Genomic DNA, 72089 nt, shown 5'->3' on the forward strand with positions numbered 1-72089 from the left:
GCTGATTAACTGCAAGCACACCACTGGAGAGGAAAGCAGGAATTCAACTGTATGTACCACTTGGTTGGAGTTTTGCTGGACTTGAACTGCTACTATTCGGCTTCTTCCAGTGATTTCTGCAGACAGTGTGATTGCCTTGTTACGTCCAAGTGCTCCTTAAGTGGAAGAAGCAACTGTGATGATAGGCTTCTGAGTTGTGTCCTTGTTGGTGCCATTGAGTTGCCTTTGCAACAGGTAGAGCCATGACTGACAATGCAATGGCTCCACTAATTGCTCACTCTTTTGCATTTCATCAATCATTTGAGATGAATAGCATAGTGGGTGAATAAGAGGTCATCCTGAGGGGAAGCTGCCTCATTCTCCAGCCATGTCTCAGATGTTGGTCACCTCATCTGAATAACAAGTGATCTAACTGAGGAAGTTCATATAGTGTCTCCCATCTAGGTTAAACCCCCCTTTATCACTCTGTTCGATCCAGTCTGGCAAGTCCAGCAGTGACAGATTAGTATGAGTGGATGCCCAGGTTTTCGATGTTTGTCACAGCACTCATAAAAGAAACAAAAACAAAAATATCTGGAAAAACTCAGCAGGTCTGACTGCATCTGCGGAGAAGAATACAGTTGACATTTCGAGTCTGTATGTGTCTTCATCAGAACTGATTAACTGGAAGCACACCACTGGAGAGGAAAGCAGGAATTCAACTGTATGTACCTCTTGGTTGGAGTCATGGCTCTACCTGTTGCAAAGTCAACTCAATGGCACCAACAGGGACACAACTCAGTTCTGATGAAGAATCATACGGACTTGAAACGTCAACTGTATTCCTCTCCGCAGATGCTGTCAGACCTGCTCAGTTTTTCCAGCTATTTTTGTTTTTGTTTCAGATTTCCAGCATCCGCAGTATTTTGCTTTTACTCATAAAAGAAAGTTGGATTTGCACTTGATTCCTCTGTGCTTTGGGGTTTCCCTGCTTTAGGGCCTTGAAGATACTAAGTGTTACATCCCATTCTGCATTTGAGTAATTCCCTTACAATGTAATGATGTCAGGAGTGCATTGTTACATGTTCTCTGCAAGCAAATAAGCAGGGCCTTTAACATCTTATCAAAAAGACACCTCCAACAGTACAGTACTTCTTAGTGCTTCCAGTGTAGCTTTGATTTTTGCACTCAAGTCCTGGAGTGGGACTGAACCCAGAACCTTATAACTCAGGGGTGAGAAGGTTACCAACTGAGTCACAACTGACACATAAATTTTTGTATAAAATATTTGACCCAAATACAACCAAATGTGAACTGACTAAGGATTTTTGCATTCCCATTCGGCCAACTGCCTACACAATGCCAAATATTGCTGTGGTGTTTTGCTAATTATTCAAATGAACTGATACTACTAAATTGGACACAGTTACATCTGTGTACCTTGTGTTAGCTTTGGCTAACAAACCATTCCTAGCACTTGGTCTTGTAAAATGAGCCCTTATACATTAGGGAGACTGGGAGGCAGAATTGGTTTTCAAGATCCCAGCCAATATAACTTGAATCCTGGTGAAGGTATTTATAGAACCCATGGCGCTATTTTGAAGGTCAGGAGAGTCATCTTTGGTGACCTGGCCAATATTTATCCCTCAGTCAACAAGACTAAAAAAAAACAGACTATCTGGTTATTCACACATTGCTATTGTGGGAGTTTGCTGTGCATATTTTGGCTGCTGCATTTCCTACACTACAACAGTGATTACATTCAAAAGTATTTCATTGACTGTAAATTGCTTTGAGATGTCTGGTGGTTGTGAAAAGTGCTATATTAATACAAGTCTTTCTTTCTTCAACCTTTAGAAATGCCTAAAATTAAATTTTAAATATTATGAGCTTATGCTTAGGTGGGCTAGAAAAAAGAAATGTAAAAAAAAAAATGAAGTGAAATGAAGCCTGATGTGGAGTATGAACCAAATCGGTGGACAAGTAACAATTGTATGACACCGAATACCTGGTTTGAATGCTGGTATGAAATGGCTGCAAGGAAGCTTGCCTTGCTTGACACTCCAAGCCACTTTCCCAGAAGACACCAGAAATTGGCAGCCAGCTTGAATGATCTGTACAGAGTATGGGTGCCATGAGTTTTGCAGCCTTGAGAACTCCAGCAACAGGGAAACGTTCTGTGCACTGTTAAGCTGTTGCCTCTTTTCCATGGAGAAAATGATCAAAATGTAGGTTCTTCCAAGCAAGCTTCTGTCACTTGCTTGATATATTTCTGGATAACCAACTGACTGATTTGGCATACCTCACCAGCCTGGCTTGGAAGGATGGAGCATTATAAAAGTTTAAAATCGCTGATGTGAAGATGCCTCTGTGGTACAGATTGTCTGCAGGTCAGTCTCTGAATAATTCTAATTCTGGAGAATTACAGTTGGTCTGCTAGTTGTTTCACTGCTTCCTGTTGAAAATCTGTGTTCAAAAATGAAATATATTTTCAAAGTTTCTTTACACTTGTTTGAATTTTTTCCTACATTGCTTTTCTTTGCATCAGTTAGAATCTAATGTTATTAAAGATTATCATTTTTGCTGATCCTTACTATTTAGTTTAATATCATGACCAAGGTCGTATATTGTCTTGTGCAATTATTCACACAATGATTTTGTAAATTGAACACTCTCAAGGTTAATGTCTTTCCCATTGATGACTAAGGGAATTTCTTTGGCAAGGGATTGGCACCAAGAAATTTATCAAATTAGCTTTTTCCTGTTCAGTTGAAGATGGTTGTTGAATGCCCTTTGGGAATCCCTGTTTCATATCTCCAGTTCATAATTAATTACAGCTTTAATAGTTTTATTGGAAAACGGAAAGTCTCTATTGGGTGTAAGTAAACTAAAACAATTACTTTGGGCTGAGGGTTCAGTGGTTGTGCATCTGAATGTGCATAAATGCCTCTTGTGCTATATGTGCAGGTTGAGGATGTTAAAAATTTGCAGGTTCCATTTATTTAAATAATTATTCAAAAGTCTTCGTGAAAATTGTACCAATTGCCTGCGATATGCAGACAGTGTGGGCAGAAAAGTCAGTATTACAGTAGATATAAAGAGCTGCTATTGTGCCCTAAAGGCGTAGTGACAATTTCAAAAGTGCCATCTGGATTCCTGAAAGGCTTTTAATTTAATCCACTTAATCAACCATAAAGTGAGGTCAGATTCTTGATTAATTAATTAGTACAAATACTAAAATCTGAAGTCAATTTGATAATTTATCATATAATTGCAATCAGTGCTCAACCTATTAATCAGATTTAGGGGATAAAGTTAAAATTAGGTACCAAATGATAGTAATACTAAAGGCTTTTAATTTTTCAGGAATTAATTTCTAAGGTTTTTAAATGGTAAGAGTCAAATAAAACAATTCAGTTAACCTCCTTATAAGATAAAGTGATGTCAACACAAGAGAAACAGCTGATTTGTGAGTAGCTGGTGAGTATTTATTTAAGTATGAAGTTTTATTGTCTAATAAATAGGCATAAGAGGTCTTGTCATGCATTGGGTAGTGTCCCTGCCTCTGAGCCAGAAGCTCTGGGTTTAAGTCCACTCCAGGGTTTGAAGGCCAATGAAGGTGCAGTCATAATGTGGACAAACAGGTTGAGTAGCAACCTGTAAATCCTACCAACATACACTAATGGCAGGTGGTAAGAGTGGAAGAGATTCCTGGTCAGTTATGTGATAGAAGGAAAATTCTAGCTCCAGACAACAACATGTATGTAAAAGTACATGTTGCCACATCAACTCTGACTCCTTGGCGGTAGTTGTGGACCAGATTGGTACTAACAGCATGGGGTTTGATCCTCATTCTGGCTGAGGTAGTTTCGGGAACTGCCTCCTTGCCTTACCCATGGTGGAGGTCATGGCTCTGTGGGTTGGATCTGCCTTTGGGCAGATAACTAAAGAATAAGAACCAGAGACATGGCAAGGGAGCTCGGTCCTGTGGAGTGTGCATCCCATTCTATGTGGAAACTCCAGAATACTTCTCATCTCCTGGGTAAACACATGTGCAGGAAGTAGCAACAGCAACAGATAGAATTCAGGTTCTGGAAGTTTGAGTAGTGGCTGATATTGCTGTAGCACATTTGTGATGTTAAGAGTTTCACAGAAAGCACGTTTACAGATGTTATCACCCCTCAGCTTAAGGATATGCAGACAGAGGGAGAATGGATGACCGTCAAGACAGTAAAGGAGAATCAAGCAGGTGTAGTGTTATTATAATGATAAAATACCTTGGGCTTATTTACTGTACAAGACACAAGGCACCAATTGCTCATTAGGGATTGGGTAACCATATTGTGGGTTCATTTATTAACACTAAGTATATGAGAACAGTTATACATAGGTATAAATATTGAAGACACCAGAGCTGTGTGTGTGCTCTGTTCAAAGCAAAAGTGAAACTGAGATCGAATCACATGGCACATTTCCCATCTAGTGGGAACTGATGTCCCTTAAAGGCATATTACAACAGCAGGTAGTGCAGAAATTCCCTGAGTGGACCTTGCTCTCCAACCAGTATACCATTCTGAATACTGGTGAGAGTGATGGTTCCTCTGGGGAGTGTAGCAAGAGCCAAGTCTATGGCACCATGGCTGGCTCAGCTGTACTGGAGTGTAGGGGGAAGGGAACAGACAGGCATTCTGCAGCCACAGGTGTGAATCCTTGAAGGTATGTTGCCTCCCTGGTGCCAGGGTCAAGGATGTCACAGAACAACTGCATAGCACTTTGAGGGAGCAGGTGGTGTACAGCCAGTGCTCATGGTATTAATCCAAACCGATGTTTTGGCAGAAGGAGGGAAGAGGCCCTGCAGGGAGCTAGGAAGGAAAGCAGCAAGCAGGACCTCAAAGGTAGTAATCTTCAGATTACTCCCAGTAGTATGTTCTAATAAGTACAGAAATAGACAGATAGAACAGGTGAAGGTGTGGCTGGGAAGATGGTGCAGGAAGGAGAGCTTTAGATTCCTGGGACATTAGAACCAATTCTGGGAGACATGAGGGCTGTAGAGGCCAGACAGGTTGCACCAGAACGGAGCAAGGGACAATTTCCCTGTGGGGTGATTTGCTAGTGCTATTGGGGAAGGTTTAAACTAACTTGGCAGTGGTATGGAGTCCATATGACCCTTCTTCAGAGCTGGGGATTTAATTATCTAATATAGACTGGGATAGTAATAGTGTAAAGGGTAGAGAGAAGGAAGAGTTTTTGAAGTCTGTTCAGGAGAATTTTCTAGATCAGTGCATTTCTGGCCCAATGGGGAAAGAGGCATTAGTGGATACTGGGGCATGAGGTGGTTCAAGTGAATCAAGTGTAAATAGGGGAACATTTAGTGAACAGTAATCATAGTATCACAAGGTTTAGGAGCCGTCAAGAATAAAAAAATGTTTTTTAATTCTTTCATGGGGTGTGGCCGTCACTGGCTAGGTCAGCATTTATTGCCCATCCCTAATTGCCCTTGAGAAGGTAGTGGTGATCAGGGAAAGGCCAATTTCAGTGGGATGGGAAAAATATGTCCCAGGTAAATTGGAATCAAAGATTAGGAGGCAAAAAGTGTAAAGGGGCAATGAGCTGCTTTCAAAGAGGAGATAGTACAGGTACAGTCAAGGTACATTCACAGGCAGGTAAAAGGTAGAGCAAACATATGCAGAGCTACCTGGATGACAAAAGCAATAGAGAGTAATATGAAGCAGAAAAAACATGCATATGACAGATGTTCTGTGAATAACACAATGGGAGAAGCAGGTTAAATGTTAAAAAAAAGGGAAGTGGAAAAACAAATAAGAGAAGCAAAAAGAGAGTATGAGAAGGGACTGGCAGTTAACATAAAAGGGGATCCAAAAATTCGATAGGCATATATATAGTAAAAGGGTGGTAAATGGAGGACTGGCACTCCTCTTAGGAACCAAGAAGGGAATTTATGCATGGCAGAAGGCATGGCTGAGAAACTAAATAAGCACTTTGCATCTGTCTTTATGGGAGAAAATGTTTGCTCAAGTTATATTGAAAAAAGAGGTAGTTGAGGCACAGGTTAGCTAAAAATTGATAAAGAGGACGTATTGGATAGGCTGGCTATGCTTAAAATTGATAAATCACTAGGGCTGAATGAGATGCATCCAAGAATATGGAAGGAAGGATGGAAATTGCAAAGGCGCTGGCTGTATTCTTCTCAATCCTCCTTTGATACAGGGGTGGTGTCAGAGAATTGGAGAATTGGAAATCTTATACCTTTGTTCAAAAAGGGCGCATGGAAAATCCCAGAAGCTATAGACCAGTCACTTTAACCAGTCAGTGGTGAGAAAAGTTTTAAAAACAATAATCCAGGACAAAATTAACAGTCACTTCGACAAGTGTGGATTAATTAAGGAAATCCAGCACAGATTTGCTAAAGGCAAATCACATTTAATGGATGCTTGAGTTTTTTGCTAAAGTAACAGAGAGTGTTGATGATGCTCATGCAGATGATGTGGTGTACTTGGGACTTCCAAAAGGCAATTAATAAAGTGCCACAAAACAGACTTGTCAGCAAAATTGAAGCCCATGGAACAAAAAGGACATGATACGAAATTGGCTGAATGACAGGAAACAGAGAGTAGTGATGAACAGTTGTTTTTCAGACTGGAGAAAGATTTATCATGAGGTTCCCCAGGGTTCAATGGTAGGATTACTGCTTTTCTTGACCTATATTAATGACCTAGATTTTGGTGTACAGAGCACAATTTCAATATTTGCAGATGGCACAAAATTTGAAAGTATTCCGAACTATGAGGATAGTTCTAAAATTCAAGAGGACTTAGACAGGCTGGTGGAATCGGCAGACAGTGACAGATGAAATTTAATGCAGAGAACCGTGAAGTGATTCAATTTGGTAGAAAGAAAGCAGTTAGTAAAGCTTATGGGATTGTGGCCTTTATAAGTAGGAGCATAGAGTACAAAAACAAGGATGTTTGGGTGAACCTGTATGAAACTCTGAATTCAGCTGGAGTATTGTGTCCAATTCTGGGCACAATGCTTTAGAAAGGATTTGAAATTATTAGAGAGGGTGCAGAAACGATTCACAAGATCCATTCAAGGGATGAGGAACTTCAGCTATGTGGATGGATTTTCTTCTTATTGAAGAGAAGGTTGAGAAGAGATTTGATAAAGATTTTCAAAATCATGAGGTGTCTGGACAGAGTAGATAGGGACAAACTGTTCCTGTTGGCATAAGGGCTGAAAACCAGAGGGGACCAATTTAAGGAGATCAGCAAAAGAAGCAATGGCGACATGAGGAAAGGCTTTTTTATGCAGCGTATGCTTAGGGCCTGGAATGCTCTACCTGAGAGTGGGTGGAGGCAGATTCAATTGAGGCCTTCAAAAGAGAATTAGACAATTACCTGAAGTGAAAAGATGTGCAAAGCTATGGGGAAAAGGCAGTGGAGTGAGATGAAGTGAATTGCTCTTGCATACACCTGGCATGGATGTAATGGGTCTTTGCTGCAACCATTCTATGCTTCTACAAATTCTTGCTGGCTCTGGACTGTTTTTATCTTCCTTGCAAACAGATTTTCCTAGTCAAGGAAGGTTGGATAGGTCTGCCATTGGGACTAGAGGAGGAGGAGGAGCAGCAAAGAAGACAAAATAGAGCAGGAGCAGCAGGAGCGAGAGCGGCCCTGGGTGAAAACAGCATGGAGAGAGAGTGAATAAAGAGTGGGGGAGAGAGACAGAGGCCCCACTATCAGTGGCAGGAGCGAGAGCAGCCCTGGGTGAAAACAACGCAGTGAGAGAGTGAATAAAGAGTAGGGGAGAGAGACAGAGGCCCCCAAACAACGATTCAAACCAACTCTGAAAAAACAAAGAGTGACGTCACAGGAGAGCAGGCAGGTGATTGGCTGGTGAGTATTTCAGCTTTTAGCTTTGTTTTAGATTTAAATTAGTAGCTGAGTAACTATCGCTTGATGATTATTATTAAATTAGTAACTTAAGGATAAGGGAAAATTAAATAATTTAAAACCCAGACACTCGGCGGTGCTGGATCTCGAAAGGAGTGACGTCAGGACTGGAGAGATAGCTGATTGGTAGGTAGTGGGTAAGTCTTTTTTTTCCACTTTAAAGTGACATTATAGAAGGTATGAGTCTCAGCATTTGTTGCTTTTAAGAAAAACAAAATCACTTTCTACTTGGCTTAAATTTAAGGAAATAGCTTTTTAATTAAAACAAATGAAAAGTATGGCAAGGGAGCTCAGTCCCGCGTGTTGTACAGCCTGCAGCATGTGGGAATTCTTAGACACTCCTTACAGTCTGGATGACCACATGTACAGGAAGTGCCACCGGCTGACCAGCTTGAGCCATGGGTTTCGGAGCTTGAGTGTCAGCTGGAGACACAGCGGTGCATCCGTGAGGCTGAGGGTTACACGGATAGCACGTTCTTAGATGTGGTCATTCTGCAGCTTAAGGAAATGCAGTCAGAGAGGGAATGGGTGACCACCAGTCAGAAGAAGGGAGGCAGGCAGGTAGTCAGGAAAGCTCCAGAGTGAATCTCACTCAAGAACCATTTTTCTGTGTTGGAAACTGATGAGGGTGAAGGTTCCTCTGGAGAGTGCAGCCAGAGCCAAGTTCACGGCAATGTGGGTGGCTCAGCTGCAAATGGGGGAAGGAGTAAGAGTGCAAGAGCAATAGTGGTAGGAGACTCAATAGTGACGGGTGCAGACAGGCGTTTCTATGGCCATAGATGTGACTCCAGGATGGTTTGTTACCTCCCTGGTGCCACTGTCAAGGATGTCACAGAACGCCTGAAGGGCATTCTGAAGGGGAAGGGCTAACAGTCAGAGGCCATGGTTCACAATGGCACCAACGACATAGGTAGAAAGAGGGATGAGGTCCTGAAACAAGAATTTAGGGAGTTAGGTAGCAGATTAAAAAGCAGGACTTCAAAGGTTGTAATCTCTGGATTACTCCTTGTGCCACATGCTAGCGAGTATAGGAATAGGAGGATAGAGAGGGTGAATGCTTGGCTGAAGAGATGGTGCAGGAGAGAGGACTTTAGTTTCCTGGATCACTGGGTCTGTTTCTGGTGAAGGTGTGACCTGTAAAAATTGGATGGGTTGCACCTGAACCAGAATGGGACCAACATCCTTGCGGGGAGGTTTGCGAATTCTGTTGGGGTGTCTTTGAGCTAATTTGGCAGGGGGATGGGATACAGAGTGGAGGTACAGTAGAGGGTGATGCATAGCCAAATATAGAAGAGAAACTAAGTCAGCCTGGGAGGCAGAGCAAATATAGACCTATTAAGGCACAAGGGAATAATGCAAGGCTGGATTGCGTTTATTTTAACACAAGGACTCTTACAAAAATAAGGCAGATGAATTGAGGGCATTGATTAACACATGAATATGATACTATTGCTATCACAGAGACATGGTTGAGGGAAGGGCAGGACTGGCAGCTCAATATTCCAGGGTATAGAAGCTTCAAGCGTGATGGAGGTGGGTATAAAAGAGGAGGTGGTATTGTACTTGTGATCAATGAGTCAACTACTGCAGCAAGGAGAGATGGTATCTTAGAAGGTTCCTCAAATGATGCCATATGGGTAAAACTTAAAAACAAAAAGGGGGCAATCACTTTGCTGGTAGTGTACTATAGGCCTCCAAACAGTCAGGGGGATATAGAGGAGCAGATATGTAGGCAAATCTCAGAGGAGTGTAAAAATAATAGGGTAATAATAGTAGGGGATTTCAACTTCCCCAATATTAAGTGGGATAGTCTTAGTGCGAAAGGCTTAGAGGGGGTGGAATTCTTAAAGTGCATCCAGGAGAGCTTTTTGAGTCAGCATGCAGAAAGCCCTACAAGAGAAGGGGCAGTATTGGACCTAATCTTAGGGAATGAAGCAGGGCAAGTGGTAGAAGTGTCAGTGGGGGAGCATTTTGGTGATAGTGACCATAACACTGTCAGATTTAAGGTAGTTATGGAAAAGGACAAAGATGGACCGGAAACAAAGGTCCTGAATTGGGGAAAAGCCGATTTCAATATGATAAGACAGGATCTGGGCAAAGTGGACTGGGAACAGCTACTTGTAGGAAAACCTACATCAGACCACTGGGAGCCATTTAAAAAGGAAATAGTGAGAGTTTGGGGCCAACATGTTCCCGTAAAGGTGAAGGGTAGGATCAACAAGTCCACGGAACCCTGGATGTCAAGGGATATAGAGGATTGGGTAAGGAGAAAAAAGAAAGCTTATGGCAGATACAGAGGGATGAAAACAGCGGAAGCCCTGGAGGAGTATCGGAAGTGTAGGGGGATACTTAAAAAATTAATTAGGAGAGCAAAGAGGGGCATGATAAAACACTGGCAGGCCAAGGCATTTTATAAATACATTAAGGGCAAGAGGATAACCAGGGAAAGAGTAGGGCCCATTAGGGACCAAATTGGCAACCTGTGCATGGAGCCGGAGGATGTAGGTGTGGTTTTAAATGATTACTTTTCATCTGTGTCTATGGAGAAAGACAATGTAGGTGTAGAAATCAGGGAGGGGGACTGTGATATCCTTGAACAAATTAGCATTGAAGGGGAGGAGGTATTAGTGGTTTTCACAGGTTTAAAAGTGGATAAATCCCCAGGCCCAGATGAAATGTATCCCAGGCTGCTATGTGAGGCAAGGGAGGAGACTGCAGGGGCTCTGGCACTAATTTTCAAATCCTCTCTGACCACAGGAAAGGTGTCAGTGTACGGGAGTACAGTGAATTGGTACCATTATTCAAGAAGGGGAATAGGGATAAACCAGGTAATTGCAGGCCAGTGAGTCTAACATCAATGGTAGGAAAACTATTGGAAAAAATTCCGAGGGACAGGATTAATCTCCACTTGGAGAGGCAGGGATTAATCAGGGAGAGTCAGCATGGCTTTGTCAGGGTGAGATCATGGGCTGAATTTTCCCCTTGTTGGGGGAGCAGTGTGTGGGGGTGGGCAGGAGAGAGTGCGAACCCAATCGGGGCCGCACCGCTGTTTTATGTGGGCGGGCCAATTAAGGCCCACCCAGCGTGATGCTCGCCCAGAAGTGCTGAGCACTTCCTGTGCAGGTAGCAGGGGGCGGGGGGGGATTCCCTGAATCGGGGCCTGCACTCTTTCAAGCATTCGCGCAAAAGAGTCCAGAAATCTCCCTGAGGCACAGAGGTCACCCAGGGAGATTTGTTTAAGTTTTAAACATCTGAATAAAGGAATTAAACTGTTAAAACATGTCCCCTTATGTGACAGTGTCACAGGAGCTGGGGCATGTCAATGAATTTTTTCCTGAATTTTAATTGAATTTTAAAACACTTTACGAAATGTCATCCCGCCCGTGGATGAGGTTTCATGAAAAATGCAAAGGCTGCCTGGCCTATTCACAATTTTAAGGTTGGACAGGCATCTCATTTAACTGTTTAAATTAGTTTTTAACAGGCCTTAATAGGCTTTTGACAGTTTGGATGCGCGCCTGCCGAACTGAAAATCTAAATGACGTACGGTGATTTTACGGATCAGCGAGCGGGCCCTGCCCCTGCTCACCGACCGGAAAATTTATCCCCATGTCTAACAAATTTGATTGAATTTTTCAAGAAGGTGACTAGTTGTGTAGATGAGGGTAGTGTAGTTGATGTAGTCTACATGGACTTCAGTAAGGCTTTTGACAAGTTCCCGCATGGGAGAATGGTCAAGAACATAAAAGCCCATGGGATCCAGTTTGGCAAATTGGATCCAAAATTGGCTTAGTTGCAGGAGGCAGAGGGTGATGGCCGAGGGGTGTTTTTGCGATTGGAAGCCTGTGGCTAGTGGTGTACCACAGGAATCGGTGCTGGGACCCTTGCTGTTTGTAGTATACATTAATGATTTAGACGTGAATATAGGATATATGATCAGTAAGTTCACAGATGACACAAAAATTAGCGGTGTTGTAAATACTGAGGAGGAAAGCCTTAGATTACAGGACAATATAGATGGGCTGGTAAGATGGGCAGAGCAGTAGCAAATGGAATTTAATCCTGAGAAGTGTGAAATGATGCATTTTGGGAGGACTAACATGGCAAGGGAATACACAAGGAATGGTAGGACCCTAGGAAGTGCAGAGGATCAGATGGATTTTGGTGTACATTTCCATAGATCCCCGAAGGCAGCAGCACAGGTAGATAAGGTGGTTAAGAAGGCATATGGGATTCTTGCCTTTATTTGCCGAGGTATAGAATATAAGAGCAGGGAGGTTATGTTGGAGCTGTATAAAATGCTAGTTAGGTCACAGCTGGAGTATTGTGTGCAGTTCTGGTCGCCACTCTATAGGGATTGCACTGGAGAGGGTGCAGAGGAGATTCACCAGGATGTTACCTGGGCTGGAGTGTTTCAGCTATGAAGAGAGACTGGATAGGCTAGGGTTGTTTTCCTTAGAGCCGAGAAGGCTGAGGGAGTACCTGCTAGAGGTATACAAAATTATGAGGGGCATAAGTAGGGTAGATAGGAAGAAACTTTTCCCCTTAGTGGAGGTGTCAATAACTAGGGGGATAGATTTAAGGTAGGGGGCAAGAGGTTTGGAAGGGATTTCAGGAAAAATATTTTCACCCAGAGGGTGGTTGGAATCTAAAACGCACTGCCTGAGGGGGTGGTAGAGGCAGGAACTCTCACGGATACAATGGGCTGAAGGGCTTGTTTCTGTGCTGTATATCTCTATGACTCTATGAGCAGGAGCAGCTGAGTCAAAAGGGAGGAGGAGAACTTCTCAGTTATCATATATTGAGGGGCCATATGGCCTACCCCGACACCTATTTTTTATGTTCTTACATTAGTCAAGGAGCAATGTGTGGAACATCTGTATTTGACTAAGGGGGCTATTATTGAACTATATCACTTGTTGCAGTCACAACAAGAGTTTCAAACCAGGGTTTGAACAGGATTGCCTCAGGCTTTCAAGATCACCAAGGCCTTTAATTTTTATGTCACAGGGTTATTCCAGGCTGCATCAGGTGACACCAGTGACTTATCCCAATTTGCTGTGTGACAATGAGCTGAAATGTGAGACACCGCCCCCACCACCCCGGCAAAGTCAGTAACGGGAACTGGGGGGGTCCCAAAAGTACCGACACTAGGCGGCATATCAGTTTCAAGATGCCATCCTCGGTGCTAGTAATAATGAGCGGAGTGGGGAAACTCTTTCGAGTTACCAACAGTCACAGATTGCAACTTCTTTCGAGTACAATCACAGTTCTTGGTTTCCAGGAGTGGGACATGAACCCACAGCCCTCTGATTCAAAGGCGAGGGTGCTATGAACTGAGCCACAGCTGACACCTCCCTAAAAGGGTCAAACTCTTTCGAGTTATCAACAGTCACAGATTGCAACTCTTTCGAGTACAATCACAGTTCTTGGTTTCCGGGAGTGGGACATGAACCCACAACCCTCTGATTCAAAGGCGAGGGTGCTATGAACTGAGCCAAGGCAGGAATCCTATTTTCCCCCCAATTTAGGCCAATTAGGGCCATTTAAAAGCTCATTAAGAGCTTGTTAAAGTTTGAAGTTTAGATTTTTAAAGGGCCACTTGGCTTACCCCCACCTTCAGAAACAGATCAGATAAAGGAAGGTAGGTAGGGAGACCTAGTCATGGCTGCACCAGGCTGCATCAGACTGGCCCCATAAGAGGGTCAGCAGGACAAAGGGAGACTGGGCATTTAGTAATGGGTGCTCTTGGTGCTGCACAGGTGGCAGGGAGAGGGGGCACTCAGTGCCCAGTCATTGAACAGGGTCAGCACCATCCTGACATCACTGGAGCCAAAGAGCAACGGCAAGCCTGCCAAGAACAATTGGGCAGCCACCTGCCCAGAAGGAAGTCTCCAACTGACAATGGGGGCATGACTGTCAGATTTTGGGACTAGTGGTGATGATGAGAACCTCGAGCAGCAGGAAGGCACAGGAGAGGAAACAGAAGCAGGCAGGGAGCAGAGACCAAACCCTCAACATAAGATCTGCAGCCAAAGATGGAACTACCTGGAGATGACTAAGACCAAGTGCCACAGGAGTCTGCAGCTCTCCATAGATGGTCACATTTATGCCCTCATTGCTGAGGATCTCATGTCTTACGGCATTGGTTGCTGTACTTTGCCAATGGCCCTCAAAGTGACAGTGAAGAGAGAGCACTAGGTGTAACCCACAATGCAGGATTTCCCAGGGTCCAAAGTGACATTGACCCCAACCACATTGCCTTAAGTGTTTCCTACATCCTTCACAACAGAAAGAGAAAACATTTCCTTGACATTTTTTTTCTGACCACAGGCAGCCCATCATGAAGATCCAAATTTTCCTGGATTACTGGCGGCAATATTTTTTTCATTCATGGGATGTGGGCTTGCTGGCTAGGCCAGCATTTATTACCTATCCCTAATTGCCCTTGAGAAAATGGTGGTGAGCTGCTTTCTTGAACCACTGCAGCCCATGTGGTGTAGGTATACCCACAGTGCTGTTAGGGAGGGAGTTCCAGGATTTTGACCCAGCGACAGTGAAGGAACGGCGGCGATATGACCATAGGATGGTGATGGTGGTGACGGCGATATGACTATACATGAGTATGACTATGTCAGGCTGCTGCTTGACTAGTCTGTGAGACAGCTCTCCCAATTTTGATACTAGCCCTCAGATGTTAGTAAGGACGACTTTGCAGGGTCTACAGGGCTGAATTTACCATTGTCATTTCCGGTCCCTAGGTCAATGCCGGGTGGTTTCATTCCTTTGAGGCTTTTTAGTGGTTTGATTCAACTGAGTGGCTTGCTAGGCCATTTCAGAGAGGGTTTAAGAGTCCAACCACATTTCTGTGGGTCTGGAGTCACATGTAGGCCAGACCAGCTAAGGACGGCAGATTTCCTTACCTAAAGGGCATTAGTGAACCAAATGGATTTTTATGACAATCAACAATGTTGGTCATCATTGTTTTCATGGTCATCATTAGACTTTAATTCCAGATTTTTATTGGATATTCAAATTTCACCATCTGCCATGGTGGGTTTTGAACCTGGGTTTCCAGAGCATTCCCCAGGGTCTGTGGATTACTAGTCCAGTGATAATAGCACTACACAACCGCCTCCCATTCATTCATCCAATACCAGTCCTCTGTGCCCTTGTACTATTTATAAACCTTTGAAAGATACTTTGAATTAAACTTCCAAGGTACTTGATTGCTATCACCACCCAACCAATCAACCACTCAATGAAACAGGATTCCATTGCAACCAATAGGGTGGGATGTTGAGATTTAATAAGAGTTTAAGATGAGATATTATATTATTGGTTATATGGCAAAAACAAATGACCATGACAAGTAGCGGGTACTGGTCCAGATTGGGCAGCACAAATACCTCTTCTTCTCTTCACATCATTTCTCCTCGGTGCTCAACTCTTCCTAAGTTCTGGAATCCCTCAAGAGTCTTTGACCGAAATCTTCTTTCAGAGACCTTGTCCACCGCCTAAGGCAAAGAACCATCCCAAAAGTATCTTACTTTATACCCTTTTCAGGGGTAGATACCTGAATGGACTATTGATAAGGCCTTTTGGTCCTATACAGCATTTACTTTATTTCTAAATACCCTATCAGGCATTGAGTTCTTTGTCTAAACTTTGGGTTAAAAGTCTTGCCTTTAATGTCAATCTATCTTCCATTAGTCCCTTGGACCTTCACATGTACATCCCGGCCATATTTAATCACTCACCTGATCTTTTCCTTATCACATCTCAAGCTGTTCTTCCCAGACACGTTCCATTCTTCCAGTAACTTTCCATCTCTGGTACTAAACTAACTCCTAAAGGGTTCATTCATTCCACTATCAGTTATTGATGTCCAAGGCTGTTTGTAAGACCTGCTAACAAGCTATTTATAATGGCCATTCAGTGCAGATGTTCTTATTCCTTATCAGGGTGTTGGACCATGCTCTTGTCCACCACAGTCATATCTAGTCTATTCCCACACACTAATGAATAGATATACTTCAACCAGCATTTTCGTTAAGCAATGTTAAATGAAAAGTCTAACACAGCTTTGTACTACTTTATCTTTTCATATATTGGTCCAGCTATGGCCTTTTGTTCAAATCAAGCAACCTTATCTAAACAAAAGATCTCTCTGGCCTGGTTTTCACAGAAATGAAACCTTAAGCAATTAACCAGTAAAAGAAAATGGACTTACAACGCTAACTTGACCTATTTAAAGCTATAACCCTATTTCTAATACCATCTTTATTCCAATTTGGCCATCAAGATGCAGCCTGGCTTCTTCTCCAATTATGGCTCACGACTCCTGTGAAAAACTCAAATACACGCACTAAGAATGTCTACAACAAGAGCCATGCTGCCACCAGAGATCATTAAATAGGTAGATCAGTTTAGGAATTTAGAGTGGAATGAAAAGGTAAGGACAGAATGTAAGGTCCCAGAAGAATGGGATAGCTTGGATCTTAGCACAATTAATGGTGTAACCTGATTAACAACTTTTGCCTTTGTTTTCTTGGGCATAGCCAGCTAGATTGAGAGGCCTTCGGCACCAGGCCACAGTCAGGAAGCAGAGAGAAGGATGGAGAGAACAGAAAGGGCAGGAGAAGGTCTGGAGTGGGGGGTGGGGGTTGGGGGTAGATAAGAGGCCAGAGGGGAGGAGATTGGAAGCTGGGAGCAGGGAGATTAGAGGTCAGTGTTGAGGAAGAGAGGTAGGGGATTGGAGGTCAATGTCAGATGACAGAACATTGGAATAGTTGGCGCGGGGAGATGAAATAGGTCAAGAGAGAACAGTTGGCTGGGGGGAAGATTAGAAGGGCCAGAGTGGAATGTTCAGAAAGGGCCATGGAGGGAAAGGGAAAGGCAGCGGAGGGAGGTTGAAGACCATAATGGAGGAGCACAGAAAAGTGAGGACAAGATTATAAAGACCACAGGATGGATTAGAGAGGGGAAGAGATTGCAAAGGCTGGATAGGTGGGAGACCTTGGCTTGGAGGGACTTACATGGCTTAAGGGAATGGGAAGTGGCAATTAGAGCATGGGGAGGGGATCCAATCATGGGGGAAGGAACAGCCAATCATGAGGCAGGGAAGCAGCTTAGCTTTGTGGGCCAGGCCTGCTCCTCCTGGACAACAAACAGTGCTGGAAAGGCACTTACTTACCTGATGGATCCAGCGGTCTTCATCTCCATTCAGCTGCTGAAGATACATACAAACATACAAACATATGATTTAGGAGCAGGAGTAGGCCACTTGGCCCTTCAAGCCTGCTTCACCATTCAATAAGATCATGGCTGATTTGATTGTAACCTCAAATCCACATTCCTGCCTACCCCCGCTAACCTTTCACCCCCTTGTTAATCAAGAATCGATCTAGCTCTGCCTTAAAAACATTCAAAGCCTCTGCTTCCACCACCTTTTGAGGAAGAGAGTTCCAAAGACTCATGATTCTCTGAGAGAAAAAAATTCCCCTCATCTCTGTCTTAAATGAGTGACCCCTTATTTTTAAACGGTGATCCCTAGTTCTAGATTCTCCCACAAGAGGAAACATCCTCTCCACATCCACCCTGTCAAGACCTTTCAGGATCTTAAAGGTTTCAATCAGGTCACCTCTTACTCTTCCAAATTCCAGTGGATTCAAGCCTAACCTGCCCAAACTTTCCTCATAAGACAACCCTCCCATTCCAGGTATTAGTCTAGTAAACCTTCCCTGAACTGCTTATAACGCAATTACATCTTTCCTTAAACACTGTGCACAGTACTCCAGATGTGGACTCACCAATGCCCTGTACAACTGAAGCATAACCTCCCTACTTTTGTCTTCAGTTCCCCTCACAATAAATGATAACATTCTATTAGCTTTCCTAATTACCTGCTCTACCTGCATACTGACCTTTTGCACTATGCACTGCACTATGACATCCAGATCCCACTGAATCTCAAAATTCTGCAATCTCTCACCATTTAGATAATAAGTTTCTTTTTCTGTTCCTCCTGCCAAAATTGACCATTTCATATTTACCCACATTATACTCCATTTGCCAGACCTTTGCCCACTCACTTAGCCCACCTAAGTCCTTTTGTAGCCTCCTTATGTCCTCTTCACAATTTACTTTCCTACTTATCTTTGTATCATCAGCAAATTTCACAACCATACCTTCAGTTCTCTTATCTAAGTCATTTATATAAATTGTAAAAAGTTGAGGCCCCAGCACTGATCCCTGTGACACGCTTCTCATTACATTCTGACAACCAGAAAAATACACATTTATGCCAACTCTCTTTCCTGTTAGCTAGCCAGTCTTCTCTCCATGCCAATATGTTACCCCCTACACCATGAGCTTTTATTTTCTGAAATAGCCTTTGATGTGACACCTTATCAAATGCCTTCTGGAAATCTAAGTGCAGCACATTCATCAGTGCATGTGACTACCGGATTAAGACTTGGTGAACGCAGCAGCATTTGTTAAACTTAAAATGGAGGTAGCACGCAGCCTCAATAAAGTATTTAAATGAGCAGCCTGTCCCCTGCTGGTTCTGCTCTGCTCCCAACTATTGTGTTCCACCTTGTCTGGCAGGAGAGATAAAAAATGTCAGTGATTGTGCAGCACTGTGTTTGGGTGATGTCCCTTCATAGCTGAATATCTGAGCAAGAGGTGGATGAGAGGATGGCAGTAATTCTAGGTGTGTGAGGGTGAGGTGGAGTATCTGGATGTTATGCATGTGTCCTGAATGCCAGGGTGTGCTGCTGGGTGAGTGATGGCGATGTGTGCATTGAGCAGGATGAGGCGTTGGTGTTTTGGTGGGTAGGAGATGTCATGTGAAGTTATATTCACTGACCTTGACCACCTGTATGAGGTCATTCTATTTCTTGTGGCATTGCTGTCATGTCCTCAGGTCCAGATACTGGGAATTTACCTTCCTAGTCACCTGCTCCCACTCACTTTGGAGGATCATCCCTGAGGGCTTTCTGGCCCCTGTGGTATGGCCATGGCGGCTTCTCTCTTTCTGGCTGCTTGCATCATTAATGTACATTCTGGAACCCTCTGTCTGCCCCACTGTTCCATTTTCCTATTCTAAGTTTTAGAAATAGTACTCAGTGCAGCTTCCTTTAAGAGGGACAAACTTCCATTAGAAGAACAGACTGGTTTTACCACGTGCTCACAGCAGAACACTATTCTATCCCCTGTGCAGTGTAATGGGTTAATAGAATAGTTATGGTTATGAGTAATGTAGACCATGATGTAATGGTGACACCAGCAATCATGTGCTAGCCACTGGGGAGAGAGGATGGAACTGTCTGTACTCATGAGAGGGATACAAACTCTATAACCTATTTTATATATAGTGTTAATAAACCAATTTGAAGTAACTAACAGAGTAAGACTACAGTCTCTCTAGATAAGAAAAGCCGTGCAAACAGCATACGAAACATGGCAGCAGCAGTGGTGGCACCAACCTAATGAAGCATTTGTGCCATCGATGGGACACCATGGTGAGAAAGTGCAAGAAAACCTGTAGAAGTCAGAATCTGCAAACCTACCTAAGGAGGCGGCAAACTGGAAAGCGGTAACGTTTAAACGAGCAGGAAGGGGACAGTGACTGTTTGCCTAGTACTGGCAAACAGTCACTGCCCCCTTCCTGCCCGTTCAAACATCTTGAGGGCCAGCAGAGAGGCCTAAAGTGGGAGTTATGGAAGAAACACTTCTTCCGGTATTGAGCAGCATTGGGTCATCATGCTCATGTGGAGAAGCACCAGGACAGTTCATTCCTTTACGTTGTAGGACTGGTCGCCAATGATGTCCTCTTGAGACAGAGGAGACTCCGCAAACTTTGACACTGCCCTTAAAGCCTTCGACGTGTATTTTAGCCCAAAGCAAAACCTCATGATTGAGGTAAGCGCCCTTTAATCAAAGATCCCAAAGACCAGCAGAATCCATTGAATTATCTCTTACCAACCTATAACACCTGTATCTTGCAGATATGGTGCACTGAAAGGTGAGCTTATTCACGACGGCATTGCTGTCGGAGTCCATGATGAAAATCTCTCGGGTTTTTTACAGACCAAAGTCAACCTCACTCTAGATCAAGTGGTTCAGAATGTGAGGTAGGCCGAACTCAAGGGCCTGAATTTTCAGATTGGTGGGCGGGTGCAATCGGCGGGCCCGGGGTGGCTGGGGAACAGATCGCCGACTGCAATCGGCTGATTGCGATTTCACGCCAATTAACAGCCGGCCAGCGTGAAGCGCACACGGAAAAGCTCAGCACTGCCGGGATAGAGGCAGGAGGAGGGCGGGCACTGATATCAGTGCAGGCGCGGGTGATGCTGACAGAAAGCTCCCTGAATGCAAAGAGCTGCCTCTAGGAACTGAAAACCCAAAACCGAGGAAATAAACTTTTTAAAATCAGGAAAAAATGTCCAAGCATCAGAATCAGGCACCTGAACATATAGATTGTAAAAATGTTGTCCACAGATTTCTATTTTTATTTTATTTAATAACAGAAACCCCATCCGGCCCTTGGATAAGGTTTCATGAAAAATGTAAAAGCCGCCTGGCCGATTCGCCCATCTGCCAACCGTAAGGTTGGACAGACTATGTAAAATGACACAATTGCACCATTAATGGGCTTAATTGCCCTCTTAATTGTCAGCGGGCGCACTTCCGACCTCTGTGCGTGCCACTGACTGAAATATCGCGCGAGCGCAGGATGACGTCGGGACGCCGCCCAACATCATCTCGTGTGATTTCATGTCCGCTCGAGTCGGGTGCACGTCTGCCCAATCATTGTAGAATTTAGCCCAAAATGTTCAATCGGGCTATAATCCGTTGTGATACCGAGGCTCTAGATGGTTCCGTTAGGCGGGTAGGCCCAAGCGTGGTGGCCCTACCCACTCAAAAGCCTGGCAAAATGGGCAAAAGGGCAGGAAATACCACAGCAACATCTTGAGATGTTTACTCTGAGCACAAAGAAACAGCACAGGCGCCAGGGTTTCCTGCCGGAGCAGAGTGTTTCCAAGTGCAAGAAGACTGGACATTTCAAGCATTTCTGTAAATCCAACAACTTTAATAGATCAAAAAGACAAGAGAATATTTTTGAAATGCACACCATAAAAGAAATTGGATTTCTCAAGACAGAGATGAAATTATAGAGTTCCTCAGGGAAGTAAATGGTCCGGATTTGGACTATTGGTAAATTACAGTGGGAGTTAAAGGCTTTGACATTGATTTTAAGATTGACACTGGAGCTGGTGTTACAATACCAGCTGATCACCCAGACTGGATTCAATCAATACCTCTCCATCCATCAGATAAGGCATTGTAAGGTCCAGGTGGCACAAATCTTCCAATAAAAAGTCCGTTAATTGCCCCCCTTTGCTACAAGGGGCGACAGATTGTTGATTCCCTCTATGTCGTTTACAATCAATGCAATCATTTACAATATCCTTAATGCGTGGAGATGTTAGAATACTACCGGGTATTCTGGAAAAAGCGGATGATGAGCTGCAACTGGATGCCTTTCATGGCAGAATTTCCGAGGTCATGTGTAGAATGGTGGATTTTCATCCTACAGCAGCTGGTGAGGTTTATTCTTTGAACTGTGATTCCCTCTCCATCACAGAGACACCATCCACCAGACCCCAGGTGGAGATTGAGATTGTGGATCTCTCAGTTCTTTTCGAAACTAGGCCAGAGAACGCAGATATACTGCGGCAGACAATGGCCGTGTACAAGATGACCTTTTGGACCTGGGATGGCTCTTTCCAGAAGATGGTAATGAGAAAGAAACTGTTGTAACATCAAGTGATCCATTGTAAAGTGAGGTCCTAGAGGTTGGTTCGCTACTCCAATCTACAACCGAACTATATGAAGTCTCTTTATTTGAGGAGTCAGCTTTGTTTACTGTGGTGGAGCAACATTCAGACCTTTATCCCACAGAACCCACCAATGCAATGCCTTGTATATTGCTGGTTTATCATAAAGAGTTGTCCAGGGGGAACTAAATGCTTGAGTTCATAAAGGATCACACCCCCAGAGAATTGATAGAGCCTGTTGCCTTGGGTGACAGTAAATTAACACCAACATTCCAATCTCAGCTGAAAATCTTCTTCCCAGTAGAACTGTCCTTCAGCACCGAAACTGAGGCTGAATCTTCAGAGCTTCCACAGCTTCAGAATCCTATAAAGAAATTTAATCTCCATATCATCCTACAGATTCATCCCATTGTGTTATCTTCTTATCCTTAAAAATTCTTCCTGTTGCCCACAGTGGAGCAACTCGCACTGAGAAAAGTGTGACAATTTCAGCATTATCTACAGAAAATGAACGTTGGTTCCAAAATGTTATCGGGAGATGATCTCTCCTTTGTTCCCTGCAATGCCGACAGAAATTTCAGTTCTTCAGAACTTTTTTTTGCCCTCAATGCAGCTGTGAATGATACAGCTGTGAGAGTTTTCATTGGAGTTGAAGGTCCTTCAGCGTCTCAGGTCTTTCCTCAGTGTTTTTCGAAGGAGCAGAAGATTCCTGAGCGAGTCCTAATATCTCTTCTGGTTCCAAGGAGTCCATGTGTTAATGTACTTCAGCCTTTTCTCTTGGATCAGTTTTTCTTTAAAAAGAGCCCACGGTCCTTATAGTTCAGTGGTCCTGAAATTTATACTCCGATTATCAGCAGTCCTGAAAAGCTGCTATCCCATTTGACCGATGATAATGTCCTCTAAGGAACAAATGGATGCCCACATATCTCCAAGACTTCTTGCCTGAGAGCCGAGAACACTGTGGGAGATTGAGTCCCTCATAACAGCAATTTGGATGGGGGCTGGGGATGGGGGAAGAGTAGGAGTAGGAGTTGGCTAGAATCTGTAGCAATAAAAGAGAGGTACAGAAATGCAATGTAAATAGTTTAAAAAATAGTTTCCCATTGTTGTTAAAGAAGTTTTTAGTATAAAAGCAAAATACTGAGGATGCTGGAAACCTGAAGTAAAAACAGAAAATGCAGGAAAAGCTCAGCAGGTCTGGGGAGAGAGAAACAGAGTTAACATTTTGAGTCCATATGAATCTTCTTCAGAGCTGGTTGATAGGATACTTGGGGGTAATGTAATGGGTTAACAGAATAGTTATGGTAATGAGTGATGGAGATCATGCTGTAACAGTGACATCAGCAGCCATGTGCTAGGCACTCAGGAGAGAGGATGAACAGGCTGTACTCATGAGGGATATACCTACTCTGTAACTATCTTATACATAGTGTTAATAAACCATTTTGAAGTAACTGCCAGAGTAAGGTTAGTCTCTCTAGATAAGATAGGCCCGACAACCAGCATATGAAACACCCTGCTGAGCGAAGCCATCAGAGAGGCAGATGTTTGCCCCTATTCTACAATCATAGAAATGGGGTGGGAGCACCAAATTTATGTGCTTCCCAGCCCCAATGGAACCAATGCGGACAGGTCACAGATCATGGCCCTCGCTCCTGAAAATTGGGGTAACCCAATTTCTAGTCCCATATGCACGATGACAAAAGTAGATGGATAATAGCAACAAATTAAAAAATCCTGACCCCAAAATTGTGCAGGTTGATGGTGAGCCAATTGTCATCATCCAGGCTGGGTTTGTGCAGCCAAGAGGAGCACTCTTGGTCCCACACAAATGAAGAGGATTACAGGTTTAGGATCCTATTTGGCTGTACTACTACCTGAAGCTGGGAACTTTGCCCATCTAGGTGCAAAAATAGCATCGGAGTCCTATGGCAACAGGTAAGCAATCTGCTCAGGCAGCCACTTAAGCCGCCTACTCAGAGGACCCCTGCACAACGGTAACAACTGACTAATGGTGCAAATAGGGTAGTAAGTTCTTGCACTCCATTTTCAGGCTGATGCCACCCCATTTCCTGCAATTGGGAATAGCCTAAAAATACAACCTCAAATTTGGCTGAAGCTTGCAGCAGCAGGCTGGGGAAACAGTAGTAAATCAGAAAGTGTTGGGCTCATTGGGATTAATGTCACTTTGTTGCACTAAATTGCTTATGCGTGATTTTGACCCACTTTCAAAATATTCTCCGCTGGAGGATCTGAAACAACAGCCTAAAAATGGACAAGGGCATTACAAAGAGAAACAAAAGCAAAGCATACCATTTCAGTGAGGGTGACCTCTGTACCCCCGTAAAGGAGATTGGAAGGAAACTGCTAGGGTCTCAGCAGGATGAAGCTACAATAAATTTGTTTCAGCTATGTGGAAGGAGATGGAACTAGCAACTCTCTCTAGCGCCAACTCTCTCAACCCAGGACTACACATCAGTTCAGCAAGGCATATAATGATCTGACCAAGGAAGGCAAATTAACACAGTAACCACTGTCTTTACTTTTATGTATGGGCATCATTGTTCACCCTCTAAATTTAAGAGATGGCCAACTAATCCTTTGCTTAACACATTGGTTAAGAGGTGCACTAACCTGGGATCTTACAGTATACATCACTGACTCCCTAAAAGCAATTACTTGCATGCACAACATTAAAATCCCTACCGTTACTTTAACGGGGTGAGGTTCCATACATTACCTGTCCAATGCCAACCGGCAGTACCCCTCAATTATTAATATTTACCTAATTCACTCAATCTTGTCACAGAAGAAATTTGTTGCAGAATAAAACCTAAGGAGCTCATCCCATACAAGCAATGGGTAATGGAGTCTCTATACCATTAATGCTACTGTGATTGATTAGTTAAGTGTGGACTCAAAGAAAAGTAAATAAAGCTGTAGAAACAACTGGAAGCTAGAGCTGAGAGGGGAGGCGGTTGTCACTGGACTAGCAATCCAGAGACACAGGCTAATGCTCTTGGTTCAAATTGTGGCTAGGGACAGGGGTTCAAACCTCACCACAACAGCTGGTGGAATTTAAATTTAATTAATAAATCTGGAATTGAAAGCGAGTCTTAATAATGGTGACCAGGAAATCGTTGTTGATTGTCATAAAAACACATCTGGTTCACTAAAGCCCTTTAGGAAAGGAAATCTGCCATCCTTACCTGGTCATGTGACTCTAGACCCATAGCAATGGGGTTGACTACTAAGTGACCTCTGAAATGGCCTAGCAAGCCACTTAGTTGTATCGAACCTCTATAGGAAAGCCAATAAGGAATGAAACCAGAAGGATCATACAGCATCAACTTATAGGCACTGGAAATGACAATGGCACACCCAGCCCTGTCAACCTGCAAAGTCCTCCTTACTAACATGTGGGGGCTTGTGCCAAAATTGGCAGAGCTGTCCCTGAAAGTATTCAAGCAACAGGCTGACAGAGACATACCCACAAAATCATACCTTGCAGCCAAAGTCCCAGGCATCATCATCACCAACCCTGGGTATGTCCTGTCCCACTGACAGGGCAGGCCCAACAGAAGTGGTGTCACAGCAATATACATTAGGAGGGAGTTGGCCCAGGAGTTTTCAACATTAACCCCAGGAAGTCTCATGGCATCATGTCAAACATGGGCAAGGAACCTTATGCTGAATAACACCTGCTGCCCCCCACTCAGCTGATGAATCAGTGCTCCTCCATGTTGAACACCACTTGGAGGAAGCGCTGAGGGTGGCAAGGGTACAGAATGTACTCTGGGTGGGGGACTTCAATGTCCATCACCAAGAGTGACACAGTAGCACCACTACAGACCGAGCTGGCCGAGTCCTAAAGGACATAGCTGCTACACTGGGTCTGTGGCAGGTGGTGAAGGGACCAACATGAAGCAAAAACATACTTGACCTCATTCCCACCAACCTGCCTGCTGCAGATGCATCTGTCCATGACAGTATGGGTAGGAGTGACCACCGCAGATTCCTTGTGAAGATGAAATCCCTCCTTCACATTGAGGATACCTTCCATTATGTTGTGTGGCGCTACCACCGTGCTAAATGGGATAGATTTCAAACAGATCTAGCAACTCAAGACTGGGCGACCATGAGGCGCTGTGGAGGCAGCAGCACAATTGTACTCAAGGACAATCTGTAACCTCATGGTCCGGCATATCCCCCACTCCACCAAGATAGGGTATCAACCCTGGTTCAATGAAGAGTGCAGGAGGGCATGCCAAGAGCAGCACCAGGCTTACATAAAAATGAGATGTCAAACTGGTGAAGCTACAACACAGGACTACTTGCGGTCAAAAGAGCATAAGGAGCCAGCGATAGGCAGAGCAAAGTGATTCCACAACCAATGGATCAGATCTAAGCTCTGCAGTCCTGCCACATCCACTTGTTAATGGCGGTGGACAATTAAATAACTCACTGGAGGAAGAGGCTCCACAAATATCCCCATTCTAAATGATGGTGGAGCCCAGCACATCAGTGCAAAAGATAAGGCTGAAGCCTTTGCAACAATCTTCAGCCAGAAGTGCCAAGTGGGTGATCCATCTTGGTCTCCTCCGGAGGTCCCAAGCATCAATGATGCCAGTCTTCAGCCAATTCGATTCACTGCATGTGATACCAATAATTGGCTGAAGGCATTGGATACTGCATAGGCTATAGGCCCTGTCAATATTCCGGCAATAGTACTGAAGGCTTGTGCTCCAGAACTTGCTGCACCCCTAGACAAGCGGTTCCAGTACAAGCTGGCATCTACCCAGCAATGTGGAAAATTGCCCAGGTATGTCCTGTACACAAAAAGCACGACAAATCCAACCCAGTCAATTACCGCCCCATCAGTCTACTCTCAAACATCAGTAAAATGATGGAAGGGGTCATCAACAATGTTATCAAGCGGCACTTGCTTCGCAATAGCCTGCTCACTGTCGGTAAGTTTGGGTTCAGCCAAGGTCACTCAGCTCCTGACCTCATTACAGCCTTGTTTCAAACATGGACAAAAGAGCTGAACTCCCAAGGTGAGGTGAGAGTGACTGCCCTTGACGTCAAGGCAGCATTTGACCAAGCGAAGTATCAAGGAGCCCGAGCAAAACTGGTGTCAATGGGAATCAGGGGGAAAATTCCCCGCTGGTTGGAGTCATACCTAGCACAAAGGAAGATGGTTGTGGTTGTTGAAGGTCAGTCATCTCAGTTCAGGACATCACTGCGGGAGTTCCTCAGGGTAGTGTCCTAGGCCCAACTATCTTCAGCTGCTCCATCATAAGGTCAAAAGTGGGGACATTCACTGATGATTGCAAAATGTTCAGCACAAATCATTACTCCTCAGATACTGAAGCAGTCCATGTCCAAATACAGCAAGACCTGGACAATATCCAGGCTCGGGCTGACAAGTGGCAAGTAACATTCACGCCACACAAATGCCCGGCAATGACCATATTCAACAAGAGAGAATCTAACCATCGCCCCTTGAAATTCAATGGCATTACCATCACTGAATCCTCCACTATCAACATCCTGGGGGTTACCATTGACCAGAAACTGAACTGGACTAGCCGTATAAATACTGTGGCTGTGAGAGCAGGTCAGAGGCTGGGAATTCTGCAGCGAGTAATGCACCTCCTGACTCCCCAAAGCCTGTCCACCATCTACAAGGCACAAGTCAGGAGCGTGATGGAATACTCTTCACTTGCCTGGATGAGTGCAGCTCCCACAACACTCAAGAAGCTTTACACCATCCAGGGCAAAGCAGTCCACTTCATTGTCACCCCATCCACAAACATTCACTGCCTCCACCACTGATGAACTTGGCAGCATCTACCATCCACAAGATGCACTGCAGAAACTCACCAAGGCTCCTTAGACAACATCCTCCAAACCCACAACCATCGAGAAGGACAAGGGCAGCAGGCACATGGGAACACCAACCTCTGCAAATTCCCATTCACCATCCTGACTTGGAAATATATCGCTGTCCTTCACTGTCACTGGGTCAAAATCCTGAAACCCCCCCCCCCAACCTAACGGCACTGTGGATGTACTGACACCACATGTTTTGCAGCGGTTCAAGAAGGCAGCTCACCACCACCTTCTCAAGGACCATTATGGATGGGCAATAAATGCTGGCCTAGCCAGAGAGGCCCACATCCCATGAATGAATAAAAAATCTGGTGAAATTGACAGACGCATAGTGGATGAGATTTAATGCAAAAATGTGTGAATGATTCATTTTGATAGGATAAAGAAAGAGAAACAACATAAACTGAAAGCTACAATTTTAAAGGGATGCAGGAACAGAGAGACCAGGGCCACAAGTCTTTCAAGGTGACAGAACAAGTCGAGAAGGCTGTTGAAAAACGAATGGGATTTTGACTTTATAAATAGAAGCAGTTTATGTGGCCCTTTGGTGGGTTGGGAAGGCCGTAGGTGGAGGATGCAATAGCACATCTTTCAGGGTCGGGGTCACCATTATGAAGACTGAGTAAAATTATATTTCACCCCACATGCTATTTGTGTGTACTGGGGCAGAATTTTGCATTCAGCGGGTGGGTGCGGTCGGCAGGTCTGGGAGCGGCCGGGAAACAGGCCGCTGCCCGCAATTAGCAACCCCTCTCCACCCTGTGATTTCACACCCGTGGCCAATTAAGGCCCACCCAGCGTGAAAGGCAGCTCCTCACAGTTCGGGAAGAGCTGAGTGGAGTGCACAATTTGCAGGGGTGTGTAAAAACAATAATAAGGTAATTATATTAGGTGATTTTAACTTTCCCAACATTAATTGGGATAGACATAGTGTTAAGGGCTTGGGTGGAGTGGATTTCTTGAAATGTGTACAGGAGAACTTTTTAGGTCAATATGTAAGGGATGGCGCAGTGCGGGACCTAATTCTGGGGAATGAAGCCAGACAGGTGGCTGAGCTGGTGGTGGGGGAACATTTTAGTGATAGTAACCACAACATGGTACAGTTTAAGCTTGTTATCGACAAAGAAATAGACAAGTTGCAAAAAAAATGTTTTGGATCAGGTGAGAGAGGATTTTAGTAAAATAAGGTAGGATCTGACCAAGGTAGACTGGGAACAGCTACTTGTGGGGAAATCTACAGAAGAGCAGTTGGGGGGTATTCAAAAAGGAAATGGGGAGGGTACAGGCCCCTCTACAGGTGATAGGAAGGTGTAACAAGTCCAGAGAACCATGGATGACCAGAGATATTCAGGATACGATGAGAAGGAAAAGAGAGGCTTTTAGCAGGTACAAGGGGAGCAAATCAGCTGAGGCATTAGTGGAGTACAGAAAGTGCAGGGTGGAGCTTAAGAAAGCAATTCAGAGAGCAAAGAGGGGATATGAGAAAGCTCTGGCTGGTAAAAGTAGGAAAAATCCCAAGATATTCTATAAGTGTATCAGTGGGAAGAGGATAACCAGGGAAAGAGTAGGGCCATTAGGGACCAAGGCGGCAATCTATGGGTGGAGCCAGAGGACATCGATCGAGTGTTGAATGAATACTTCACATCTGTCTTCACCCAAGAGAATGAAGATGAAGGTATGGAACTCGGGGAAAGGGACTGCGAGGTTCTTGAGCAAATTGATATAGGGATTGAGTGACAAGGTATTGGAGGTGTTGGCAGGCTTAAAAGTGGACAAATCTCCAGGTCCGAATGATTTGTGTACCAGACTGCTGAGGGAGGCAAGGGAGGAGATCGCAGGGGCTCTAACCCAAATTTTTAATTCCTCTTTAGCCACGGGGGAGGTGCCAGAGGACTGGAGAACAGCTGTTGTGGTTCCACTATTTAAGAAGGGTTGTAGAGATAAGCCAGGGAACTACAAACCAGTGAGTCTCACGTCAGTGGTAGGAAACTATTGGAGAAAATTCTGAAGGCGAGAACCTATCTCCACTTGGAGAGGCAAGGTTTGATCAGGGATAGTCAGCATGGCTTTGTCAGAGGGAGGTCATACCTAACAAATTTGATTGAATCTTTTGAGGAGGTGACTAGGTGTGTAGATGAGTGTAGTGCAGTTGATGTAGTTTATATGGATTTCAGCAAAGCCTTTGACAAGGTCCCACATGGGAGACTTATAAGGAAGGCAAATACACATGGGATGCAGGGTAATTTGATAAGGTGGATTCAAAATTGGCTTAGTTGTAGGGGACAGAGGGTGATGACAGAAGAACGCTTTGGTGACTGGAAGCCCAAGTCCAGTGGCATACCACAGGGATCTGTGCTGGGTCCCCTATTATTTGTCATTTACATAAACGACACAGATGACTGTGTTGGGGGTAGGACTAGTAAGTTTGTGGATGACACAAAGATTGGCCGGGTGGTTAACAGTGAGGTTGAGTGTCTTAGGCTACAGGAAGATATAGATGGGATGGTCAAATGGGCAGATAAGTGGGAGATGGAATTTAACCCTGAAAAGTGTGAGGTGATACACTTTGGAAGAAGTAATTTGACAAGGAAGTATTCAGTGAATGGCATGATACTAGGAAGTTCTGAGGAACAAAGGGACCTTGGCGTGTGTGTCCATAGATTTCTGAAGACGGATGGGCATGTTAGTGGGGTGGTGTAAAACGCATTTGGGACACTTGCCTTTATCAATCGAGGTATAGATTACAAAAGTATGGAGGTCATGTTGGAGTTGTGTAGAACCTTGGTGAGGCCACAGCTGGAATACTGTGTGTAGTTCTGGTCGCCACATTATAGGAAGGATGTGATTGCACTGGAGGGGGTGCAGAGGAGATTCACCAGGATGTTGCCTGGGATGAAACATTTAAGTTATGAAGAGAGGTTGGATAGACTTGGGTTGTTTTCGTTGGAGCAGAGAAGACTGAGGGGCGACCTGATGGAGGTGTACAAGATTATGAGGGGCATGGACAGGGTAAATAGGGAGCAGCTGTTCCCCTTAGTTGAAGGGTCAGTCACGAGGGGACACAACTTCAAGGTAAGGGGCAGGAGGTTTAGGGGGGGATGTGAGGAAAAACTTTCTACCCAGAGGGTGGTGACAGTCTGGAATGCACTGCCTGGGAGGGTGGTGGAGGCGGGTTGCCTCACATCCTTTATAAAGTACCTGAATGAGCACTTGGCACATCATAACATTCAAGGCTATGGGCCAAGTGCTGGTAAATGGGATTAGGTGGGTAGGTCAGGTGTTTCTTATGTGTTGGTGCAGACTCGATGGGCTGAAGGGCCTCTTCTGCACTGCGTGATTCTGTGATTCAGATGCCTGTCAGCTGCTGAGTCCAATGGCGACCCAACAGCCAGTTTAAAAACATCCCAGGCAGCCCCTGGAAGGCTGCCACAGAAGAACATCTGTCCTGCGTTTGCAAAGTGATGGAGTTGAATGTGGCTGGAGATACCAGGCAGGTAAGAGCGCTGCTGGGCAGTTTGGGTGGGCACGTGGCCCACCGCTTTTCGGATGAGTGCCTTGCGGTACTCCTGGAGTCGGTGACTGCAAGGAGGGACACACTTGTCCCTAGAGATGGGAGGAGGACGCCACCACACCTCACAAAGAGGGCATGGGAGGAGCTGTCAGCGCAAGTTAGCAGTCATGACGTGATGCAGGGCACAAGAGTACAGTGCCGGAAGAGGTTCAATGACCTGCTGTGCTCAGGAAGGGTGAGTACTGTGTTGGCATGGGTCACTGTTCAGAAGTGTTAAGGTGTAGCCATCTCCCTGTGGACCTCAGGGGTGCTAGAGTCTGAGTGCCAACTGTCAATGATGCCAGAGCTGGCCAAGGGGGTGAGCCCTGGCTGCTTGGACTGAGTGACTCGGATGTGCCCTACAAGGTGGTCATCAGGTGGGGTTGTCCAGGCTGCAATGATGCTGCAGACAGGGAGTGGACTAATCAATGATCTTCTGTCCTTTCAGGAGAAGACAAGCCATAGCTAATCAGAGAGGCCATGTACAGGTGGAGGCCCGCCCAACTTGCTGCTGTTGACCAGGTTCAAGCAGGATGCCCTTGAGCTGGAGAGCCAGCACGCTCCACGTGCAACTGGGCGCGGAGAGGCAGGGGTGCCATTCGAAGGTAAGAGCAGTACACAGGGGTGAGAGTTTCGGATTGCGGAACCATTCTCATATAGTTTCTTCATTGGTGGGGGCCTCAAACTTGGAGTCCCCATTGATCATTCAAAGACGATGGTACCATGATGCAGATCTCGATTGCCTCACCAGGGTGCCTGGCATGCACAGTGACAGTGTGATGACTTTAACTAATGACATGTCCTTCTTCTCCCTTTTAGATTTACCATCACGCAGTCCCTCTCTGGACTCCGAAGGCCACCCCTGACGCCAGAGGACCACCGAGCTTCATTTGTACCTGCGTCACATCCGCTCTCTGAACCAGGCACCAGTGCAGATACCAGCACCTCGGTGGGCATTAGATCAGCGGCTAGAATGTCAGTGCACAGCAGTGAGGGCAGTTCACACTTGCTTGAGGTGCAGGCAGAGGCAGAGAGTGCCCAGCACGCCGGCAGTCGGAGGACTGCTGGGGACCAGGACAATGCTCAGTTGAAGACAGATGATGAGCCTCTGGAATTGTCCATTAGGCAGCAAATGCTGGATGTCCAGCAGGATGTACAGGAAGATCTGGCGGAGATCCACGAGGGTCTGCATGCCATGGTCTCCATTGTGGAGCAGTCCATGTGGAGCATGAGCACTGCGCTAACCCTCATGGGCGAGCGCACTGCCTCCTCCATTGAGAGCATGGCGACTCTCATGGAGAGGCAGCTCCAGGGACAGAATCAGGGGTTCCTGGGGTTGCGCTCGGACCTGCAAGCCCTCACACAGGCAATGGCCTCAGGTGGTCAGTGTCAGTGTGGGAGATGGATGAGGCACCCAGTATCCCAGCTAGGTGCTTGTCCATCAATAGAAAGAAGGGAGGTCCAGGGACACCTCACATTGGCTCCTCTCAGGGCAATCCGGATAACGTCAGCAGCTCCTCTGCCCCTCTGCAGTGACGGTCTCATTTGATGAGGCTGCAATGACTGGGGAGATGCCAGCCGTGGCACTGGCCGCTCCCTCCCAGGCAGGGCCAGCACAGGCTCCACTGGCCAGAGGACGACTGCTAAGGTCATCAAGGCCAACAAGACAGCAGAGTCAGCAGGCTGTCCCCAATGCTGGTGCCAGTGAGGGGGGAGCACCAAGACGTAGCACATGGAAATGTAAGTTAGAGACACCATGAGCACAAAAGGGAAAATTCACAGGTGATTTTCTGTTCATTTATGTTTGGTTTATATGTCTGCTGGTGTGGACATCAACACCAGTAATGGTAATGTCATTATGCATTCAATGTGACAATAACATTAAATTTGCTTTGATTCTAATGGCCTGAGTATGTTTCATCAGTTCTGTTTCTTTCTGGTGCAGAGTACCCTAGTATGTAGTGCTGGACGTGAGTGGGTGGATACTTTATTGCACAGGCATTGAGTGGAATTTGGGTGCAAATTAAAGAGTCATTACAGATATCAGGGATTGAAGCGACAATCTTGGCATGAGGTGAAAGCAGATCTTTGGTAGCCTAGCTGAAGGAGCGTTGCATCAAGGCATCCCTGGTCTTTTAATGAAGAGCGGTACGGACTTGAAATGTTAACTTTGTCTTCCTCTCCACAGATGCTGTCAGACCTGCTGAGTTTTTCCAGCTATTTTTGTCTGTGTTTCAGATTTCCAGCATCCGCAATGTTTTGCTTTTATCCTGGTGTCCCTGTCTCCCTGGAGGTTACTGGGGTCTGCCTCTGTGCCCTTGGCTTTCTCCTCACCGTGCTCCTCTTCTGACTCACTACTGGATTCATCATTTGTGTCCTGTGCAGCTGCATCAAGATCGTCTTCCTCCAGTGGGTTCCCCCTTGCCAGAGCCAGATTGTGGAGAGCACAGCATGCAACCACTATCAGTGACACCCGCTCTGGGGGTTATTGTAGTGCCCCCCATGAATGGTCCAGGCATCAGAAGCGCATCTTGAGAAGACCTATGGTCCTCTCTACCACCTTCCTTGTGGAGGCATGACTCATATTGTAACGCTGCTCTGAGTTTGTTCTTGACTGGCGGAGAGGCGTCATGAGCCACCTCTTCATGAGCCTCCTCTCACTTCAGAACCACTGGCATGGGGTGTCCACCCACACAGTTGGAGCTGATCTCAGATCCAATCATCTGACAAATAGAGATCACGATCTCCCTGGGGAGGCGGATCCCCCTTCGGCATTGCACCTCAGACATATTGAGGTAGCTGCATCGCCGCCTGTAAACCTGGCAGCAGAATAACGGCATCCCTTCTGCCTGGGACTTCCTGCTGGCCCTGTGTCCCTTGTGCCTGTGCCTCTCCTCCCACAGGTCCCTCCCCTGGAAGCTGCATTGGGACACCTGGCCTCCTCTCACTTCTGCCTCTCTCTTCCCCCTCAGAGGAGGTGCCACCAGCGGAGACCACAATCCCCATTACCAGAGCAATGGAAGACTGTCTGATACCTGGAAGGATCCACATGGTCTGAATCCTTCAGGAACCTTGGAAACATCAATAAGTCCTGAAACGAAGCCTGGAAATGCTAACAATGAAGTTCCGAACAGAGATGAAGCTGCCAATAAGTTTGGCGATAGTTTGCCGCTGATGACTTATGACCAATAAGCAACCAGCAGCAAACTATCGCCAAAACTCCTCACTACTCACACTGACAATGCTGCTGACCCTTTTTATCTCACCCTTGGATGAGGTTTAGTAAATTGTCGGCTGCCCGCCTGCCCGTTTTGCCCATATGACAAGTGTGCAATCGCAAAGGCAACATAAAATACAGCTTAATTGTATTTTTAATGGCCTTAATTGGCCTCATAATTGATGGCGGGCATGGCACTGACTCCCGCTCACTCCAGCCGACTGAAATATCACACAAGTGCGCGATAACCTCAGGGTGCTCACCCAACATCATCATGTGCTATTTTATGCTCGAGTGGGTCAGGTGAATGCCCGCCCACTCAGCGAAAAACTCTGCCCCTGTTGTAGGAAGAAAACCCTAAAAAAAAACAGACCTCCTTGGAGAGGTAGTGACTACTGGGGAAGACTGCTGAGGAGTCGGAGACATTTTGAAAGCTAAGTGCATAATGTTTTGACACCTTCAAATGTCACTATAAGCAGCTGCATTGTAATGTAGATGTGTTTTTATTGCACTGATTCATCATAAAGATCTGTCCTGCAAAGGTAAGTTGAACCTTACCTTGACTAGCATTATGTAATTATTGTCACACATTATATTACTTTTCCAATTGTCAGAAGTGCCAAAATACATTTAAAATATGAAACAAATGTCCTGTCAGCCTCTGCTGTCATGTATTGTGCCATGATTGAAATTTACTGATCGATCTAGCTATTAAAAAAGCCCTGCTTTTGAAATCTGAAAAAACTATCTGCACCTGTTTTCCTCCATTGATTGGCAGGCACTGTGCTTGGAACTGGAATGGGACACTATACTGTTCTGTCAGTTTTTGGAAAAGTACTTGGAAGCTTTTGGGTTTTTTTATTCTTTCATGGGACATGGGAGTCACTGTCTAGGTCTGCATTGTTATTGCCCATCCCTACTTACCCTTGTGGTGGTGAGCTGCCTTCTTGAACCGTTGCAGTCCATCTGGTATTTGTACACCTACAGTGCTGTTAGGGAGGGACTTCCAGGATTTTGACACAGCAACAGAGAAGGAAAGGTGATATAGTTCCAAGTCAGGATGACAAGTGGCTTGGAGGGGAACTTACAGGTGGTGGTGTATGCATGCACCTGCTGCCCTTGTCCTTCTAGGTGGTAGAGGTCGCAGGTTTGGAAGGTGCTGCCAAAGGAGCCTTGGTGAGCTGCTCTTATAGTCACAGTATTTATATGGCTAGTCCAGTTCAGTTTCTGGTTGATGTTAACCCCAGGATGCTGATAGTGGGGATTCAGAATGGTAATGCCATTGTATGTCATGGGGAGATGTTTAGATTCTCTCTTGTTGGAGATCATCATTGCCTGGCATTTGTGTGATGCAAACATAAATTGCCACTTGTCAGCCCAAGCCTGAATGTTGTCCAGGTCTTGCTGCATGTGGGCATGGGCTGCTTCGGTATCTGAGGTGCCATGAATGGTGCTCAACATTGTGCAGTCATCAGAAAACATCTCCACATCTGACTTTATGTTGGAGGGAGGTCATTGAGAAAGCAGCTGAAGATGGTTGAGCCTTTGACATTACCTGAGGAACTCTTGCAGTGATGTCCTGGAGACTAGAAGATTAACCTCCAAAAACCACAACCATCTTCCTTTGTGCTAGGTATGACTCCAACCATTGGAGAGTTTTCCCCCTAATTCCCATTGACTCCAGCTTTGCTAGGGCTCTTTGATGTCATACTCAGTCAAATTCTGCCTTGATGTCAAGGGCAGTCACTCTCACCTCAACTCTGGAGTTGAGTTCTTTTGTCCATGTTTGAACCAAGGCTGTAATGAGGTCAGGAGTTGAGTGGCCCTGGTGGAACCCAAACTGAGCATCAGTGAGCAGGTTATTGCTGAGTAAGTGGCACTTGATAGCACTGTCAATGACACCTTCCATCACTTTACTGATGATCGAGACTAGACTGATAGCGCAGTAATTGGCCAGATTGGAATTTTCCTGCTTTTTATGGATAGGACATACCTGTGCAATTTTCCACATTGCTGGGTAGATGTTAATGTTGTAGCTGTACTGGAACAGCTTGGTTAGGGGCACAGCTAGTTTTGGAGCACAGTGAAGATTCACCCAATGTGAAGATGGGACTTCATCTTCATAAGGACTGTGTGTTGGTCACTCCCACCTATACTGTCATGGACAGATGCATCTGCGACAGGTAGATTGGTGAGGACGAGGTCAACTCGGGTTTTCATCAGCTGAAGGGGTGAGATGCAGTACGTGGTAATCAACAGGAGGTTTCCTTCCCCATGTTTGACCTGATGCCATCAGACTTCATGGGGTCCAGAGTTGATGTTGAGTACTTCCAGGGCAACTCCCTTCTGACTGTATACCACTGTGCAGCCACCTCTGGTGGGTCTGTCCTGCAGTGGGACAGGACAACTCAGAGATGGTGACGGTGGTGTCTGGGACATTATTTGTAAGATATGATTCCATGAAGATGACTATGTCAGGCTGCTGCTTGACTAGTCTGTGAGACAGCTCTCCCAATTTTGGCACAAGACCCCAAATGTTAGTAAGGTGGACTTTGCAGGGTCAACAGGGCTGAGTTTGCCGTTGTCATTTCCAGTGCCTAGGTCGATGCCTGGTGATCTGCCCAGTTTCATTCCTTTGAGACTTTGTAGTGGTTTGATACAACTGAGTGGCTTGCTAGGCCATTTCAGAGAGCATTTAAGAGTCAACCACATTGCTGTGGATCTGGAGTCACATGTTGGCCAAACCAGGTAAGGACGACAGACATCCTTCTCCAAGGGCATTAGTGAAACAGATGGATTTTTATGACAATCGACAATGGTTTTTTGGCCATCATCAGACTTTTAATTCTAGATTTTTATTGAATTCAAACATCACCATCTGCCATGGGGGGGGATTCTGGTCCACAGAGCATTACCCTAGGTGTCTGGACTATTAGTCCAGTGAAAATACAACTACACCATCTCCTCCTGTCATCCATGTTCTCTTGAAGTCTGTTACTAGCCTCCTCAATGTTTACTATATTTCTGAATGTTGTGTTTTCTGCAAACTTTGAAATTATGCCCTGTATACCTAAACTCAGGTCATTAATATATATCAAAAAAAAGTAGTGGGCCCAAAAACAAACCCTGGGACATGAGTGCACACTTCTCTCTAAACTGTAAAACAACCAACATCTCCCCATGATTGCCTGCCAACCCTGTTCCACCCAGCAGGAAGAGTTTAAATTCTCTTCTGCATATTTTCTACCTTCTTAAATAGTTTCAAGAAGAACACATCAAGAAACTTTAACAACTATTGGCTACGCATATGATTACGGCAGTGTCGGCCATGGAGACGGCAGTGTCGGCCATGGAGACGGCAGTGTCGGCCATGGAGACGGCAGTGTCGGCCATGGAGACGGCAGTGTCGGCCATGGAGACGGCAGTGTCGGCCATGGAGACGGCAGTGCCCGCCATGGAGACGGCAGTGCCCGCCATGGAGACGGCAGTGCCCGCCATGGAGACGGCAGTGTCAGCTATCGCATGGCAGTGTCCACCATGGCTCAGTTGGAATCACTCTTGCCTTCTAAATTGGAAAGTTGCAGGTTCAAGTCCCACTCCAGGTTTTGAGCACAAAAACCAACACTGACATTCCAGCACTGTACTGCGATTGCTGCACTGCTCGAGGTGCTGTCTTTCAGATGAGATGATTAAACTAAGACCCTACATGCCCTCATAGATGGATGTAAAAGATTCCAGAGTACTATTTCAAAAAGGGGGTTATCCTTGGTATCTGAGCTAATATGCATCAGCAAAATAACAGCTTATCTGATTGTTCTCACATTGATGTTTGTGGGAGGTTACTGCGTGAGAATTGGCTGCTGTATTCTTACATTACAAGTGACTGCACTTCAAAAGTACTTCATTGGCTGTAAAGCACTTTGGGACATGCTGTGCTCAAGCAGAGTGTTATGCAAATGCATCTTCTTCACCCTCAGTGCACTGACATTTTACATCTTTGAGGCCAAAACGGTTATGTACCAGGGAGATAGATGAATTAACATTAATCCTGAATCGGTTGGTTTTTAAACACCATTCTTAGTATTCATCCTAATGTAAAATCTAACTGACTATTCATCTTTTAAAAGAGATGTTAGTCGTCACTACAATTATGGTGATAATGGGAGGCAATAGTGACAATACAGGGGACAATACACAGGACTAGTGTCAGTATTGCTATTTATTTGCATCTATTTACTATGGGTAAAATTGCATTGGACAGTTTAACAATGCCATTTATTATAGTTTATTATGACAGTCACCTACAAAGGAGCACTTAAAAAGATTCTTATTTATTATAACAAAGGCACTCCAAGTCTGTTACTCCTCTATATCTATAAATAAAATATGAATAAATCAGGAGAGATAGAATGGTGGGGAAATGTATAAACTATATATTGGTGTGCTGGTGTTAGTTGTAAGAGAACATCTGTGCCAAATGGAGCAAACCTTAAGGTGTGCCAATGAAAACATAAGTCAAAGTTTAATAAGTACAATACCAATGGAAGGAGAAAAACAAAACACAAATGTTAAGGAAGGCAAAAAGATTTTTTTTTTTTATTCATTCACAGGATATGGGCTTCGCTGGCTGGGCCAGCATTTATTGCCCATCCCCATTTGCCCTCGCGAAGGTGGTGGTGAGCTGCCTTATTGAACCGCTGAACTCCATGTGGTGTAGGTACACTCACAGTGCTGTTAGAAAGGGAGTTCCAGGATTTTGACCCAGCAACAGGTGAAGGAATGGCAACATATTTCCAAGTCAGGATGGTTAGCGACTTGGGGGGGAACTTCCAGGTAGTGGTGTTCCCATCTATCTGCTGACCTCATCCTTCTAGATCGTAGTGGCCGTGGGTTTGGAAGGTGCTGTCTAAGGAACCTTAGCAAATTCCTGCAGTGCGTCTTATAGATGGTACACACTGCTGCTGCTGTGCATCAGTGGTAGAGGGAGTGAACATTTGTGGACATGTTGCCAATCAAGTGGCTGCTTTGTCCTGGACAGTGATAAGCTTAGAGTGTTGTGGGGGCTGCACTCATCCAAGCAAGTGGGGAGTATTCCATCAGACTCCTGACTTGTGCCTTGGACAGGCTTTGGGGAGTCAGGAGGTGAGTTACTCGTCACACGATTTCTAGCCTCTGACCTGCTCTTGCAGCCACAGTATTTATATGGCTAGTCCAGTTCAATTTCTGGTCAATGGTAACCACCAGCATGTTGATAGTGGGGGATTCAGTGATGGTAATGCCATTGAACATCAAGGAGCGATGGTTGGATTCTCACTTGTTGGCGATGGTCATTGCCTGACACTTGTGTGGCATGAATGTTACTTGCTACTTGACAGCTCAAGCCTGGATATTGTCCAGGTCTTGCTGCATTTGGACATGGACTGCATCAGTATCTGAGGAGTCACGAATAATGCTGAACATTGTGCAATCATCAGAGAACATCCCCACTTCTGATCTTATGATGGAAGGAAGGTCATTGATGAAGCAGCTGAAGATGGTTGGGCCGAGGACACTACCCTGAGGAACTCCTGCAGTGATGACCTGGAGCTGAGATCGCTGACCTCCATCAACCACAACCATCTTCCATTGTTCTCGGTATGACTCCAACCAGCGGAGAGTTTTCCCCCTGATTCCCATTGACTACAGTTTTGCTAGGGCTCCTTGATGCCACACTTGGTCAAATGCTGCCTTGATGTCAAGGGCAGTCACTTTCATATCATCTCGGGGGTTCAGCTCTTATGTCCAAGTTTGAAGCAAGGCTGTATTGAGATCAGGAGCTGTGTGGCCCTGGTGGAACCCAAACTGGGCATCAGTGAGCAAGTGCCACTTGATAGCACTGTTGATGACCCCTTCCATTACTTTACTGATGATTGAGAGTAGACTGATTGGGGGGTAATTGGCCATGTTGGATTTGTCCTGCTTTTTGTGTACAGGACATACCCAGGCAATTTTCACATAGTTGGGTAGATGCCAGTGTTGTAGCTGTACTGGAACAACTTGGCTAGGGGTGCGGTAAATACTGGAGCACAAGTCTTCAGTACTATTGCCTGAATGTTGTCTGAGCCCATAGCCTTTGCAGTATCCAGTGCCTTCAGCCGTTTCTTGATATCACCTGGAGTGAATCGAATTGGCTGAAGACTGGCATCTGTGATGTTGGGGACCTCCGGAGGAGGCCGAGGTAGATCATCCACTCATCTGAAGATTGTAGCAAATGCTTCAGCCTTATATTTTTCACTGATGTGCTGGGCTCCTCCGTCATTGAGGATGGAGATATTTGTGGAGCCTCCTCCTCCAATGAGTTGTTTAATTGTCCACCGTCATTCACGACTGGATGTGGCAGGACTGCAGAGCTTAGATCTGATCCGTTGGTTGTGGGATTGCTTAACCTCGTCTATCACTTGCTCCTTATGCTGTTTGTCTTGTGTTATAGCTTCACCAGGTTGACACCTCATTTTTAGGTATGCCTGATGTTGCTCTAGGCATGCCCTCCTGCACTCTTCATTGAATCAGGGTTGATCCCCTGACTTGATGGTAAAGGTAGAGTGGGGGTTATGCCGGGCCATGAGGTTACAGATTGCATTAGAGTACAATTCTGCTGCTGCTGATGGCCCACAGCGCCTCATGGATGCCCAGCCTTGAGTTGCTAGATCTGTTCAAAATCTACCCCATTTAGCACGGTGGTAGTGCCACACGACACGATAGAGGGTACCCTCAATGTGAAGGCGGGACTTTGTCTCCGCAACGACTGTGCAGTGGTCACTCCTACCGACACTGTCATGGACAGATGCATCTGCGGCAGGCATGTTGGTGAGGATGAGACCAAGTATGTTTTTCCCTCTTGTTGGTTCCCTCACTACCTGCCACAGACCCAGTCTAGCAGCTATGTCATTTAGGACTCGGCCAGCTCAGTCAGTAGTGGTGTTACTGAGCCACTCTTGGTGATGGAATTGAAGTCCCTCACCCAGAGTACATTCTGTGCCCTTGCCACCCTCAGTGCTTCCTCCAAGTGATGTTCAACATGGAGGAGCACTGATTCATCAGCTGAGAGAGGGCAGTACATGGTAATCAGCAGGAGGTTTCCTTGCCCATGTTTGACCTGATGCCATGAGACTTCATGGGGTCCGGCATTGATGTTGAGGACTCCCAGGGCAACTCCCTCCCTACTATATACCACTGTGCCGCCACCTCTGTTGGGTCTGTCCTGCCGGTGGGACAGCACATACCCAGGGATGGTGATGGAAATGTCTGGGACATTATCTGTAAGGTATGATGACTATGTCAGGCTGCTTCCTGACTAGTCTGTGAGACAGCTCTCCCAACTTTGGTACTAGCCCCCAGATGTTAGTAAGGACTTTGCAGGGTTGACAGGGCTGTGATTGCCATTGTTGTTTCCGGTGCTTACATCAATACTGGGTTGTCCATCCAGTTTCATACCTTTTTTGTGTCCTTGTAGCGGTTTGTAACAACTGAGTGGCTTGCTGGGCCATTTCAGAGGGCATTTAAGAATCAACCACATTGCTGTGGATCTGGAGTCACATGTAGGCCAGACCAGGTAAGGATGGCAGATTTCCTTCCCTAAAGGGCATGAACCAGATGGGTTTTTACAACAATTGACCATGGTTCCATGGTCATCATCAGACTTTTAATTCCAGATTTTTATTGAATTCAAATTCCATCATGATGAGATTCAAACCCGGGTCCCTAGAGCATTACCCTGGGCCTCTGGATTACTAGTCCAGTGACAATCCCACTATGCCATCGCCTTCTCATAAAAATGAAAGTTACTGTAGTCCTAAAGGCTGTTCTTGCATCACAGGGAGACAACTGGTGGTGAGTTTTTAACCTGAGGGTCACCACACCTCAGGTGATGGGCCTTCATAGATGACTTCAGCCAGTTCAGGAATTGAACCCGTGCTGTTGGCGTCACTCATCACAAACCAGCCGCCCAGTCGACTGAGTTAACTGACCCTCCGTATGTTTTTGCATTAATGCAGGAAGTCTGACAAATAGGATGTATGACCTGGAAGGTTTTGCATGACATGATAGATTGGACATCATTAGCAGCACAAGCACATGTTGGAATGATTTCAATTAATGGGGCACATATCTGAAAGGGAAGAAATTCTTTAGAAGGGATTATGGCCGGAATTTTCCGTGCCTGCTGATGTTGGGCTTGTTCAGTGACATGAGCAGACAGCATGGCGCAATCAGTTCCACGAAAGCGTAAAACCAGTTTGCGATCGTCCACTCAGCCCGCCGTGCTGGATTGGTGATGCCACTGCCCATCCTGCAGCCTGAGCAGGGGTAGAGGACGTCATGGCGGGCCTCCATGGCATCCAAATGGCATTCCAGTGACACATCATTAAACCTGGGGGCTGCAGTCCTTTTGCCTTTCATGGACATCTTCCCTGCAGTAGTCATGGTCTGGAAGCACTGAGATATGTGTGCGCATGACTGGACCTTAAATATGGTGCCCAGTGTGATGAAGTGGCGAGGTGATAGCATGGTAGGCGAATGACAGCCCGCTCGCCGTGGAAACTGCATGTTTCCCAGGAATGCTCAAGTAATACAGCGGGTTTGGGGCGGGTGAAAATGCGCCATCGCAGCCGGCGGGTAGAATATCATTTTACTCACCCGCTACCACACTTAGTGCAAATCTGGGATGATTCCGCCTCATATCAGGGGAAAGGAGTGTGGTGTGTCAATACAAATAAACTTCAGTGTTGAGGCACAAGTGAGAAATGTTATGGCACAGCGATGGTAAATGCTGAGCTGCTCAAATCCCAGGGGGGATCTTGAAACAGCTGCCACAATTGTTTTTGCTATTTGTATTTTATCTTGAGATGCGTGCTTTGAATTCAGTAGTAATGAGTTCACCAAGTCTTAGAGGTTTTTTACAAGACTAAATTAAACATTTATTAAAAGATTTTAAGCACATACATGGGTTTACAAATAACTACTATGATAACTCCTAGCTCCCCTAATTAATCTGACTCTCCGTTACACCTCCATTATGGCAATAATAAAAAACAAATATATTTCAACAGACCCAGGCAAAGCACACAATACCCCGGACAGTGATATTCACAGTGAGCTTTCTTAGCTACAGTTCCTTGATACCTAGCGGCTGGAGGCTTTTCACTCGTTATATATTAGAATGCCTTCTCCTTACACATAACCTCATCTCCTTTATACAGGTAATGTAAATCCCATTGTTCTAATATGTCTTTGCAACTTTTCTTTTTCCATAATATAAATCTTTCATAGTACTCATATTATCAGCAACCTTTGGGAAAAATAAACACATTGTTTGGCCTAGCCTCTTATGGCTAGGTGTAACACCTCAGCATCTCTTTGAAATTCACTACTCTGATTATCTAAAAATGCAAATTTTCCTCACACCTCACATTCTAAAACTTCAACCATGCTTACATATTTAGCATATCAAACCTAGCTTCTATTTTTTTTATCACTCAAAAGCTCCAGACTATCTGTCTGCAATTCAATTAAATTGACCACCACACACACATCCATACAGAGAAACTAATCCAAACCCCAATATTAATCCAGCTTTACAATAAGTCACAATAATATTATAAAAATTATTATATTTTCATGACAGAAAGGATATAAAAAAAGGAAAATATACTCACTGAACCACTTTGGGCACCATTAGTAGATGGCAACAAAGATAAACCATTATTGGGCGATTGCCAAAGATCCCAGGCCGGGGGAAAGACTTAATTTGGAAATGCAGATGGAGATAAGGAAGGCAACTAGTAAAGCACCAACTATTATAGTTGGAAATGATAACTTAATAGAAATTAATTTTAAGACAATAATATTTCTACTGGCAGGACAGAAAATGAATTTCTGGAGTTAACAGAAGACTCTTTTATAACTCAGTTTGTAAATGAGCCAACAAGGGGAGAAACCGTCCTAGATTTGATTATGATTAATAGGGTCAATTAAATTTCCAACACAAAGATGGATGAAGCTTTAAGCATCAGTGATCAGATTGTAATCACATTTAACATTATAAGAATTGGAAACGTCATAAAAACCCAAACAAAATTGCCAAATTTTAAAGAGGATTAACTTTACACGTTCAAGATGTCTTGTCCTGGAAGAAATGAATGCAGCTAGGAGAGTGAAGAAACTAATGAGTTCCTTCAGGATGGTGGTTTTGAATAAAATAGCCCAATAGCAATGATACAGAGTTTAAAAGTCCTCCTGTCTGGTTCAATGAGAGCACCAAGCAACTCAAAGAATAAAGAGGGCATTTAAGGTCATGAAAGGAAATAACACAGAATTGCAACAGATTCTACATCAAAGGACATGCCAGGAATGTAAAACAGACATCAGAATGACAAGGAAAAGCTTTCAAATTGAATATGGCAAGAAAAGCAAATGATAATAATGAAAAAGTCTTTTCGCTTATGTTAAGAGAAAAAGAAAACAATGGTTGTGAGAGGTCACTGAAAATAGAATCAAATGAGGACATGCTACAGGCTATACAGGCTACAAAAGTGCTAAATAGGTTTTCTGCCTAAGTTTAGACCAAGGTGCAAACGAATAACTTATTTGATTTCGAAAGGGAACTTAATGATGTTACAGAGACACTGGTAAGTTGTGTTGCCATTCAGATTACTACCTTCATGGTCGCTGAGCAGTTGTTCAAGCTTAAGGTAAATGTCACGGGCAGGGTAAGGTGAATCCAAGGATCCTTAAGAAACTAAGGGAAAACTGCATAAATTCCAGCTCAAATCTTCTGGAAATTTCTGAATACTGTACTAGAATGGTGTCGGGAAAAGCAGATGATACGCTTATTTTTAAAAGAAGGCAGAAAAAGTGACCCAAGAAACTACAGGCTAAAGAGTTTGATGCTCATTGTGGATAGCCCTTAAAGAGTCCCTTATTAAAATAAGATCACAGAGAATATGAATCGAAATAAAATAGAAAAGGTAGCTAGTATGGATTCATGAAGTAGTGATCGTACCAATCTAATGCATTGGTTTTCTTTGAAGGTGAGGTAGATTGCCTCAATAGAGGTAAGGCAGTAGGTGTGGTGTGCTTAGATTTCAGTAAGGCATTTGATACAGATGCCCTGGATTGGCTGGTACTGAAAATTAGAAAAAAAAAGAGGGATTCAGTTTCAATATATAACAATGGATATGTTATTGATGGACCAATAAAATTTAGAAGGTGGTGATACAGGAATTGCTAGTATTTTGGGAGAATGTTACCAGTGGGGTCCCACAGGGTCTGTTTTGGTGTCACCATGGACACCTAGTGAGTGCTAGCTTTGGCAAACCATACTGCAGTCCCTAAACAGGGGATTGATGTTTTAGGCCTGAGTAAAGTTAAGCCATCAATACATAGATTAGTTTAAAGAATTAATTGCTTACTTAGTGTCAGATTGCTCCACAAGCATATATCTCAGTTCAGGTGGCTTAGTTCTTCTCGTCCTTTTCATCCTACCTGCAGCCTTTGACAGGGTTGATCATATCATCTTCCTCCAACACCTCTCCACCTTTGTCCAGCAGTGTGGGACTACACTGGTATGGTTTCATTCTTGTCTATCTAATTGTAGTCAGAGAATCGCTTACAATGGCTTCTCATCCTGCTTCAGCACTGTTACCTCTGGTGACCCTGTGGATTTATCCTTGGCCCCTCCTATTTCTCATCTACATGCTACCACTTGGCATCATCATCCAAAATCAGTTTCCACCTGTATGTTGATGACACCCAGCTCTACCTCACCGCCATCTCACAACCCCTTCACTTCTTCTAAATTACCGGACTGCTTGTACAACATGCAGTACTGAATGAGCAGAATCAAATATTGGGAAGACCAAAGTCATTCATGCTACAAACTCCACTGCTTAGCCACTGACTCCATTCCTCTCCTTGGCAATAGTGAAACTGAATCAAAGTGTTCATAACCTTGGTGTCATACTTGACACCGAGATGAGCTTTCAACCGTATATCCACACCATCACCAAGACCACCTATTACCTCCTCCATGTTATGGCCCGACTCCACCCTGCCTCAGGTCATCTGCTCCTAAAATCTTCATTCATGTCTTTGTTACCTTTAGACAATGATTCTAACGCACTCTTGTCTAGTCTCCCACATGAAACCCTCCATAAACTTAGGCTCATCCAAAACATCATTGGCTAGGTCTTAATCTGCACCAAGCTCCATTCACCCATCACCATGTGTTCACTGACCTACATTGGTTCCCAGTCAAGTTATGCTTTGATTTTAAAGCTCTCATCCTTATTTCCAAATCCCTCCCCTCCTTATTTCTAATCTGCTTCAACTACATAACCTCCTGAGATGTCTGCGCTCAACTAATTCTGGCTTCTGGGGCATCGCCAATTTTAATCGTTCCACCATTGGTAGCAGCTGCACCTTCAGTTGCCCAGGTTGCATCTCTGGAATTCCTTCCCTAAACCCCTCTACCTCTTTATTTCACTTTCCTACTTTAAGGCACTCCTTAAAACCTACCACTTTGACCAAGCTTTTGATCATCTACCCTAATATCTGGTTATGTTACTTGGTGTCATGTTTTATTTTATAAATGCCCTGTGAGGTGCCTCGGGATATTTTATTACATTAAAGGTGCTATATAAATAAAACTTATTGATGCTATTGTTTAGCAAAAGACAGGCATAGTTTACTTACACAACATAACAGGGGTCTGGAAGAAGTGACCTGATATGTCTTCATCAAGATACAAGCCTACCTTGTGCTCTTTAGTGGCACATCCATGTTTATGCATTTATACGAGGTGTAAGCATCCATGTATAGTATTGACTGGTGGAAAAGTAAGCACTTATTGAGTGTTCCACAGAATAGTTTGTAAAACAAGTGATTAGTCGTGTGTCCAGTGAAATAAGATGGTCATTCTCTATTAGCTTCAGGTTGCTAGCTTTTAAACTGACTGCTGAGATAGACAGTCAACACAAAAAATCATTTGGAAAGAGGAAACAGAGACTGTATTCATCCACAACATTTGGACCTCTTTTGTTTAATATATCCAGCTGGAGCTGAATATCTGGAGCTATAAGTAGCCAAAAGAACAGTGGCTGATTTTGCTAGTGATCCAAAACTAATGGGGTAGCAGACTGAAAAAATGAACAGGATTATCTCCAGAAGGATTTGAATATACTTGGGAATTAAGCAGACAGAAGATGGATAAAATTCAATGATGAAAAATGAAAAGAGAAATGGAAGGCTTGGTTGAGAATTAATTGATGCTAAAGAATGGTAGCAGTCAGTAAAACAAAGATGATGTTGGGAAATATTAGAAGGTCAATATTAAGCTGAAATGGTGAGGTAATTCTGCCACTTTATAAATATTGATATGACCACATTTAGAATACTGAATACATTTCTGGCCACCGCAGTACATAAAATCTGATACAAAGATTGAAATGATACAAAAGAGAGCAACAAGAATGATGGAGTGGGAGGCGGGTGGGGAAAGGGATTGGATTGTGATGAGTGATTATATGAATTCAGCATGTTCTCACTGGAAAAGAGGTTAAAAGGAGATATAATTTCGGTTCTTAGGATTCTGAATGGGCTAGATAACATAAACCATGACAAGCTTTTTCACCTTGTCCAGAACAGTAAAGCCAGAGGACATGGCCTGTGCTTGAAGAGGGGTAAGTTCAATACTTTTCTGTAAAAGCATTATTTTATTAGGATACCACTATACCACCATTCATGACTCCTCAGACGTTGAAGCAGTCCATGTCCAAATGCAGCAAGACCTGGACAATATTCTGGCTTGGACTGACAAGTGGCAAGTAACATTCGCACCACATAAGCACCAGGCAATGACCGTTTGCAACAAGAGAGAATCTAACCTTCACTCCTTGGTGTTTAATGGCATTACCATCATTGAATCCCCCATTATCAACATTCTGGGGGTTACCATTGACCAGAAACTGAACTGGACTAGCCACATAAACACTAGCCACAAGAGCAGGTCAGAGGCTAGGAATTCTGTGATGAGTAACTCACCTCCTGACTCCCCAAAGCTGGTCCACCATCTACAAGGCACAAGTCAGGAGTGTGATGGAATGCTCCCCACTTGCCTGGATGAGTACAGCTCCCTCAACACTCAGGAAGCTTGACACCGTCCAGGACAAAGCAGCCCGCTTGATTGGCACTACATCCACAAACACTCACTCCCTCAAAATCCTGGAACTCCCTTCCTAACAGCACTGTGGGTGTATCTACACCACATGGACTGCAGCAGTTCAAGAAGGCAGCTAACCACCACCTTCTCAAGGGCAACTAGGGATGGGCAATAAATGCTGGCCCAGCCATCAAAACTCACATCCCATGAATGAATAAAAATAACATACTGCTAAATAGGTTCAATGGTCTGGAGTCAGTTTATATTTGCTGAATATTAACTTCCTCCATTAAGATAAGAAGCTTCACATATTTTAAAAATAATATTTTAAAGTTTGTTTGTGGTATTTTAGCTTCTATGTAAATCCCATGTGCATGTCCCAATCAATTATTTCACTATCTGTCAAATATAAAATTAAAATTGAAGAGATTTTTCCTATTCCAAGTCATTGAACAGGCTGTCACCTCCCAAATTTGAGCGTATCTTTTCCAGAGCTCCATGTTTGAATTCCTTCAATTACATTTCCACGCCTTCCAAAGTACCAAAATGGCTTTTATCAAAGTCACAAATAACGTCTATGTGACTATGAAAAAGGTAAACTATCCCTCCTCATCCTCTCGACCTGTCTGCAGCCTTTGACATGGTTGATCACACCATCCTCCTCCATCATCCCTCTACCAGCTGGGTGGGTCTGTTCTCACCTGGTTCCATTCTTATGTTTTTAATCATAGCCAGAGAATCACTTGCAATGGTTTCTCTTCCTGCTCCTTCAACCTTACCTTCAGTGTCTCCAGTGACCTAGCCTTGGTACCTCCATTTTCTCATGTTGTCCCTCAAAAACATCATCCGAAAACAAAGCAAAAACTGCCAACACCCAGCTCTACATCGCTACCAGCTCTCTCAACCTCTCCAAAATTATTAGACTACTTGTCCACCATGCAGTACTGGATGAACAGAAATTTCTGCCGGATAAAGATTGGGGAGACTGAGACCCTTGTCTTTGGTCTCTGCCACAAACTCCATCTCTTAGCCACTGACTGCATCCCTCTCCCTGGCAAATGTCTGAAGCTGAAACTGGCTACTCGCAGCCTTGGTGTCACATTTAACTCTGAGATGAGCTTCCGACCACATACCCTCATCATCATTAAGGCTGCCTCAGTAACGTTGCCTGACTTCATCTCTGCCTCAGCTGATCTGCTGCTGAAACTCTTGTTCATAGCTTGTTACCCCCAAACTTGACTATTCCAACATACCGTTAGTTGTCCCACCCCTCACACCACATTCTACCCTGTGTAAGCTTGAAGCCATTCAAACCTCTGCCAGCCCTCTCCTAACTCGCACCAAATCCTATTCACCCAACACCCTTATGTGCGCTAATCTACATTGGCTCCTGGTTAAGTAACATTTGATTTTAAAATTCTCAGTGGTCTTGCCCCTACCTATCTCTGTAATCTCCCCCAGCCTCATAACCCTCCCAGACATCTGCATTCCTCCAATTCTGGCCTCTTGTACAGCCTGATTTTAATCGCTCCACCTTGGATGGTTGGCCTTCAGCTCTGAAATTACCTCCCTAAACTCCCTCATCTCTTTTCCTCTCTTTCCTGTGTTAAGAATATCCTTAAAACCTATTTTACTAAACTTTTGGTCACCTATCCTAATATTTCCTATATCTCCATATTGAATATTTTTTTGTGAAGTGCCTTGGGACATAGAAGTGCTATATAAATGTACATTGTTTACATTTCTGAAAGCATCTCTTGTGATTTCTTCCCACACAGCCTCTTGGTAAAGAAAGAGAATAGTCAGATCTCCTGAAAGAATTAATTATGGCCAAAATGTAATTTCAAATCTTTCACATTTTTTTCATAAGTAACCTGGAGCCTCTTAAGTTTCTAGTTGTGTAGTTAATAAAGATAATATTGTACAGTACATCCCTGGCTTATAAATCTCAGCCTCGCTGATCCAGTTTCCATTACCTCAGGAAACAAATCTGCACAATGCAGTTTAACCTTGAAAATAGAGACCTTGATTTCCACTCCTACACACTTCTTACACAGGCAATCATCTTAAGTATAATAAACAAAACTTCCCAAAAACATCAGCCAATTTCTCAAAGTTGAAATATTTGATCCGGAAATGTGTACTCTATTGTCAATACAACTAATCAACTAAAAAGGTATTTTTTCATGTTGTTAGCTTGATCATATAATTAAAGTGAAATTAAACACTGATAAAAAAATTCACCTTTTGTTTTCATATAATAATTCTATTTGTATGTATTTATTATCTTGGTATAAATCACAGATCATTTCTATTTATGCTGCCCTACATTATCTCAGAAATATTGGCTGTGCATTCTCTACAATGCTTGTGCTTTATTCCCTGATGGAAAGCTTGGTTGCCAGGTTTGGGATTAACTGAACATTGGTCTACATTGCCCTCTACTGCTCTTTATTAATACAGTTGTGTCCGTTCTTAACAAATCTGAAATGTTCCATTGTTTTTTTTCATATTTCAGTTGCTTTTAACTTTATCTTTATTCATTAATTCTGTAATTGATTTATACAATATAAATATTCTAATTATTCTTTATTAAATGTGATTAAATTCATAATATTTTTATTGTCCTTTTTTTATATTTAGGGCATTCTTCCTGTCGCAGAATTGTTATGGCGCAGAAGGAGGCCATTCCACCCATCATGTCTCCACCAGCTCTCCGGATGAGCATAATGACTCAGTGCCATTCTCCTGCCTTTTTTCCGTAACCTTGCACATTGTTTCTATTTAAATAATCATGTAATGTCCTCTTGAATGCCTCAATTGAACCTGCCACCACCACATTTCTAGGCAGTGCATTCCAGATGCAACCACACACTGTGTGAAAAACCTTTTTCCACATCGCATTTGCTTCTTTTGCAAATCACTTTAAATCTGTGCCCTCTCATTCTCGATCCTATTACAAGTGGGAACCGTTTCTCCTTATCTACTCTGTCCAGCCCCCTCATGATTTTGAACGCCCCTATCAAATCTCCGCTTAGCCTTCTGCTCTCCAAGGAGAACAGTCCAAAATTCTTCTTCATAACTGGAGTTTTTCATCCATGGAACCATTTTTGTAAGCCTCTTCTGCACTCTCTCCAATGCGTTCACATCCTTCCTAAAGTGTGGCACCCAGAACTGTACACAATACTCCAGCTGAGGTCCAACTAGTGTTCTGTACAAGTTCAGCCTAACCTCCTTGTTCTATTATACTTTATGCTCCTATAAATAAAGCCTAGGATACTATACGCTTTATTAACTGCTCTTTTCATCTGTCCTGCCACCTTTAATGACTTATGCACATATAAACATAGGTCCCTACGCTCCTGCACACCCTTTAAAGTTGTATCCCTTATTTTATATTGTCTCTCCATGTTCTTCCTACCATAATGAATCACCTCACACTTCTTTGCATTGAACTCCATCTGCCATCTATTGCCCACTCCACCAACTTGTCTATGTCCTTTTGAAGTTCTACACTGCTCTGCTCACAGTTTACAATGCTTCCAGATTTTGTATCATCTGCAAACTTTGAAATTGTCCCCTGCACACCAAGATCTAGAGCATTAATATATACCAGGAGAAGCAAGGGTCCCAATACTGACCCCTGGGGAACTCCACTACAAACCTTCCTTCAGCCCAAAAAATATCCAATAACCATTACCCTCTGTTTCCTATTACTCAGCCAATTTTGTATCCACGTTGCTACTGTCTATTTTATTCCATGAGCTATAACTTTTCTCACAGGACTGTTGTGCGGCACTGCATCGAATGCCTTTTGAAAGTCCATGTACACCACATTAACAGCATTACCCTCATCAACCCTCTCTGTTATCTCCTCAAAAAACTCCAGTAAGTTAGTTAAACATGATTTGCCCTTAAGAAATCCATGCTGGCTCTTCCTAATCAATGCATATTTTTCCATGTGAATACTAATTCTATCCTGGATAATTGTTTCTCAAAGCTTCCTCACCACCGAAGTTAAACTGACTGGTCTATGATGCTGGGCTTATCCTTCCAACCTTATTTGGACCGGGGTGTAACATTTGCAATTCCCTAATTCTCTGGCACCTCCCCTGAGTCTAGGGAAGACTGAAAAATTATGGCCAGTATTTCTGCAATTTCCACTCTCACTTCCTTCAATAGCCTTGGATGCATCTCATCCAGCCCTTGTCAACTTTAAATACCGAGTTTATCCAATACCTCCTTATCAATTCTGAACCCTTCCAGTGACAGAGTTTCCTCATGGCTTGGGTAGCAACTTCTTCCTTGGTAAAGACAGTTGCAAAGCCTTCAATTAACGCCCCAACTATACCCCCTGCCTCCATGTGTAAATCCCCTTTTTGGACCCTAATCAGCCCTACTCCTCCTTTTACCACCCTGTTACTATTTATGTGCCTATAGAAGGCTTTGGGATTCTCCTTTATGTTGGCTGCCAGTCTTTTCTCATAATCACACTTCATTTCTTATTTACTTCCTCGCCTCTCCTCTGAACCTTCTGTATTCAGCTTGGTTCTCAGTTGTATTTTCTATCTGACACCTGTCATAAGCAAACTTTTTCTTCTTTATCTTAATTTCCTTTTTCATCCAGGGAGCTCTGGATTTGTTTGTCCTCCCTTTCCCTTTTGAGGGAATAAACCTCGACTGTGCCCAAACCATTTCTTCTTTGAAGGTAGCCCATTGTTTAGCTACAGTTTTTCCTGCCAACCTTTGGTTCCAGTCTATCCAGCCCATCTTTGTTCTTGTCCCATTGAAGTCGCCTGTCCCCCAGTTAATTATTCTTACTCAGCATTGCACATTGTCCTTTTCTACCATCATCCTAAACCTTACGACAAAATGACCTTTGTCTCCTAAATGATCCCCCACTGATACTTGATCTACTTGGCCCACCTCATTTCCAATAATCAGATCCAGCAGTGCCTCATTTCTTGTTGGACTGGACACATACTGCTGTAGAAATTCTCCTGAACGCACACTAGGAACTCTTGCCTCTCTCAGTCCTTTACAGTACCACTATCCCAGTCTATATTTGGGTAATTAAAGTCCCCCATTATAACTACTCTATGGGTGGAGTTTTCCGTGCCCTCTGGCATCGGGCGTGTTCGGCAGTGTAAGTGGACAATATGGCGAGAAGGCCAAAAATCAGTTTCACAATGTTGTGAAACCAGTTTGCAATTGTCCGCTCTGCCCGTCAATGGTGGGCCATGTTTCCTGTTGTTGGACATTGGGAGTCGCATTGAAACATATTTGCATATTATTATAAGCCCACTCCATCAAAATCTTCCCCCCTATGCTGGATTGCCCAAGCAAGTCGCCATGATTGCACGCCAATGTGTTCCACAGCAGCATATATAAGGCGTGCAGTTGGCGAGCTGCACTTCGTTCAGGGCTTTAAGCTTTGTTTGCCTACCTTGCTTCGGACAGCACTTGCAGTCATCAGTGGCGGGCTTCACAGTTAGCACCACATCACTTTTAGGGGGGCTTACAGGCAGCTCCACCTACCAGGCCAGCCACAAGGCATGGATGGCTTTTCAATGGCTGCAGGGCAAGGTCTTGCTTGGGGAAGGGGGAGAAGTGGCCTCAGGCAAGGGAAGAGGCTGCAGGGTGAGGGCTGTACTGGGGAAGGAGGGTATCCCAGGATGTGTGTGCAGTCACATGTTAATCTGTGCAAGTGGCCTCAAGGTGGTGAGGGCTGAGAAGGTAGTCCCCAGAGGAGATAAAGCCAGGTGGACATGTGAAAGTATGTGTGAGAGAATGGGTGGTGATGTCCCTTCAGCTGGCAGTGAGTGAGATGCCAGTGAATGTGTGATGAGCTTGAGTTTGAGAGTTTAGAATGATGAGATGATTGCCATACCCTGGCTGCATGGATGAGATCATTCATCCTCTTTCTGCATTGAATGGCCAGCTTCTTCTGTGCAGCATTGGCCACTGCCATCACCTACCAAGCCTGATTGGTAATGTTGCTGTCCTGCGGCCAGGGTAGGGGTAGAGGACATCACAGCAAGCCTCCACGGTGTCCAAAAGGCGCTCGAGGGATGCGTCACTAAACCTGGGGGCTGCAGTCTTCTTGCCTTTCACGATCATGACTTCTTTGCAGCAGTTCTGGGCTGGAAGCAATGAGAGGTGTACATGTGGCTATACTTTAAATATGGTGCCAAGCATGATGAAGCGGCAAGGTGAAGACGAGGCAGGCAAATCGGAGCCCGCCAGCTATCAAAATGGCCTGTTTCCTGGGAATACACGATTAATGCAATGGGATTGGGAGGATACGTGAAAAATGCGTGAAAACCCACCATTGCGGCTGGCGGGTAAAACGTTGTTTTCACCACAAGTGCACTTAGTGCAAATCTGGAACGATTCTATCATATAATGTTTGCACCTCTCTGTAATTTCCCCGCAGCTTTGTTCCTCTACATCCTTCCCATTAGTTGATGGCCTAGAGACCAAACCAAGAAATATAATTGCACCCTTTTTGTTTTTTTAAACTGTAGCCAAATTGATTATCTCCTTGAACCCTCTGCAACATCCTCTTTCTCCAGCACTGCAATGCTCTCCTTAACTAATAGAGCTGCCCGTCCTACTTTTCTTCCTGCCCTATCTTTCCTGAACAACTTGTACCCAGGAATTTTTAGCACCTAGCCCTGCCCTTACCTTCAGCACAAAGGAAGGATTACGGCCCTTCTGTTATCGCGACAACATCATAATTCTGCATGGCAATCTGCGCCTGTAACTTGTTATGATATGGCAGGCAGCATTTGCCAAGCGAATCAAATCCACAAAGAAAACTTGGCCACGCTATCACAACAATTTTGCAATTTGTATTTGTTACGAGAAGCTTGGAGCACTGACGTCAGAAGTACTGAGTCCACTACCACCTTCAGAGATTTTAAAGATTAAATTAAACATTTATGAACAAGAGAAGAAAAAACTCAAACACACACACATACAATTACAGTTACACAGTTCTAACAGTTCCCAAAATTTCTACTTAACCAGAGACCCAACTACACACCTCCTTTAAGGCAACAGTCCAAATAGATTTCAAACTTATAAAGTCATCCAGCAATTTTACCACCAGCACCCACTAGACGATGGACTTCTGAAGGCTTTTAACACAACTTTGGTTACTGGCACAGCAAACTTCTGCAGGGTGGCTGGCGACTTTTTCTCCAAGTTTGTTTCACACAGTCCCCTTTCAAGATCTCACATGGTCACATCTCACACAGCCTTCCATCCTTCTTTCAATCTTCCCTTTTTGATCAGTAAATCCCATTGTTTCAACTTGTCTTTAGAAGTTACTTTTCCCAGAAGATAAAAATGGTTTATTTATCATTATGGCCAGTACTTTTGGGAAAAATCAACATAACATCCTTGCCTTATTTATTCTTGCCAGTTGTAAAAATCTTCCATGTCCCTTTGAAAATCAAACACTTCTCCACATATCTAAAAATGCAAATCTCATTCACACTGTATCTGCTGACCTCACCCTAGCTTTACTCATCACCATTTCAAACATCTGTTTTACACCTCACTTCTTTGATAATTTAAACCTTGCAGTCTAATCATCTCTAGTTTAATTAAATTAGCCACACATACAGAACCACACACACATGCACATACACACACAAGCCTGCTTTAAAATACCCCACAATAATATTAGGAAAATGATGACAGTTTCTTGACAAGCTCACCAATCTTATTTGCTATACTCTGAGCATTCATGTTCAGGCAGTATAACCTTGATTTAGACTTCAATACTTTCTCCCTTACTCCAACTCTATTAATTTCCTAATCTCTATTCTAGTGCTATCTGTCTCTGAGTATTTTATGCACCTTGGTACGGCTCACTAATATTCTCTCCAGGTTCTCACACCCCTGCTGCATTAGTTTAAAGCCCCACCAACAGCATTAGCAAAACAGCCTATCATGAACTCAGTCCTGGCTCTCTTCAGGTGCAATCCGTCTGGCTTCTACAGGTGCCATCTGCCCCAGAGCCAGTCCCAGTGCCCCAGGAATCTAAAGCCCTCCCTTCCCTCCTGCACCATCTTTCCAGCCACATATTCATCTGCCTTATCCTCCTATTTCTGTACTTACTGGCACATGGCACTGGAAGTAATCTGGAGATTACTGGTTTTAAGGTCCTGCTTGCTAATTTTCTACCTAGCTCCCAAAATCCTGTGTGCAGGATCACATCCCCCTACCTAAGCCATTGGTATCAACATGGAACACGACCTCTGGCTGTTCACCTTCCCCAGAAGAATGTCCTGCAGTCGCTCAGTGACATCCTTGACCCTGGCACCAGGAAGACAACATACCACCCTAGAGTCATGGCTATGGTCACAGAAATGTTTGTCTGTCCCCTAACTAACGAATCCCCTATCACTATTGCTTTTCCTTTCTTCTCCCTCCCCTCCTGTACAGCAGAGCCACTCATGGTGCCACAAATTTGGGTCTGACTACACTCCTCTGAGGATGCCCTCACCAGTATCCAAAGTAGAAAACCAATTAGTGAATGGGACCCCAGGGGACTCCTGTACTTCCTGCCTGGTTCTCTTGGACTGTCTGGCGGTCACCCATTCTCTTTCTGCCTTCATGCTCCTAACCTGCAGTATGACCACCTCTCTGAACATGCTATCTATATAGCTCTCAGCCTTGCATATGCATCAGAGTGACTACAGCTGCCACTCAAGCTCTGGAACCTGGAGCTCAAGTTTCTGCAGCTGGCAGCACTTCCTGCACATGTCGTTGTCTAGGTCACCAGTGGTGTCCACGGTTTCCCACATATTACAGCACATGTGTTCCACATGACCAAGCTACCCTACCATCTCTTAACTAAAATAAAGTTAACATAAGGGAAATAAAGTTTAGTTTATTTATATTTATTTACTTTACTGGCCCTGACTTGCCCCTTTTCCTAATGTTTCTTACTCAAATCCAAGTAGCTACTTCTTTAATAAAATATGCTTTTCTAATTTACAGCTATTTATAGACACCCCCTAAGAGCAGTTTCTTACCAACTAATGAACTTACAGTCTTCCTGTGATGTCACGGTCATTTTTTTGCAAACTCAGCTCTGAAGATGAGGTTTACACGCAGGTCCATTTCTGCTCAGCTGCTCCATTTTCTGACTTTGAATAATTCCTATTTTTACCACACCAATTTCCCCCATGCACCGATATCCCATGTGAGCCTAATTTGCTACTCACTCGGTCTCTGGCTCACTCCGACGTAGTTGCCTGTGCCCCCGCATGCCCCTTATTGACATGCGGTTTGAAAAGTCTGTCTCTTTTATAGACCCTCTGATGAGTCACTAGCTAGTTTAGCTTCCTGCTACTGTAATTAATACCACTTGAACCAACTGCTTTTAGGTGATTTACAGATAACTGCCACTTAAGGCTGTTCTCTGCTTAACAAGCTAGCCTAACTTACTAATGTCAGATCTTGATTCTTAATCTATAATTAAACCTGAAAATGACTTACCAGAATTTACCACGTGAGCATAATTCACAACTCACTCGGTCTCTGTCTCACTCCAGCGTAGTCGCCTGTCTCCTCGTGCGCCCCTTACTGTCTGGATGACTACCCTGTTATTCCAATGCAATCAAATATTTAATACCAGCAATGTCCAGTGATTTTTGGATGATTTAAGCGAACCTGACTTTTTTTCCCTCAACGTCTGCTCCCACTCTTCCCAGAGCCTACAGGTTTAGGGGAGACTGTGTTTCTAGCATGGGGTCTTCTTAAATTCACAGGAGATTGCTCAGAACTTCGGCATAGAAAAGGGCATAAATAATGGTGAAAGGTAAAGATCACTTGTGAGGGACCAAAGAATGAACATCTCTGTACAGACGGTCAACCTTCTGAAGGGAAGATTCAGGTACCTGGATAGATCATGTGCCTCCCTTCAGTACACTCCCAATGTTGGCTCATGGGTTGCGGTGACCTGCTGTGCCTATTCTCCACCATTTCATTCTTTTGAAAGGCTAACAAATTGTAATTCCTGAGGAGGGGAGAGAGTCAGGAGCTGACTTCAAATGACAGAGCAATGATTGGCAGGGGCACAAGCAGCTGCTAGAAGAGAGTTGGGAGACAAATTCAGAGATCCAGTACAGTGCCTGATCATATTATACATATACAATATCTATAATAAGCAGATTGTTCCACAAAAGTTAATTATATTAATCCAACAAAACACTCCATTCATCTTTAAAAGCACAAGTCTTGAGGGTTCCAAATGCTCAAATATCTCTTTCAGATCCAGTGAAACCTTAAGGTTAAATTTCTTGTGATCTTCAGTAGCATTGGTGCTGTTATGCAATTATTGCACTACAAAGATCAAGTAAATTTGTGTTTTTGCACATAACACTACTTGTGAATTGTTATTGCATTAAATGCATTTTTCCTTGATCTTTTTAACAGTATAAATCTTGCATCTATCAAAGATCCTCAGGGCTCTTTTGCATTGCCCAAGTATTGGGACATTATTATGCCATTCCTGTAATTGGTGTACGTTTACTTTCCAAATAAACCTGGTTCAAGACCTCCACTAGCACTTCAGGCAAGAATTAGTAAGATGAAGAAGCGACTAACTCAACATACTTATTACTTACAACCTTCCAAGCAATTCTTTTTTAATTCCTTCCTTCACATTTTAAAATCACTGACACCTGTACTGCATTGTACCATAGTGCTGTCTCCAGCCTCAAACCTGCACTCAGGTCAACTTTGGAGAGAGGCGACATTCCCAATGGGCAAACCACTCTCTGCTATCATAGTGGAGGAAGAGTTGCACTAACAGGGTGTCTGGGTCAGGAGAATCAGGCTGCATGACTGAGGACAGAAGTCCACCAGGGGCGACCCTCAGTAACATATCAGGATTTACAAAAACCTGACAGAAGACCTGATGGCTGTGCCTCTCTAAGATGCCATTGGGAATCTCCATCAAATTCATTACAAAGATTTGTAAATCCACTCAACAGAGGCTACTATTCTGTCCATGGTAACTGGAGTAACAAAAGCCCTAAATATGTTTAACTCCATATCCTTCCAGGTTGCCACAAGCATCTGCACAATATCAGAGGGAATAGTAACATGATAGTACACATGTGACACAGAGGATGCCAACAATGGGGGTGTGGTAGCATGGTGGTTATACAACTGACTGGTAATCCAGAGGCCTGGATTAATGATCTGCAGACATGAGTTGAAATCCCATCACAGCAGCGGGGGGAATTTGGATTCAATTGATAAGGTAAAGCTAGAATAAAAAGCTTAGTCTCAGTTTCATCGTCACCATTATTATCAGATTGTCATAAAAGCCCATTTATTCCCTAACATCCCTTAGGGAAAGAAATCTGTCTTTCTTACTCAATCTGAACAATAATAACAAAAAACTACTGCGGATGCTGGAAAACCAAAACAAAAACAGAATTACCTGGAAAAACTCACCTTCGAAGGGTCATGTGGACTCGAAACGTCGACTCTTTTCTTCTCCACCGATGCTGCCAGACCTGCTGAGTTTTTCCAGGTAATTCTGTTTTTGTTCTGAACAATAATAATGTTGTTGACTCTTAACTGCTCTCTGAAATGCAAACCATTGTATTCAAGAAGGCAGCTCAGCACTGCCTTCACAAGGGACAGTAAATAGTCAGCAAACCCCACATTCCGTGAATGATAGAAGATTCTGCAAGAGGTCTTTATAGACTGATTGACCGCAGTGACATCACCTTAGCCTTACTTTCTTCAGCCTACACTAACAAATGACGTCACAGCAAACCTCGTTGGCCCAAAAGGACTTTGCCTTGAAGCTTCAGCTGAGTATAAAAACGCACAGCAAATAAGTGGTCCCTGAAAGACTACCACAACTATAAGTAGCAAAGAACAAGATAGGTGCACAATGTACTCTGTCTTGGGCTTCCTCCAGTCTTCCTTCAGTTAAGCATTAAGAAGAGCACTGTGATTGCACCACTGTGAAACCTCTTGGGAAATTATGCTATGTTAAAGCTATTATATTTGTTGTCATCATCATTCTGCAACATCTTTCCTGTCATAAACCAGAGTAATGTTCGGTACATAAATAAAAACACAAAATGCTGGAAAACCTCAGTAGGTCTTACAACATCTGTGGAGAGAGAAACAGAGTTAATGTTTCGAGTCCACATGACCCTTCAGAGCTAAAGAGAAGTAAAAATGAGATGAAATTTATACTGTTTAAGGGGGGGTGGAGCAAGTGAAGCTGGATAGAAAGCCAGTGATAGGCGGGGACTAAGGAGAGATTGACAAAGATGTCGGAACAAAAAGACAAAGAAAGTGTGAATGGCAGTGGTAAAGGTGCTGATAGTGACATAGAGGTAAGAAAGCAGCATGTGTTAATAGCAGAACTAGGGTAAGCACTCTGTAAAAGAACAAGATGGAACAAGTAACAGATGGCCTTATTGGGGATAGGGTGGGGGGGTGGTGGTTGGGGAAGAATGGATAGAAAATTAGATTAAAAATGGGATAAAAAGGGGATAAAGCCATGAATGAATAAAAGTAAAAATAAATAAAAATAAAAATGAGTAGATAAAAATTTTTTAAAAATATTAAAAGGGGGATTTAAAAAGGGTGAAGTTAGAGGAGAGAGTTCATGGCCTGAAGTTGTTGAACTCAACGTTAGGTCCGGAAGGCTGTAAAGTGCCTAATAAGAAGATGAGGTGCTGTTCCTCCAGTTTGCATTGGGCTTCACTGGAACATTGCAGCAGGCCAAGGACGGACATGTGGGATGAGAGCAGAATGGTCCGTTGAAATGACAAGCGACAGGAAGGTCTGGGTTATGCTTGCGGACAGACTGGAGGTGTCCCGCAAAGCGGTCACCAATCTGCATTTGGCCTCCCCAATGTAGAGGAGACCACATTGGGAGCAACGAATGCAATAGACCAAATTGAAGGAGGTGCAAGTGAAATGCTGCTTTACCTGAAAGGACCGTGACCCCACCACCGAACATCAAGCCGTTGTTGCCAGGACTGTCACTGACCTCATCTCTCTGGAGATCTTCCCACCACAGCTTCCAACCTTAATCTCCCAACCTTGGACAGCCCACTTCTACCTCCTTCCCAAAATCCACAAACAGGACTGTAATGGTAGACCCATTATGTCAGCTCGTTCCTGCTCCATGGAACTCATTTCCTCCTATCTTGAATCCATTCTCTCTTCCCTTGTCCAGTCTCTTCCCGCCTACATCTGCGATTCCTCTGATGACCTAAATCATATCAACAATTTCCAGTTCCCTGGCCCTAACCGTCTCCCCATCACCATGGGTATCCAATCCCTCTACACTTCCACCCCCCACCAGGATGGTCTGAGTGCTCTCCGCTTCTTTCTTGAACAGGGGCCTGAACAATCCCTACCCACCACCATTCTCTTCTGTCTGTCTGAACTTGTTCTCTCACTGAACAATTTCTCCTTAAACTTGTCTCACTTCCTCCAAATAAAAGGTGTGGGTATGGGTACCTACATGGGCCCCAGTTATGCTTGTCTCTTTGTGGGGTATGTGGAACATTCCTTGTTCCAGTCCTGTTCAGGCCCCCTCCCACAACTCTTTCTCCGGTACATCGATGGCTGTTTCGGTGCCGCTTCATGCTCTCGTCTGGACCTGGGAAAATTTATCAATTTTGCTTCCAATTTCCACCCCTCTACCACCTTCACATGGCCCAGCTCTGACACTTCCCTTCCCTTCCTTCACCTCTGTCTCCATTTCTGGTGATAGACTGTCCACCAATATCCATTACAAGCCCACCGACCCCTACAGCTACCTCAACTACAGCTCCTCCCACCCTGCTTCCTGTAAGGATTCCATTCCCTTCTCTCAGTTCCTTTGCCTCAATAGCATCTGTTCTGATGATGCCACTTTCCAAAACAGCAGTTCTGACATGTCTTCCTTCTTCTTTAACCAAGGTTTCCCATCCACTGTGGTTGACAGGGCCCTCAACCGTGTCCGACCCATCTCATGCTCCTCTGCCCTCACACCTTCCCCTCCCTCCCAGAACCATGATAGGGTCCCCCTTGTCCCCATTTTTCACCCCACCAGCCTCCGCATTCAAAGGATCATCCTCCGCCATTTCTGCCAACTCCAGCATGATGCCATCAACAAATGCATCTTCCCCTCACACCCCCTGTCAGCATTCTGTAGGGACTGTTCCCTACGAGACATCCTGGTCCACTCCTCCATCACCCCCAACACCTCATCCCCTTCTCATGGCACCTTCCCATGCAATCGCAGAAGGTGCAACACCTGCCCCTTTAACTCCTCCCTCCTCACCATCCAAGTGCCCAAACACTCCTTTCAGGTGAAGCAGTGCTTCACTTGCACCTCCTTAAATTTGGTCTCCTGTATTCACTGCTCCCAATGCAGTCTCCTCTACATTGGGGAGACCAAACGCAGACTGGGTGACCACTTTGTGGAACACCTCCAGTCTGTCCACAAGCATGACCCAGACCTTCCTGTCACTTGCCATTTTAACACTCCACCCTGCTATCATGCCCACATGTCCGTCCTTGGTCTGTTGCAATGTTCCAGTGAAGCCCAACGCAAACTGGAGGAACAGCACCTCATCTTCCGATTAGGCACTTAGCCTTCCGGACTTAACATTGAGTTCAACAACTTCAGACCATAAACTCTCTCCTCTATCTTCACCCCTTTTTAATCCCTTTTTTAATATTTTTATTTTTTATCTACTCATTTTTATTTTTATTCATTCATTGTTTTATCCCCTTTTTATCCCATTTTTTATCCCTTTTTCTTTCCTTTTTCCCCCAACCATCCCCCTTCCCCCCCCACCCCACCCCTTCCCATCCCACCCCCAAAGGGCCATCTGTTACTTGTTCCATGTTGTTCTTTCACAGAATGCTGACCCTTATTCTGCTATTAACACATTCTGCTTTCTTACCTTTCTGCCACTGTCAGCACCTTCTTTAGCCCTTACCACTACCATTAACACACCCTTTATCTTTTGTCCCCGACATCTTTGTCAATCTCTCCTTAGCCCCTACCCATCACTGGTCTTCTATCCAGCTCCACCTGTTCCACCCCCCTTAAACAGTATAAATTTCATCACATTTCTACTTCTCTAGTTCTGAAGAAGGGTCATATGGACTCGAAACATTAACTCTGTTTCTCTCTCCACAGTTGCTGTAAGACCTGTTGAATTTTTCCAGCATTTGCTGTTTTAATTTCAGATTTCCAGCATCCACAGTATTTTGCTTTTATCTTAATGCGCAGTACCTTCCTGGCATTCATGGTTATGTCAAGAAAATATAATAATTTTCATAATATTATTGTAATTTAATGTAGAGTTAGGTTAATAGTGGGGTTTGGATTAATTTCTCTGTGTATAGGTGTGTGTGAGTGGGTTTTAGCTGAATTGCTAACAGCTAGTCTGGGTGCTTTGATGTATCAGCAGGGAAACTAGGTTTGAAATACCAAATACGAAAACATGGTTGAAGTTTTAGAATGAGAGGTGTGAAGAACATTTGCATTTTTAGATAAACCCGAGTAGTGAATTTCAAAGAGATGGTAAGGAGTTACATCTAGTCAACAGAACTAAGCCAAACAGTGTGTTTATTTTTCCCAAAGTTACTGATAATATGAGTACTATGAAAGTTTTATGTTATGGAAAAAGTAAAGTTGTAAAGACATATTAGGACAATGGAATTTACATTAAAAGGCGGGGAACATGTATAAAGGAGATGAGGTTATGCGTGAGAAGAAGGCATTCTAAGATGCAACAAGCGTGAAAAGCCTCCAGTCTCTTATGCACCAAGCTGCTGTCTCCAGAAACCGAAGCTAAGAGAATTAAATTTAAATATCAGTGTCCAGGGTATTGTGTGCTTTGCCTGAGTCTGTTGAAATTTGTGTTGTTTTACTGTTGCCTTAACGGAGGTGTAACTGGGAGCTAGATTAATTAGGAGGTTTAGGAGTTATCACATTAGTAATGTGTAGATCTATGCATGTGCTTAAAATCATTTATTTTATTAATAAATGTTTAATTTAGTTTTGTAAAAAAAACTCAGACTTGGTGGACGTATTATTACTGAATTCAAGGCATGCATTTCAAAATAAAAATACAAATTGTAAAACCTGTTGCAGCAGCTGTTTCAAGTTTCCCTCTGAGATTTGAGCAGCTCAGCATTTACCATCCGCTGTGCCATAACAGTTACAATAGAAGTGAGGAGACTTACAACTTAAAGAGCAACCAATCACAGTATACTTGACTGCATTGATCATGGTACATTTTACTCCTATGGAAACAGGGAACCTGCCAGCTGTCCAATGGAAAATTCAGATTAATCTGATCCTGAAAAATTGGCTGGGGTCACAAGTCCATCCTGCTGAAATTACACCAGGATTTGACCACAGCTGGAAAATCTCACCATTATCTCCCAAGAACATGTTTCAAAGTGCAAGGAAAATTTAATGTTGTTCCATTAATGGCAATTCAGAAAATTATAATCTTTAACACACAATTACTGCATGCGCTGGTTGTAATGCAGAGAGAAAATTAAACCCTCTGGTTATTACTTACCCATCATTTACTTCTCACACAGGCATAGCTAAAAGGTTAATCATGTATAAACTTCTCAGCCTCCACACCATATGAAGATTTCTGACTATCAGGATCATTCAGACATTCTCTGCATGCCTCCAACCTCGCCAAGCCCCAGTGTGCTAAAAAAGCTCCTTCGTGAACTCAATCTGTTCTCCCCACAGCCCATCAGTGTCATTCACTGAACAGTTTTAGAAAACAAACAGCAGTTCCAATTGACCATGGGGGTCAAAAGTCTGTGTTTAATTTAGCAAAGGTGCTGATAATGTGTTAACAATCAGTCAGCATTGAAGTTAAATCAGTAACAAACCAATAAAGGGATTGACTGCTTGAGATAATGATTTAGAAAGCAGAGGTGAGCTCCCAACCTTGACTGAGAATTATATTAACAGCCAATTAATCAGCTACCTTAGAGCTTCAAATTAAATTCTCAGTCCAAACATAACTTAACCCTTATGTAAATCTGAAATAAATGACACTATGACAGCTATCAGGGCTTACATAAACCACAAACAATATTTTTTTTGGTATGCAGTTGAATATCATTTGGGGAAAATGTGTTTTGAAATAGTTTACATTAGAAAGAAAATTGTCTTTTTCAAAGTCCTTGTGATTATATTGTCTTTTGGTGGTAATAATAACAATCATGAGGTAGTATACTAATAGTGGCAGAAATCTGCCTAAAATTTAACTTGAACTGCTGGTATTAACATTAAGCAGTTTTCTGGTGTTGCTAAATACTGAATTAAATCTTCGAGCCTAACTGTAAACCAAAGGAGAAATAGACTCCTCATCTACCTTTTTGATTGGAAGTGGGATACATTGAGAGTTCCCTGGTTCCCTGAAGCAAATGAGATCTGGTGTAGGTTATACCTGTGTTGGAAGATCATAAGCTTTGTGGCCAGATATCTGGCAAATTGCAGGCTTTAAAAATATACAACTGGACCTTAAAGAGGGAAAATATTACAGAGGGATGCTTTATATTGAACTCTAGCAAAAAATAGAACAGGCTATAAAAACAACACTAAGAGTAACTTTCACATCCTCAACAGCTGCCTGCAATGCTGGCATCACCCACAGCCTTTCGAGAAATCTGTACAGTCCTTTCCTTGCTTCATGTCAGTGTATTTGCATCTTCTGCTACCTGCACTTATTTCCTGTACATCCTCCCAGAATTCTGAGCTTCTTACTTTTACTTTCCTACTCCCCAGACATGGTGGTGCATCATCGTTGAGGAGAGAGCTAAACAGGAGGAGGGCCGTGCACTTTCAGCGCCCTCAGCTCTTTTAAAGAGCTGGCACTTTTTCTTACTTAGTACAGAGGTTGTAGAGAGGGTTGGGTTGTACCTGTTGAAGGCCTCCTTTGTGGTAAAACTAGGACAAATTTTATCATCCTTTTATCTTCACTCTGTGTACTCACTCACCACTCACTAGCACCAGTGTTTGAACTCAAACACAAAAATAGACCACAAGCCCATCGAAGACCATTAACGACTTGCCCTCAGTCATAAGGTAAGAATAGAGCTGCTCATTATGAATTGTGGGCATTCAGCTCTATTCATAAATCTTCCAATAATTCCAATATCAGTCTACAACAGGACCTGGATAACACCCAGGCATGGGATGGCAAGTAGCATATATTATCATAGCATATAAATTCAAGGCAATGAGCATCTCCAACAAAAATGGTCCTGTCATTTTTCCCTGGCCTACAATAGCACCAGTATCACCACATCCCTTTTAATATTCTGTTTCAACCAGCCATATCAACAACATGGGGCAGAATTTTACACCAGTCAGGCAGGCACACGCCCGACCCAATCGGACGCGAAATCATGCAAGATGAGGTCGGGCAAGTATCCCGACGTCATCCCACGCTCAAGCGATATTTCGGTCAGTGGGTGCGCACAAATGTTGGAAGCGCACCCGTCGACAGTTAAGAGGCCAGTTAAGGTGATTAAAGGTGCGATTATCTCCGATTTTTCGTGGTCTGTCCAATCTTATGGTTGGCCGACGGGGGAATCAGCCAGGCGGACTTTGCATTGTTCATGAAACCTCATCCAAGGGCGGGATGGGGTTTCCGTTATTCAATGAAAGAAGAAGAAAAATCTGTGAACAGCATTTTTATCATGTTTATGTTAAGGTGACTGATTGTGATGCTTGCACATTTTTTTCCTGATTTTAAAAACTTTATTTAATGCTTTTCAGGACTTCAGTTCCCTGAGGCAGCTCTCCGCCTTCAGGGGGCTTTCATTCCGCGCTCCTCCGCACCCGCGTTGATGTCAGTGCCCGCCCTCCTCCCACCCCCACCCCGGAGGCGCTGAGCTTCTCAGCACGCGCTTCACGCCAGCTGGCTGTTAATTGGCCAGCCAGTGCGAAATCGCGGTCGGGGGCTGATTGCAATCGCTGGTCCGTTCCCCGGCCAATCCCAGACCCGCCGATCGTGCCCACCCATCGACCTAAAAATTCTGGATAAAAAGGCAAGGTAGAGGCTGGGTAATCTGTGACAAGTGGCTCACCTCTTCAGCCCTCAATGCCCCTCCAGCATCTACACGGCTCAAGTCAGTAGTGTGATGGAATATTCACCTCTTGCCAGGATGTCTTAACCACTCAATATGCTCAGTATTACCTAGAACATACAAACCTACAAAATGGAAGCGTAGAAATAGGCTAGTTGCTCCATCAAACTGGGCAGAAACATTACACATGATGATCCAATGAATTTCAGGGGAGAGGGTGATGTAATGGTAATGTCGCTGCACTATAATCCAGAGGCCCAGGCTAATGCTCTGGGGACATGGGTTCAAATCCCACCACGGCAGTTGGTAGAATTTGAATTCAGTTAATAAAATCTGGAATATAAATCTAGTCTCAGTAATGGTGAACGCATCAACTATCATCAATTGTTGCAAAAATCCATCTGGTTCACTAATGCCCTTTAGGGAAGGAAATCTGCCGTCCCTACCTGGTCTGGCCCACATGTGACTCCAGACCCACAGCAATGTGGTTCACTCTTAACTGCCCTCTGAAATGGCTGAGGAAAGCCACTTAATTCAAGGGTAATCGGGGATGGGCAACAAATGCTGGCCTTGCCAGCGAAGCCCACATCCCATGAAAGAATAATAAAAACTAATTTCCATCTCCCCCAATACAAGCACAGCATGTACTATCTATAGAATGTGCTGCAAGAACTCAGCATATCCAAGCCCTGTGGCTTCTAACAGCAAGAAAGAGAAGGACAGCAACATTATGGAAACACCATAACCTTCAATTTTCTCTTTAAGGCAAATACCAGCCTGACTTGGACATATACATCTTTCCTTCATTGTTAAATTCCCTTCCTAACAACATTATGGAAATAATACCAGCTCAAGTACTGCACTGATTCAAGGAGAAGAACAACAACATCTTCTCAGGGGAACTAGGGGCTGCATTTTATGGGACATTGTGGTCCCCCTACCCCCCAGCTGAAGAGCCAAGAGGAAGTCTGCACACAATCCCGATACTGCCCCACAGCAATTTAACAGTGGGAGCAGCATTAATTGCTTTAAGGTGAGACTTCCGCCCCCATCCAGGGAGGAAATCCCACTTTAGAGAACTGCCAGCCAATCAGATGTTCAGCAGCTCTGTAGTCCCAGCAATACTAACCGGGAGCATTGGCCACTGCTGGTTCTACAGGCAGTGCCAGCACACCAAGGTGCTAGCTAAATCTGGGGTCAGGGGTCTCAGTGGTGGGGGGGGCGATGGTGGGGCTGGGTGGTAAAGGGTTGGGGAGCCAGATTTAAGAGGCTGGGGAGGAGGGTTAAAGTGAAGGATGACCTTGGGGGGAGGGGTGCCTCCAATGGGCCCAGGGGGCCAGCAAAGGAGGATTCTCCCCACCTCCCCCCCTTTGCCCGACACCTACCCGTGCAGCTAAAGCGGCCAAGCTTCCCACATAGCATGGGTCTCACCCCGCTAGGGATAAAATACTCGTGGGTGTTCAATTAGGTCCTTAATTGTGAATTATTTGGCCACTTAAGGGCCTCAAGAGTGCCAAGAGGGTGATGCCTCCTTGTTGCCCCTAAAATTTCAGACAGGTTGGGGTGGGCAGGTAGGTGACAGGAAGGCTGCCCACAAAATTTTACATCGCCCCCCCCACGCCAAACCCCTCTTTAAGTCCACCGGCAGGGGAGCGTAAAATCCAGCCTTAAAAATGGGCAATTAATGTGACTTTGCCAGCACTGTAGACATACATTCCAAGAGCAAATAAAATGACCTGACCCCTTTGTCATGTTGCAATTATCACCTTGCTTCTCCTGAACTGAGACAAGGTTTTCCCACATCAATTCATTTCGCTTGTCATCAAACTGTAATGGATAGAACCAGAGAGGTTTAAAGTTAGGTCCATAGCTATGTTCACTTAGAAAACTGTACTCTCTCCTCACAATAAATGGAATAATAAAAGTGTCCTTAATCTTGTATAAGTTACCAAAAAACAATTGACACAGATGTAACTGAACAGACAAGATTGCTGACAATAAAAATAAAAACTGAATTAGGAAGAAAGGAGTAGCTGTTCAGACAGCTTTTTGTAGGATAACAGAGATTAAAAGCAACATAAACTCCTCTTGATTTTGTGACAGTTTTGCATGTGACCTGTTAAAGGGGATAGTCAAAGGCTGATCTGGTGACAGGAATACTGATTAGCTAGATATTGGATTTTACGAAGCTTTATATCATTATCTATAGAGTAACAATGTATATTCAAATATTATGGAAACCACTAATCTAACTAATGGATAACAACTAATCAAATAATAGAGAGAATGGCCTTATCCTATGGATATAAATCATGCTTATTTTTCTGTGAAATAGTTTACCATAATTAAAACTATTGGATCATAATGCCCTGGAGATATAGGATTCTTAGTGTTAAAGGCCATTCAAAATTCTAGTTAAATCACTGACAGCTGGAGGCACCATTTGAATTATTCTGATTTGAATCCATGGTCCCAAAAGCTAAATGATGTCACCCCCCACACCACCCTTATTCTTTTACAATAACAGTTTTGTCTTGATTGACAATGATGGAGAGGAAGTGAAAGAAATGTTGCAGAAAGTAAAATATTGAATTAACCTTCATTAAACTGTCCATTAAAGAAACTCTGTTTAATATTGGAAAGCTCATCCGGACATATACACAAAGAAAAATGAAAGACGAGGGAACAAAGCCTTTAGACTCATTGATGTGAATGTGAGATTTAGTTAGAACTTAATCTGTATGCATTCACAGGCCTGTTGAGACTGGAGGTAGAATACATGGTGAGAAGAAAAGTGGACTGCTACTAAGTAAAAATAAATTCTTCGATTTAAAAGCATGCAATAGCATATAAATTGCATACAAATAAACATGACGCCTTTTAAAACCAATGAGAAGTACTGGTCATAAGTGTCTTTTTTGTAATACTGTTTTTTTTCTTTGTAGGCAAACAGTAGGTGTCAACAAATGAAAATACAATTTGTCATCCGGTACCCAGTTGTAATCTATTATCAACACTTAGCCAGTTCACTGGGGACACTCCCAACACTGGTTCATTACCAAGAAAGAGGATTGTAGTTACTTCCACTAAAAGGGCCTCAGGCTTTGAGGGCATCAGCAAGTACCACCAATGACATTAAACAGAAAATGCTGGAAAAACTCAGCGGGTCTAACAGCATCTGTGGAGAGAAAAACAGAGTTAACGTTTCGAGTCCGTATGACTCTAGTTTTACCGCTAATGACATGCCTCTCTGAGCCTTATCCTTATATCTGCATGGGCCCATCGCTCTGGAGGGTGCTGGCCCAGAACCCCTCTGGGCAATCCGTAGTGCATCAATCAGCAGCACACAATCCAATGGGTTATTTGTAAGACTGGAAACATGGGAAAGATACATGAAACCCAATTGCTCACAACCCCATCTTCTCTCTGCACAGAAGGAGTTCAGACATAATCAGAACAAAGGGAGAAGATAGGAGGCGGCTGACCATACTTCAAAGAACTGATAAACTTCGAGGGGTGAGCAGCCCAGCTGGCACGGATGAAGCGGGACAGATCGATTGGAGGTGGAAAGATTGGCTTGTGGCCTCCATCGAGTAAGGATCCGTGCATGTCATAGAAACCTCAGAGTCAAGCATTCCTCCATGTTGGAGGCAGCTCATGCAGTCACACGCGCTCTCCTCTCTCACTTACAGATGCCATCAGGAAGAGGGCAAGGCCCAAAAGTGACGCTACCCTGTCCAGCACTCAGACAAGCCCAGAGAGGAGCGAGGACATCACTGAGGAAAAAAGTGTACCTGTAGAGGCATCACAGCAGATACCTGCACCCTCCACCAGCCCAGAGACACACACCTTGGTGAGTAATGAATCTAGTTTAGGAAGGGCCTCACATCCTGGTGATCACTGCACGGACACGTGTCTGCAGCTGGAAGAGGCATTGTCAGCCAAGCTTATCAGTGCTTGGAGGAGTGTGAGGAAGAAGCATCTGCAAGGTTTGCACCTGATGTTCGGCCTTCCAAGGGATGCTGGAGAGGCAGCAAGAGATGGGGGAAAATAAGCAGAGAAGTTGGAGGCCCTCAACAGGATGGAACGTGAGGTGGAGGAGTCCGTCTGCCTGCTGGCTGATGAGGTGGTGCTGACCTGTGCAAGCATGGAGGTCTCCATGGAGAGGGGGTGGACTCCATGGAGAACCTGGTGCAGCATATTCTGCTGGAGAACTGGTCAACAGGCTGACGTCACCCCTGCTGCGGCTGTCAGGGGAGCACTTAGAATAAGTGTTAGGGAAAGAAAAATTAAGAAGTTCTGA

Source organism: Cetorhinus maximus, chromosome 2 (assembly GCF_964194155.1).
Source record: "Cetorhinus maximus chromosome 2, sCetMax3.hap1.1, whole genome shotgun sequence".
NCBI classification, from domain to species: Eukaryota; Metazoa; Chordata; class Chondrichthyes; order Lamniformes; family Cetorhinidae; genus Cetorhinus; species Cetorhinus maximus.